The following is a 72,089-nucleotide window of genomic DNA, read 5'->3' on the forward strand; positions in this document are numbered from 1 at the left end:
TATTCCCAGCAGGTGATAATCAAGGTACCCCTCCTGCAACAGGGAACGGGGTATTATTCCACACTATTGTGGTACCGAAGCCAGACGGCTCGGTGAGACCGATTCTAAATCTAAAATCTAAAATCTTTGAACACTTACATACAGAGGTTCAAATTCAAGATTGAGTCACTCAGAGTAGTGATTGCGAACCTGGAAGAAGGGGACTACATGATGTCTCGGGACATCAAGGATGCTTACCTTCATGTCAAAATTTACCCTTCTCACCAAGGGTACCTCAGGTTATGGTACAGAACTGTCACTATCAGTTCAGACGCTGCCGTAGGGATGGTCCACGGCACCCCGGGTCTTTACCAAGGTAATGGACGAAATGATATCCCTTCGAAGGAAGGGAATTTTAGTTATCCCTTACTTGGACGATTCCCTGATAAGGGTAAGATCCAGGGAACAGTTGGAGGTCGGTGTAGCACTATCTCAGGTAGTGTTGCGGCAGCACGATTGGATTCTCAATATTCCAAAATCGCAGCTGGTTCCGACGACTTGTCTTCTGTTTCCTAGGGATGATCCTGGACACAGTCCAGAAAAAAGGTGTTTCTCCCGGAAGAGAAAGCCAGGGAGTTATCCGAGCTAATCAGGAACCTCCTAAAACCGAACCAAGTCTCAGTGCATCAATGCACAAGGGTTCTGGGAAAAAATGATGGCTTCATACGAAGCAATCCCATTCGTTAGATTCCACGCAAGAACTTTCCAGTGGAACCTACTGGACAAATGGTCCGGGTCGCATTTTCAGATGCATCAGCGGATAACCCTGTCACCAAGGACAAGGGTATCCATCCTGTGGTGGTTGCAGAGTGCTCATCTTCTAGAGGGCCGCAGATTCGGCATTCAGGACTGGGTCCTGGTGACCACGGATGCCAGCCTGCGAGGCTGGGGAGCAGTCACACAGGGAAGGAATATCCAGGGCTTAGGGTCAAGCCGGGATACATCACTTCACATAAATATCCTGAAGCTAAGGGCCATTTACAATGCTCTAAGCTTAGCAAGACCTCTGCTTCAAGGTCAGCCGGTGTTGATCCAGTCGGACAACATAATGGCAGTCACCCACGTAAACAGACAGGGTGGCACAAGAAGCAGGAGGGCAATGGCAGAAGCTGCAAGGATTCTTCGCTGGGCGGAAAATCATGTGATAGCACTGTCAATAGTATTCATTCCGGGAGTGGACAACTGGGAAGCAGACTTCCTCAGCACGACCTCCACCCGGGAGAGTGGGGACTTCACCCAGAAGTCGTCCACATGATTAAAAAACTCGACAGGTATTGCGCCAGGTCAAGAGACCCTCAGGCAATAGTTGTAGACGCTCTGGTAACACCGTGGGTGTACCAGTCAGTTTACGACCCTCCCCCTTAAGGCGCTCCGGCGCCATCTTTGCGGCACCTATGCTCTTCTAAGGGGGAGAGGTCGACCTACCGGCATCCCTAAGCACCGGCACTCTAATCTAAAATAACTTAGACACGTAGGCAAAGCTTTGGGTAAAATCACTGGCCACAGTTTATTAATATACCACCTTACAAGGTTGCAGGGCATGGACAGAAAGTGGTGGGCAAGGTGGAATGTGTTACCCACTCATTCCATTTTTCCTGGGGCGTGCCCTGCCTACCCAGTAGGCACCGCGGCAACGCCCCCCTTGGGAACCAGCCCCTGTGGTGCATATCACGCTCGCCTGGCGTGCAGCCCACGGGCCCAACCGTCCACGGCTGGAGCCGGGCGTGCGTCCATTCACCGAGGGTGAATCTGCATACCTCAGCTGGCTCCCCCCTTCACCATGCCTTGCGCACCGCTTTTTCCCGCCACACAAGGTTCTCAGACATGCCTGAGCACCGAAGCCCCCACCCTGCAACCCGCCCTACCCCTCTGCCTTCTTGCACTTCCTGCCTCGGGTTATTTTACTTGTCAGTGCCAGTATCTGACAAATGCCTCCTGACCCCCCTGTACCTGCCCTATGTTTTATTTCTGATGTCTTTGTGCGGTACGCCCCTTTGCATTCCTGGCAGCGCTGCACCTCATTTTACGGCTGCACCCCCTATTTTTTTCGGGGCTCCCTCTCAGCCCGCTCCTCTCCAGGCTCCCTGCCAAGGCAACCTGGAGTCATGGTGCACCGTAAACCATTTTGCAGCATGCCCTTACTCTTTTCCCACGATCCTGGTCCCCCCTTATAACCGATTAGGTCCAGGGACTCTCCTAAGGTCGCCTCCCGTAGGTATAGCAATAACCTCCTTTTTCTGCCTGTACCGCTACCGCTAAAGCCCCTTGCAATCATGCCACAGGACCTTTGGTGCGGACCTGTCGCCTGCTATGTAAATATTGCACTCCGCCCGAATGCTGTAATCCTCTACCTAGCATCCCTTTCTAGCTGCTGATATTGCAGCCTCAGTCCCAAGCGATCGAGCACCATATTATGACCTGACAATTGTCCCTGGGCAGCTGGATGTGTCCAGCTACCAACATGGCTGCTGCAGTCACGTGTTGCTCGCCTGTACTCTGCTGTTTTTTGGGAGGGGAGGGGTCAGGGCTTACCCTCCCCGTAGATTGGAACTGGTGCCTTTTCCAGAGTCGCATACTTTTTCCGTATCCTACTGTCCTCTTGAATGGACTTTGTCCTGATCGTGATACTGTGGCACCAACGCTAGCCTTCTAAGCAGTTTGCCTACCGGCGGGGTGATGCACGCTGCTTGTTTACCACCTGCACTCCCCTCACACTCCTGTAGCATAATTGGATATTCCTGTTGGCCATCCTGTGGGCCCATATTCCCATGGCCTCTGCTACTGAGAACACATCTACTATCGCCACATCCTTGGTTAGCTCATTGATTGGCATAATGTAGAAATTATACATTCAAAAAAGGGGTGGGTGGGATTCCCATTACTTGGCACCGCCGCGCTCTCTCCTGCGGGAGTCCAGTTTCCTTACCCGGGATGGGGGGGGGGGGGGGAAGGGGACACACTCCGACTGCCCTGGTTCCCAACCTGCCAGTTCAAGTATTTGATTCACACTGAACTTGATGCTGCTGCGCAGGCGCCCTGCCGCCAGCCCCCTCCTCGCTTGCTGGCACTTGGCTCCCTTGTTCCTCTGTCTGGCTTCGCCATACAAGCTGGCCAGCCTGTGGCCCCTTATGCCGCCAGCCCGCCTGTTGACGGCCACCATCATGCCTCCTTCTCCCGGCCAGCTTCTTGGCCAGATAAACTGCTTTGGCCCCTGCTGGACACTCCCTGATTCCTGCATCTCTGCCAGCTGCCTGTGCTTCAAATGTCACCAAACTGCCAAACCTGACCAGGTGCCCTGGCTGTTTCTGAATGTGCCTTGCACTGTTCCTGACTAAGAAACCGCAGTGATAAATTTCATGCTGTCGCAGCTTATCTCCCTGCCCCCGCCCGGGCCTAACTCACGAGAAATAGCTAGAAGAGGCAAACGGTTCTATCCTCCTAACATCTGATGCTAACATCAATGGTTGCCCCCCATTGGATCCTGCTGCATTTCCATTGACTTCTGCTAACAAAACCAGTAGCACGCTAAATGCGAACCTCAATGGTTACGAACCCTCGGGAACCAGCTGCCTCTATGCATCTCCGCTGCCGGCAGACCGTGGCCCAACACTTCAAAGCAGTTAGTTAGGAAAAACCTTCCTAGCCTCCTATTGTATGCCAACATCGATGCTTTGAACCCTTGGATGCTAAAACTGTCTTGGGCCCTCAGTTTTTCTGGTGCGATAGGCACGCTGAATACCTCCAGCATGACCTGTAGTTCACGCAGCAATTGGCTGCGCTGCAGCTTGTGGCCCTGCCCCCAGGAAATCCTCTAGGTGGTGTGCTATGGCTCTTGACCCTGTGCGCACCTGCCGGTACCACTGCAGGGATGAGTTAAATGCTCTGCAGACAGCACCCGAAATGGCACAGCCCATTGGCAATACATTTTCCCCTGAAAAATTTCTCCACCGCAGCTTTGTCCCATGAGACTGAAGCTCTCCTGATGCAGGGGAAGCAGCCTAAAGGCTGACTCTGCCCTTAGGGCTCCCAATGCCAGGATCCATAACGTGATCGGATCCTGAAATATGATATTTAGAGATGAGCGGGTTCGGTTTCTCTGAATCCGAACCCGCCAGAACTTCATGGTTTTTTTCACGGGTCCGAGCGACTCGGATCTTCCCGCCTTGCTCGGTTAACCCGAGCGCGCCCGAACGTCATCATGACGCTGTCGGATTCTCGCGAGGCTCGGATTCTATCGCGAGACTCGGATTCTATATAAGGAGCCGCGCGTCGCCGCCATTTTCACACGTGCATTGAGATTGATAGGGAGAGGACGTGGCTGGCGTCCTCTCCATTTAGATTATAAGAGACTGAGAGAGATTTACTGGAGCTGACTAGGAGGAGTACTGTTACTGTAGAAGTGTAGAGACTGAGTGGAGAGAGTTTACTAGTGAGGACAGTGCAGTTTACTTTATAATCCGTTCTCTGCCTGAAAAAAGCGATACACAGCACACAGTGACTCAGTCACATACCATATCTGTGTGCACTGCTCAGGCTCAGGCCAGTGTGCTGCATCATCTATTATCTATATATAATATTATATATATCTGTCTGACTGCTCAGCTCACACAGCTTATAATTGTGGGGGAGACTGGGGAGCACTACTGCAGTGCCAGTTATAGGTTATAGCAGGAGCCAGGAGTACATAATATATTATATAGTGAGTGACCACCAGACACACAGTGCAGTTTATTTAATATATCCGTTCTCTGCCTGAAAAAAGCGATACACACAGTGACTCAGTCAGTCACATACCATATCTGTGTGCACTGCTCAGGCTCAGGCCAGTGTGCTGCATCATCTATATATATTATATATCTGTCTGACTGCTCAGCTCACACAGCTTATAATTGTGGGGGAGACTGGGGAGCACTACTGCAGTGCCAGTTATAGGTTATAGCAGGAGCCAGGAGTACATAATATTATATTAAAATTAAACAGTGCACACTTTTGCTGCAGGAGTGCCACTGCCAGTGTGACTAGTGACCAGTGACCTGACCACCAGTATATATAATATTAGTAGTATACTATCTCTTTATCAACCAGTCTATATTAGCAGCAGACACAGTACAGTGCGGTAGTTCACGGCTGTGGCTACCTCTGTGTCGGCACTCGGCAGACCGTCCATAATTGTATATACCACCTAACCGTGGTTTTTTTTTCTTTCTTTATAGTCATACTAGTTACGAGTATACTATCTCTTTATCAACCAGTCTATATTAGCAGCAGACACAGTACAGTGCGGTAGTTCACGGCTGTGGCTACCTCTGTGTCGGCACTCGGCAGCCCGTCCATAATTGTATATACCACCTAACCGTGGTTTTTTTTTCTTTCTTTATACATACATACTAGTTACGAGTATACTATCTCTTTATCAACCAGTCTATATTAGCAGCAGACACAGTACAGTGCGGTAGTTCACGGCTGTGGCTACCTCTGTGTCGGCACTCGGCAGCCCGTCCATAATTGTATATACCACCTAACCGTGTTTTTTTTTTCTTTCTTTATACATACATACTAGTTACGAGTATACTATCTCTTTATCAACCAGTCTATATATTAGCAGCAGACACAGTACAGTGCGGTAGTTCACGGCTGTGGCTACCTCTGTGTCGGCACTCGGCAGCCCGTCCATAATTGTATATACCACCTAACCGTGGTTTTTTTTTCTTTCTTTATACATACATACTAGTTACGAGTATACTATCTCTTTATCAACCAGTCTATATTAGCAGCAGACACAGTACAGTGCGGTAGTTCACGGCTGTGGCTACCTCTGTGTCGGCACTCGGCAGCCCGTCCATAATTGTATATACCACCTAACCGTGGTTTTTTTTTCTTTCTTTATACATACATACTAGTTACGAGTATACTATCTCTTTATCAACCAGTCTATATATTAGCAGCAGACACAGTACAGTGCGGTAGTTCACGGCTGTGGCTACCTCTGTGTCGGCACTCGGCAGCCCGTCCATAATTGTATATACCACCTAACCGTGGTTTTTTTTTCTTTCTTTATACATACATACTAGTTACGAGTATACTATCTCTTTATCAACCAGTCTATATTAGCAGCAGACACAGTACAGTGCGGTAGTTCACGGCTGTGGCTACCTCTGTGTCGGCCCTCGGCAGCCCGTCCATAATTGTATATACCACCTAACCGTGGTTTTTTTTTCTTTCTTTATACATACATACTAGTTACGAGTATACTATCTCTTTATCAACCAGTCTATATATTAGCAGCAGACACAGTACAGTGCGGTAGTTCACGGCTGTGGCTACCTCTGTGTCGGCACTCGGCAGCCCGTCCATAATTGTATATACCAGTGACCTAACCGTGGTTTTTTTTTCTTTCTTTATACATACATACTAGTTACGAGTATACTATCTCTTTATCAACCAGTCTATATATTAGCAGCAGACACAGTACAGTGCGGTAGTTCACGGCTGTGGCTACCTCTGTGTCGGCACTCGGCAGCCCGTCCATAATTGTATATACCACCTAACCGTGGTTTTTTTTTCTTTCTTTATACATACATACTAGTTACGAGTATACCATCTCTTTATCAACCAGTCTATATATTAGCAGCAGACACAGTACAGTGCGGTAGTTCACGGCTGTGGCTACCTCTGTGTCGGCACTCGGCAGCCCGTCCATAATTGTATATACCACCTAACCGTGGTTTTTTTTTCTTTCTTTATACATACATACTAGTTACGAGTATACTATCTCTTTATCAACCAGTCTATATATTAGCAGCAGACACAGTACAGTGCGGTAGTTCACGGCTGTGGCTACCTCTGTGTCGGCACTCGGCAGCCCGTCCATAATTGTATACTAGTATCCAATCCATCCATCTCCATTGTTTACCTGAGGTGCCTTTTAGTTGTGCCTATTAAAATATGGAGAACAAAAATGTTGAGGTTCCAAAATTAGGGAAAGATCAAGATCCACTTCCACCTCGTGCTGAAGCTGCTGCCACTAGTCATGGCCGAGACGATGAAATGCCAGCAACGTCGTCTGCCAAGGCCGATGCCCAATGTCATAGTACAGAGCATGTCAAATCCAAAACACCAAATATCAGTAAAAAAAGGACTCCAAAACCTAAAATAAAATTGTCGGAGGAGAAGCGTAAACTTGCCAATATGCCATTTACCACACGGAGTGGCAAGGAACGGCTGAGGCCCTGGCCTATGTTCATGGCTAGTGGTTCAGCTTCACATGAGGATGGAAGCACTCAGCCTCTCGCTAGAAAAATGAAAAGACTCAAGCTGGCAAAAGCAGCACAGCAAAGAACTGTGCATTCTTCGAAATCCCAAATCCACAAGGAGAGTCCAATTGTGTCGGTTGCGATGCCTGACCTTCCCAACACTGGACGTGAAGAGCATGCGCCTTCCACCATTTGCACGCCCCCTGCAAGTGCTGGAAGGAGCACCCGCAGTCCAGTTCCTGATAGTCAGATTGAAGATGTCAGTGTTGAAGTACACCAGGATGAGGAGGATATGGGTGTTGCTGGCGCTGGGGAGGAAATTGACCAGGAGGATTCTGATGGTGAGGTGGTTTGTTTAAGTCAGGCACCCGGGGAGACACCTGTTGTCCGTGGGAGGAATATGGCCGTTGACATGCCAGGTGAAAATACCAAAAAAATCAGCTCTTCGGTGTGGAGGTATTTCACCAGAAATGCGGACAACAGGTGTCAAGCCGTGTGTTCCCTTTGTCAAACTGTAATAAGTAGGGGTAAGGACGTTAACCACCTCGGAACATCCTCCCTTATACGTCACCTGCAGCGCATTCATAATAAGTCAGTGACAAGTTCAAAAACTTTGGGTGACAGCGGAAGCAGTCCACTGACCAGTAAATCCCTTCCTCTTGTAACCAAGCTCACGCAAACCAACCCACCAACTCCCTCAGTGTCAATTTCCTCCTTCCCCAGGAATGCCAATAGTCCTGCAGGCCATGTCACTGGCAATTCTGACGAGTCCTCTCCTGCCTGGGATTCCTCCGATGCATCCTTGCGTGTAACGCCTACTGCTGCTGGCGCTGCTGTTGTTGCCGCTGGGAGTCGATGGTCATCCCAGAGGGGAAGTCGTAAGCCCACTTGTACTACTTCCAGTAAGCAATTGACTGTTCAACAGTCCTTTGCGAGGAAGATGAAATATCACAGCAGTCATCCTACTGCAAAGCGGATAACTGAGGCCTTGGCATCCTGGGTGGTGAGAAACGTGGTTCCGGTATCCATCATTACTGCAGAGCCAACTAGAGACTTGTTGGAGGTACTGTGTCCCCGGTACCAAATACCATCTAGGTTCCATTTCTCTAGGCAGGCGATACCGAAAATGTACACAGACCTCAGAAAAAGAGTCACCAGTGTCCTAAAAAATGCAGCTGTACCCAATGTCCACTTAACCACGGACATGTGGACAAGTGGAGCAGGGCAGGGTCAGGACTATATGACTGTGACAGCCCACTGGGTAGATGTATGGACTCCCGCCGCAAGAACAGCAGCGGCGGCACCAGTAGCAGCATCTCGCAAACGCCAACTCTTTCCTAGGCAGGCTACGCTTTGTATCACCGGTTTCCAGAATACGCACACAGCTGAAAACCTCTTACGGCAACTGAGGAAGATCATCGCGGAATGGCTTACCCCATTTGGACTCTCCTGTGGATTTGTGGCATCGGACAACGCCAGCAATATTGTGTGTGCATTAAATATGGGCAAATTCCAGCACGTCCCATGTTTTGCACATACCTTGAATTTGGTGGTGCAGAATTTTTTAAAAAACGACAGGGGCGTGCAAGAGATGCTGTCGGTGGCCAGAAAAATTGCTGGACACTTTCGGCGTACAGGCACCACGTACAGAAGACTGGAGCACCACCAAAAACTACTGAACCTGCCCTGCCATCATCTGAAGCAAGAAGTGGTAACGAGGTGGAATTCAACCCTCTATATGCTTCAGAGGTTGGAGGAGCAGCAAAAGGCCATTCAAGCCTATACAATTGAGCACGATATAGGAGGTGGAATGCACCTGTCTCAAGTGCAGTGGAGAATGATTTCAACGTTGTGCAAGGTTCTGATGCCCTTTGAACTTGCCACACGTGAAGTCAGTTCAGACACTGCCAGCCTGAGTCAGGTCATTCCCCTCATCAGGCTTTTGCAGAAGAAGCTGGAGGCATTGAAGAAGGAGCTAAAAGGGAGCGATTCCGCTAGGCATGTGGGACTTGTGGATGCAGCCCTTAATTCGCTTAACAAGGATTCACGGGTGGTCAATCTGTTGAAATCAGAGCACTACATTTTGGCCACCGTGCTCGATCCTAGATTTAAAGCCTACCTTGGATCTCTCTTTCCGGCAGACACAAGTCTGCTGGGGTGCAAAGACCTGCTGGTGACAAAATTGTCAAGTCAAGCGGAACGCGACCTGTCAACATCTCCTCCTTCACATTCTCCCGCAACTGGGGGTGCGAGGAAAAGGCTCAGAATTCCGAGCCCACCCGCTGGCGGTGATGCAGGGCAGTCTGGAGCGACTGCTGATGCTGACATCTGGTCCGGACTGAAGGACCTGACAACGATTACTGACATGTCGTCTACTGTCACTGCATATGATTCTCTCAACATTGATAGAATGGTGGAGGATTATATGAGTGACCGCATCCAAGTAGGCACGTCACACAGTCCGTACTTATACTGGCAGGAAAAAGAGGCAATTTGGAGGCCCTTGCACAAACTGGCTTTATTCTACCTAAGTTGCCCTCCCACAAGTGTGTACTCCGAAAGAGTGTTTAGTGCCGCCGCTCACCTTGTCAGCAATCGGCGTACGAGGTTACATCCAGAAAATGTGGAGAAGATGATGTTCATTAAAATGAATTATAATCAATTCCTCCGCGGAGACATTGACCAGCAGCAATTGCCTCCACAAAGTACACAGGGAGCTGAGATGGTGGATTCCAGTGGGGACGAATTGATAATCTGTGAGGAGGGGGATGTACACGGTGATATATCGGAGGGTGAAGATGAGGTGGACATCTTGCCTCTGTAGAGCCAGTTTGTGCAAGGAGAGATTAATTGCTTCTTTTTTGGGGGGGGGTCCAAACCAACCCGTCATATCAGTCACAGTCGTGTGGCAGACCCTGTCACTGAAATGATGGGTTGGTTAAAGTGTGCATGTCCTGTTTTGTTTATACAACATAAGGGTGGGTGGGAGGGCCCAAGGACAATTCCATCTTGCACCTCTTTTTTCTTTTCTTTTTCTTTGCATCATGTGCTGATTGGGGAGGGTTTTTTGGAAGGGACATCCTGCGTGACACTGCAGTGCCACTCCTAGATGGGCCCGGTGTTTGTGTCGGCCACTAGGGTCGCTAATCTTACTCACACAGTCAGCTACCTCATTGCGCCTCTTTTTTTCTTTGCGTCATGTGCTGTTTGGGGAGGGTTTTTTGGAAGGGACATCCTGCGTGACACTGCAGTGCCACTCCTAGATGGGCCCGGTGTTTGTGTCGGCCACTAGGGTCGCTAATCTTACTCACACAGCTACCTCATTGCGCCTCTTTTTTTCTTTGCGTCATGTGCTGTTTGGGGAGGGTTTTTTGGAAGGGCCATCCTGCGTGACACTGCAGTGCCACTCCTAGATGGGCCCGGTGTTTGTGTCGGCCACTAGGGTCGCTAATCTTACTCACACAGCTACCTCATTGCGCCTCTTTTTTTCTTTGCGTCATGTGCTGTTTGGGGAGGGTTTTTTGGAAGGGACATCCTGCGTGACACTGCAGTGCCACTCCTAGATGGGCCCGGAGTTTGTGTCGGCCACTAGGGTCGCTTATCTTACTCACACAGCGACCTCGGTGCAAATTTTAGGACTAAAAATAATATTGTGAGGTGTGAGGTATTCAGAATAGACTGAAAATGAGTGTAAATTATGGTTTTTGAGGTTAATAATACTTTGGGATCAAAATGACCCCCAAATTCTATGATTTACGCTGTTTTTTAGTGTTTTTTGAAAAAAACACCCGAATCCAAAACACACCCGAATCCGACAAAAAAAATTCGGTGAGGTTTTGCCAAAACGCGTTCGAACCCAAAACACGGCCGCGGAACCGAACCCAAAACCAAAACACAAAACCCGAAAAATTTCAGGCGCTCATCTCTAATGATATTGTGTATATACTGTCTGACATGTAGTATCATGTTATTCCCTATATTGTAAATTACATTTCTTAAACTGCCTGCCAGGCTGTAATTAACATAGAGGACAGTTGTAATTCCCCTTTGCTGGATTGTAAAAGAACAGGATGTTTATTTTTCACCACAGGGGGGGAGCTGTAATGTGGGACAGCTCAAAAAGCCTGATACATGGCTTCCAGACTCTGCCTCTTCCCAGGGGTTATCATCACACCTCACAATAGGAGTATCTGATAAGGCTGCTTCCTGAATGAAAGCCATAAAATTGCTGTAGGACAGACAAGATACCCAATCTCTGAGCTTCAAACACAAATACTTTTGAGTGTGTATAACCGGACAAGCAGGCTCCACACACAGTGTCTTCAATTTCATCCTCCAGTAAGGGGGGGGGGGGGTTCCTTTTGAGTGGCTAACAGGGCATAAGACTGACCTGCTCACCCTGCCTTGTGCTCAGACCATCCTAATAGCCACCTCAACTTGCTGGTACTGCCCTGGGCATAGTTCCTTGCCTAACGCGTCGGTCACCAAAGCCCCTTTGCGGTAGGACAGGTGCTGGTGGTGCGATTTTCTCACGTACAAACCCCAGCTGTCTCCTTACGGGCCTTATGTCCCTGGAGCTACCGTTGGGCGTGCCTCTCTGGTTATAGGTCCCTAAAACCATCCTTGAAGCCCCCCCGCAGAGAATTGACCTCATCATATTTTCACCACACCTTTCCCCTGTGTTCCTTGTACACAGGATACATGAAATTGTTGTATTTTTACATGCTCATGGCTGCCTCTGGGTAAAAACAGTGTCCCTCAGAGGAAAACCAGCCAAACACTGGTAGAACATACAAACTCCACACAGATATAGCTCTGGTCAGGGATTGAACTCACAACTCCCGTGCTGAAAGGAAGCAATGGTACTCTTTATGCCGCTCAGCCAATGCTCATTTGTTTATAGTTGTACTGACTGTGTTCCACCCTTTTGTTTGGCCTTCTCCTTTCCCTCAAACCAGCCTCTATTAATGAACCTATATCTTTGAAAACCCTTTTCCTATCCCTTTTCTGGTTAGTATAGGCAAATGGCCTGCTACTGACCCGGAAGCGCCTCCCACAGGGTGCACGCTTGCACAAAGCCTGCGCCTCGTCCTCATTTGACTCCGCAGGGCCCTGCTCTAGTTCTAAGCCCAGCTGCACCTTCTAGCTATTACAATGCCCCCCCGCAAATTTAACCACAATATTGCTAACATTCTGTACATTCTGCACATTTCCTGGCTTAACAATTACATTATGCAAATTTACTATCATTGTTGATGTTCTCACCATTCCTGCGCGCATCTCCACCTCGATTTAGCCGCCCTTATCCTAAATGGATAGGTTCCCTGCGCCATTTATTAGCCACACATGATTTCACCATCATGACCCCAACCACAAACTTCTCCAGACAAACATTGATAAACATTGACATAATTTACATTGCTGTTATTAATAGCTTTCTCACCACTCCTGCGTGAAGAGTCGTCCTGCCCGTGCCGAAACTGCCGCGCTGGGACCTCGCAGGACTTTGCGAGGTCGTGGTGTACTGCCAGCCGTGGTCTGATAAAGCTTGTATGCTGTCGATGGGGCTATGCCGGTCAGAGCGCAGCCCGTGCTGTAATGTGCTTGGGCTTCCCGGCCGCTGGATTCCGCGGGGAGCCAGATCCCGGCCCACCCGCCAGTCTTCTCCTCGCAATGCTGTCCGCTGTGGTGTCCCTGTATCGCTGTGCGGTTCCATGGTCGCCTCTTCCTTGCGATGATGTATAGGTATCACTGTGCGGTTCTGCGTTCCTTCTTCTCTTGGCGGTGGCGTCCCTGCTGCGCTGTAATGCTCGTCACCTGTGCCCACATGTGCCCCCCAGGCCTGCCTCTGCCTCTGGTGCTGGCCTGCTGCAGAGATGGAAGTGGATAGGTGGATGCTGACGTCCCGGCTCTGGGGTGCCTAGGGAATCTTGGCCTAGCTGCTGAGTGGGATATCCGTCGCTGTCCCCGTTCCCGTTCGATCAGCCTGCTGCAGTCTTGACCGATGCCGTCTGTACTGAGAGAAGGGCCTGCATGGTTACGCTGCTCCCGACACACCTGGCTCCTCTATCCCGGCTTCTGGACCATCTGATTCTGTGGCCGCGGGCATACCTTCATATATGGCCGCTAAATCGACCACACCGTGCTGACTTCCTCCCCCACCTCCTCCTGGACACTCTGTGGGATAATTTGCTTGCTGCTGGATCTCCCTGGCTCTTTGCTCCCATGAGACTGGGCTACTGTCGCTGGGAGGGAATGCTGCATCTTTCTGCTGGCTCTCCATGCTTGCATGCTCCTGCTGCGGTTATTTTCAGCACTGCACTCTCCAGGACAAAGGCTGCCTACCCCCCTGCTCTTTCCTTTTATGCTCCCCCCCCAGCTGCTCCGCCCCCGCTGCCTTTACTGGCTGGTCTGCTGGTTGTTGTGTGTAGGGAGGGATGGGAATACCTCCCCCCCCCCCTTTCGCCATGCTGCCGGCCCGCGGGCCGCCTGGCGACCCTCCCCCTTAAGGCGCTCCGGCGCCATCTTTGCGGCACCTATGCTCTTCTAACCTCAGCCTGCACGAGACCCCTTCCCTCACTCACTCTCGCTCTCCTGGCGGCCACTGCGCAGCCGCAACAAATTGAAAAGCCCTATCTCTATAATGGGGCATATTTCTCTTAATTAAAAAAACCCTATAACTTTCTGAAAAACCACAACCCCAAAAGGCACTACACTGGGGCATACTCTATCTAGTAAAACAAACCCCAAGTCTTAATTCGTCCTCTATCCGGAGTTATGCCTTCCCAAAAAATATCTAATTCACTCTATAGGAAAACGGTGTCAAAAAGCCACAAAGGAAGTCACAGAAAAAAACTGACAGTTGGAACTTTAGGTTACTCCCAATTCCTCATTTTTTATTATTTTGCCCTGAAATTTGGCATGCAGCACCGGGTGACGATTCTACACGCCCATGCCAAATTTCAGCTCAGTACGTCCAATCAGTTTTGAGGTGTAGCCCCTCAAACACCATGCCCCCATCTCAGAAGTTCCCTATGGGAGAATTCCGTTTGTTCGATTCAGCCTTAATATAAGGGCACGACCGTGCCCTTATAATATCTATCTATCTATCTATCTATCTATCTATCTATCTATCTATCTATCTATCTATCTATCGTATGTGTGTGTATATATTAGAGATGAGCGCCTGAAATTTTTCGGGTTTTGTGTTTTGGTTTTGGGTTCGGTTCCGCGGCCGTGTTTTGGGTTCGAACGCGTTTTGGCAAAACCTCACCGAATTTTTTTTGTCGGATTCGGGTGTGTTTTGGATTCGGGTGTTTTTTTCAAAAAACACTAAAAAACAGCTTAAATCATAGAATTTGGGGGTCATTTTGATCCCAAAGTATTATTAACCTCAAAAACCATAATTTACACTCATTTTCAGTCTATTCTGAATACCTCACACCTCACAATATTATTTTTAGTCCTAAAATTTGCACCGAGGTCGCTGTGTGAGTAAGATAAGCGACCCTAGTGGCCGACACAAACACCGGGCCCATCTAGGAGTGGCACTGCAGTGTCACGCAGGATGTCCCTTCCAAAAAACCCTCCCCAAACAGCACATGACGCAAAGAAAAAAAGAGGCGCAATGAGGTAGCTGTGTGAGTAAGATTAGCGACCCTAGTGGCCGACACAAACACCGGGCCCATCTAGGAGTGGCACTGCAGTGTCACGCAGGATGGCCCTTCCAAAAAACCCTCCCCAAACAGCACATGACGCAAAGAAAAAAAGAGGCGCAATGAGGTAGCTGTGTGAGTAAGATTAGCGACCCTAGTGGCCGACACAAACACCGGGCCCATCTAGGAGTGGCACTGCAGTGTCACGCAGGATGTCCCTTCCAAAAAACCCTCCCCAAACAGCACATGACGCAAAGAAAAAAAGAGGCGCAATGAGGTAGCTGTGTGAGTAAGATTAGCGACCCTAGTGGCCGACACAAACACCGGGCCCATCTAGGAGTGGCACTGCAGTGTCACGCAGGATGTCCCTTCCAAAAAACCCTCCCCAAACAGCACATGACGCAAAGAAAAAAAGAGGCGCAATGAGGTAGCTGACTGTGTGAGTAAGATTAGCGACCCTAGTGGCCGACACAAACACCGGGCCCATTTAGGAGTGGCACTGCAGTGTCACGCAGGATGTCCCTTCCAAAAAACCCTCCCCAATCAGCACATGATGCAAAGAAAAAGAAAAGAAAAAAGAGGTGCAAGATGGAATTGTCCTTGGGCCCTCCCACCCACCCTTATGTTGTATAAACAAAACAGGACATGCACACTTTAACCAACCCATCATTTCAGTGACAGGGTCTGCCACACGACTGTGACTGATATGACGGGTTGGTTTGGACCCCCCCCAAAAAAGAAGCAATTAATCTCTCCTTGCACAAACTGGCTCTACAGAGGCAAGATGTCCACCTCATCATCACCCTCCGATATATCACCGTGTACATCCCCCTCCTCACAGATTATCAATTCGTCCCCACTGGAATCCACCATCTCAGCTCCCTGTGTACTTTGTGGAGGCAATTGCTGCTGGTCAATGTCTCCGCGGAGGAATTGATTATAATTCATTTTAATGAACATCATCTTCTCCACATTTTCTGGATGTAACCTCGTACGCCGATTGCTGACAAGGTGAGCGGCGGCACTAAACACTCTTTCGGAGTACACACTTGTGGGAGGGCAACTTAGGTAGAATAAAGCCAGTTTGTGCAAGGGCCTCCAAATTGCCTCTTTTTCCTGCCAGTATAAGTACGGACTGTGTGACGTGCCTACTTGGATGCGGTCACTCATATAATCCTCCACCATTCTATCAATGTTGAGAGAATCATATGCAGTGACAGTAGACGACATGTCCGTAATCGTTGTCAGGTCCTTCAGTCCGGACCAGATGTCAGCATCAGCAGTCGCTCCAGACTGCCCTGCATCACCGCCAGCGGGTGGGCTCGGAATTCTGAGCCTTTTCCTCGCACCCCCAGTTGCGGGAGAATGTGAAGGAGGAGATGTTGACAGGTCGCGTTCCGCTTGACTTGACAATTTTGTCACCAGCAGGTCTTTCAACCCCAGCAGACTTGTGTCTGCCGGAAAGAGAGATCCAAGGTAGGCTTTAAATCTAGGATCGAGCACGGTGGCCAAAATGTAGTGCTCTGATTTCAACAGATTGACCACCCGTGAATCCTTGTTAAGCGAATTAAGGGCTCCATCCACAAGTCCCACATGCCTAGCGGAATCGCTCCGTGTTAGCTCCTCCTTCAATGTCTCCAGCTTCTTCTGCAAAAGCCTGATGAGGGGAATGACCTGACTCAGGCTGGCAGTGTCTGAACTGACTTCACGTGTGGCAAGTTCAAAGGGCATCAGAACCTTGCACAACGTTGAAATCATTCTCCACTGCGCTTGAGACAGGTGCATTCCGCCTACTATATCGTGCTCAATTGTATAGGCTTGAATGGCCTTTTGCTGCTCCTCCAACCTCTGAAGCATATAGAGGGTTGAATTCCACCTCGTTACCACTTCTTGCTTCAGATGATGGCAGGGCAGGTTCAGTAGTTTTTGGTGGTGCTCCAGTCTTCTGTACGTGGTGCCTGTACGCCGAAAGTGTCCCGCAATTCTTCTGGCCACCGACAGCATCTCTTGCACGCCCCTGTCGTTTTTTAAAAAATTCTGCACCACCAAATTCAAGGTATGTGCAAAACATGGGACGTGCTGGAATTTGCCCATATTTAATGCACACACAATATTGCTGGCGTTGTCCGATGCCACAAATCCACAGGAGAGTCCAATTGGGGTAAGCCATTCCGCGATGATCTTCCTCAGTTGCCGTAAGAGGTTTTCAGCTGTGTGCGTATTCTGGAAAGCGGTGATACAAAGCGTAGCCTGCCTAGGAAAGAGTTGGCGTTTGCGAGATGCTGCTACTGGTGCCGCCGCTGCTGTTCTTGCGGCGGGAGTCCATACATCTACCCAGTGGGCTGTCACAGTCATATAGTCCTGACCCTGCCCTGCTCCACTTGTCCACATGTCCGTGGTTAAGTGGACATTGGGTACAACTGCATTTTTTAGGACACTGGTGAGTCTTTTTCTGACGTCCGTGTACATTCTCGGTATCGCCTGCCTAGAGAAGTGGAACCTAGATGGTATTTGGTAACGGGGGCACACTGCCTCAATAAATTGTCTAGTTCCCTGTGAACTAACGGCGGATACCGGACGCACGTCTAACACCAACATAGTTGTCAAGGCCTCAGTTATCCGCTTTGCAGCAGGATGACTGCTGTGATATTTCATCTTCCTCGCAAAGGACTGTTGAACAGTCAATTGCTTACTGGAAGTAGTACAAGTGGGCTTACGACTTCCCCTCTGGGATGACCATCGACTCCCAGCAGCAACAACAGCAGCGCCAGCAGCAGTAGGCGTTACACGCAAGGATGCATCGGAGGAATCCCAGGCAGGAGAGGAATCGTCAGAATTGCCAGTGACATGGCCTGCAGGACTATTGGCATTCCTGGGGAAGGAGGAAATTGACACTGAGGGAGTTGGTGGGGTGGTTTGCGTGAGCATGGTTAGAAGAGGAAGGGATTTACTGGTCAGTGGACTGCTTCCGCTGTCACCCAAAGTTTTTGAACTTGTCACTGACTTATTATGAATGCGCTGCAGGTGACGTATAAGGGAGGATGTTCCGAGGTGGTTAACGTCCTTACCCCTACTTATTACAGCTTGACAAAGGGAACACACGGCTTGACACCTGTTGTCCGCATTTCTGGTGAAATACCTCCACACCGAAGAGCTGATTTTTTTGGTATTTTCACCTGGCATGTCAACGGCCATATTCCTCCCACGGACAACAGGTGTCTCCCCGGGTGCCTGACTTAAACAAACCACCTCACCATCAGAATCCTCCTGGTCAATTTCCTCCCCAGCGCCAGCAACACCCATATCCTCCTCATCCTGGTGTACTTCAACACTGACATCTTCAATCTGACTATCAGGAACTGGACTGCGGGTGCTCCTTCCAGCACTTGCAGGGGGCGTGCAAATGGTGGAAGGCGCATGCTCTTCACGTCCAGTGTTGGGAAGGTCAGGCATCGCAACCGACACAATTGGACTCTCCTTGTGGATTTGGGATTTCGAAGAATGCACAGTTCTTTGCTGTGCTGCTTTTGCCAGCTTGAGTCTTTTCATTTTTCTAGCGAGAGGCTGAGTGCTTCCATCCTCATGTGAAGCTGAACCACTAGCCATGAACATAGGCCAGGGCCTCAGCCGTTCCTTGCCACTCCGTGTGGTAAATGGCATATTGGCAAGTTTACGCTTCTCCTCCGACAATTTTATTTTAGGTTTTGGAGTCCTTTTTTTTCTGATATTTGGTGTTTTGGATTTGACATGCTCTGTACTATGACATTGGGCATCGGCCTTGGCAGACGACGTTGCTGGCATTTCATCGTCTCGGCCATGACTACTGGCAGCAGCTTCAGCACGAGGTGGAAGTGGATCTTGATCTTTCCCTAATTTTGGAACCTCAACATTTTTGTTCTCCATATTTTAATAGGCACAACTAAAAGGCACCTCAGGTAAACAATGGAGATGGATACTAGTATACAATTATGGACTGCCTGCCGAGTGCAGACACAGAGGTAGCCACAGCCGTGAACTACCGTACTGTACTGTGTCTGCTGCTAATATAGACTGGTTGATAAAGAGATGTCTATGTAACTATGTATGTATAAAGAAGAAAGAAAAAAAAACCACGGTTAGGTGGTATACAATTATGGACGGACTGCCTGCCGAGTGCCGACACAGAGGTAGCCACAGCCGTGAACTACCGCACTGTACTGTGTCTGCTGCTAATATATAGACTGGTTGATAAAGAGATAGTATACTCGTAACTAGTATGTATGTATAAAGAAAGAAAAAAAAACCACGGTTAGGTGGTATATACAATTATGGACGGGCTGCCGAGTGCCGACACAGAGGTAGCCACAGCCGTGAACTACCGCACTGTACTGTGTCTGCTGCTAATATAGACTGGTTGATAAAGAGATAGTATACTCGTAACTAGTATGTATGTATAAAGAAAGAAAAAAAACCCACGGTTAGGTGGTATATACAATTATGGACGGGCTGCCGAGTGCCGACACAGAGGTAGCCACAGCCGTGAACTACCGCACTGTACTGTGTCTGCTGCTAATATAGACTGGTTGATAAAGAGATAGTATACTCGTAACTAGTATGACTATAAAGAAAGAAAAAAAAAACACGGTTAGGTGGTATATACAATTATGGACGGGCTGCCGAGTGCCGACACAGAGGTAGCCACAGCCGTGAACTACCGCACTGTACTGTGTCTGCTGCTAATATATAAACTGGTTGATAAATAGATAGTATACTCGTAACTAGTATGTATGTATAAAGAAAGAAAAAAAAAACACGGTTAGGTGGTATATACAATTATGGACGGGCTGCCGAGTGCCGACACAGAGGTAGCCACAGCCGTGAACTACCGCACTGTACTGTGTCTGCTGCTAATATATAGACTGGTTGATAAAGAGATAGTATACTCGTAACTAGTATGTATGTATAAAGAAAAAAAAAAAAACCACGGTTAGGTGGTATATACAATTATGGACGGGCTGCCGAGTGCCGACACAGAGGTAGCCACAGCCGTGAACTACCGCACTGTACTGTGTCTGCTGCTAATATAGACTGGTTGATAAAGAGATAGTATACTCGTAACTAGTATGTATGTATAAAGAAAGAAAAAAAAACCACGGTTAGGTGGTATATACAATTATGGACGGGCTGCCGAGTGCCGACACAGAGGTAGCCACAGCCGTGAACTACCGCACTGTACTGTGTCTGCTGCTTTTATATAGACTGGTTGATAAAGAGATAGTATACTCGTAACTAGTATGTATGTATAAAGAAAGAAAAAAAAACCACGGTTAGGTGGTATATACAATTATGGACGGGCTGCCGAGTGCCGACACAGAGGTAGCCACAGCCGTGAACTACCGCACTGTACTGTGTCTGCTGCTAATATATAGACTGGTTGATAAAGAGATAGTATACTCGTAACTAGTATGTATGTATAAAGAAAGAAAAAAAAAACCACGGTTAGGTGGTATATACAATTATGGACGGGCTGCCGAGTGCCGACACAGAGGTAGCCACAGCCGTGAACTACCGCACTGTACTGTGTCTGCTGCTAATATAGACTGGTTGATAAAGAGATAGTATACTACTAATATTATATATACTGGTGGTCAGGTCACTGGTCACTAGTCACACTGGCAGTGGCACTCCTGCAGCAAAAGTGTGCACTGTTTAATTTTAATATAATATTATGTACTCCTGGCTCCTGCTATAACCTATAACTGGCACTGCAGTGCTCCCCAGTCTCCCCCACAATTATAAGCTGTGTGAGCTGAGCACAGTCAGATATATATATACATTGATGCAGCACACTGGGCTGAGCAGTGCACACAGATATGGTATGTGACTGAGTCACTGTGTGTATCGTTTTTTTCAGGCAGAGAACGGATATATTAAATAAAACAAACAACTGCACTGTCTGGTGGTCACTGTGGTCGTCAGTCACTAAACTCTGCACTCTCTTCTACAGTATCACAGCCTCAGGTCAATCTCTCTCTCTCTCTCTCAACCCTAATCTAAATGGAGAGGACGCCAGCCACGTCCTCTCCCTATCAATCTCAATGCACATGTGAAAATGGCGGCGACGCGCGGCTCCTTATATAGAATCCGAGTCTCGCGATAGAATCCGAGCCTCGCGAGAATCCGACAGCGTCATGATGACGTTCGGGCGCGCTCGGGTTAACCGAGCAAGGCGGGAAGATCCGAGTCGCTCGGACCCGTGAAAAAAAACATGAAGTTCGGGCGGGTTCAGATTCAGAGAAACCGAACCCGCTCATCTCTAGTATATATACATCTATACATACATGCGCTAACACCTGGACATACACTGATGTACCCACACCTAATATCCATACATACACGCCCTGACACCTGGACATACACCAACATTCCCACACCTGCATCTATACATACACATGCTGACACCTGGACATACACCAACGTACAAGCACCTGCATCTATATATACACGCGCTGACAAATGGACATACACCGACGTACCCACACTTGCATCTATACATACATGCACTGACATCTGGACATACAAGCACCTGCATCTATACATACACGCGCTGACACCTGAACCTACACTGACCTTCCCACACCTGCATCTATACATACACATTCTGACACCTGGACATACACAGACGTACCCACACCTGCATCTATACATACACGCGTTGACACCTGGACGTACACTGACGTACACACACCTACATCTATATATGCATGGATGCAAATGTGGGTACGTCTGTATACGTCCAGGTGTTAGCATTAGAGATGAGCGGGTTCGGTTTCTTTGAATCCGAACCCGCACGAACTTCACTTTTTTTTTCACGGGTCCGAGCGACTCGGATCTTCCCGCCTTGCTCGGTTAACCCGAGCGAGCCCGAACGTCATCATGACGCTGTCGGATTCTCGCGAGACTCGGATTCTATATAAGGAGCCGCGCGTCGCCGCCATTTTCACACGTGCATTGAGATTGATAGGGAGAGGACGTGGCTGGCGTCCTCTCCATTAGAATAGATTAGAAGAGAGAGAGAGAGATTGTGCAGACAGAGTTTACCACAGTGACCAGTGCAGTTGTTGTTAAGTTAACTTTTATTTAATATATCCGTTCTCTGCTATATCCGTTCTCTGCCTGAAAAAAACGATACACAGCAGTCACACAGTGTGACTCAGTCTGTGTGCACTCAGCTCAGCCCAGTGTGCTGCACATCAATGTATAAAAGCTTATAATAATTGTGGGGGAGACTGGGGAGCACTGCAGGTTGTTATAGCAGGAGCCAGGAGTACATAATATTATATTAATTTAAAATTAAACAGTGCACACTTTTGCTGCAGGAGTGCCACTGCCAGTGTGACTAGTGGTGACCAGTGCCTGACCACCAGTATAGTAGTATATTGTTGTATACTATCTCTTTATCAACCAGTCTATATTAGCAGCAGACACAGTACAGTGCGGTAGTTCACGGCTGTGGCTACCTCTGTGTCGGCAGTCGGCACTCGGCAGGCAGTCCGTCCATCCATAATTGTATAATTATATACCACCTAACCGTGGTATTTTTTTTTCTTTCTTTATACCGTCGTCATAGTCATACTAGTTGTTACGAGTATACTACTATCTCTTTATCAACCAGTGTACAGTGCGGTAGTTCACGGCTGTGGCTACCTCTGTGTCGGCAGTCGGCAGGCAGTCCGTCCATCCATAATTGTATTATTATAATATATACCACCTAACCGTGTTTTTTTTTTCATTCTTTATACCGTCATAGTGTCATACTAGTTGTTACGAGTATACTACATTCTCTTTATCAACCAGTGTACAGTGCGGTAGTTCACGGCTGTGGCTACCTCTGTGTCGGCAGTCGGCAGGCAGTCCGTCCATCCATAATTGTATTATAATATATACCACCTAACCGTGGTTTTTTTTTCATTCTTTATACCGTCATAGTGTCATACTAGTTGTTACGAGTATACTACTATCTCTTTATCAACCAGTGTACAGTGCGGTAGTTCACGGCTGTGGCTACCTCTGTGTCGGCAGTCGGCAGGCAGTCCGTCCATCCATAATTGTATTATAATATATACCACCTAACCGTGGTTTTTTTTTCATTCTTTATACCGTCATAGTCAGTCATACTAGTTGTTACGAGTATACTACTATCTCTTTTTCAACCAGTGTACAGTGCGGTAGTTCACGGCTGTGGCTACCTCTGTGTCGGCACTCGGCAGGCAGTCCGTCCATCCATAATTGTATTATAATATATACCACCTAACCGTGGGTTTTTTTTCATTCTTTATACCGTCATAGTGTCATACTAGTTGTTACGAGTATACTACTATCTCTTTATCAACCAGTGTACAGTGCGGTAGTTCACGGCTGTGGCTACCTCTGTGTCGGCAGTCGGCAGGCAGTCCGTCCATCCATAATTGTATTATAATATATACCACCTAACCGTGGTTTTTTTTTCATTCTTTATACCGTCATAGTGTCATACTAGTTGTTACGAGTATACTACTATCTCTTTATCAACCAGTGTACAGTGCGGTAGTTCACGGCTGTGGCTACCTCTGTGTCGGCAGTCGGCAGGCAGTCCGTCCATCCATAATTGTATTATAATACATACCACCTAACCGTGGGTTTTTTTTCATTCTTTATACCGTCATAGTCAGTCATACTAGTTGTTACGAGTATACTACTATCTCTTTATCAACCAGTGTACAGTGCGGTAGTTCACGGCTGTGGCTACCTCTGTGTCGGAACTCGGCAGGCAGTCCGTCCATCCATAATTGTATTACAATATATACCACCTAACCGTGGTTTTTTTTTCATTCTTTATACCGTCATAGTCAGTCATACTAGTTGTTACGAGTATACTACTATCTCTTTATCAACCAGTGTACAGTGCGGTAGTTCACGGCTGTGGCTACCTCTGTGTCGGAACTCGGCAGGCAGTCCGTCCATCCATAATTGTATTACAATATATACCACCTAACCGTGGTTTTTTTTTCATTCTTTATACCGTCATAGTCAGTCATACTAGTTGTTACGAGTATACTACTATCTCTTTATCAACCAGTGTACAGTGCGGTAGTTCACGGCTGTGGCTACCTCTGTGTCGGAACTCGGCAGGCAGTCCGTCCATCCATAATTGTATTATTATAATATATACCACCTAACCGTGGTTTTTTTTTCATTCTTTATACCGTCATAGTGTCATACTAGTTGTTACGAGTATACTACTATCTCTTTATCAACCAGTGTACAGTGCGGTAGTTCACGGCTGTGGCTACCTCTGTGTCGGCAGTCGGCAGGCAGTCCGTCCATCCATAATTGTATTATAATATATACCACCTAACCGTGGTTTTTTTTTCATTCTTTATACCGTCATAGTCAGTCATACTAGTTGTTACGAGTATACTACTATCTCTTTATCAACCAGTGTACAGTGCGGTAGTTCACGGCTGTGGCTACCTCTGTGTCGGAACTCGGCAGGCAGTCCGTCCATCCATAATTGTATTACAATATATACCACCTAACCGTGGTTTTTTTTTCATTCTTTATACCGTCATAGTCAGTCATACTAGTTGTTACGAGTATACTACTATCTCTTTATCAACCAGTGTACAGTGCGGTAGTTCACGGCTGTGGCTACCTCTGTGTCGGCACTCGGCAGGCAGTCCGTCCATCCATAATTGTATTACAATATATACCACCTAACCGTGGTTTTTTTTATACCACCTAACCGTGGCAGTCCGTCCATAATTGTATACTAGTATCCAATCCATCCATCTCCATTGTTTACCTGAGGTGCCTTTTAGTTCTGCCTATAAAATATGGAGAACAAAAAAGTTGAGGTTCCAAAATTAGGGAAAGATCAAGATCCACTTCCACCTCGTGCTGAAGCTGCTGCCACTAGTCATGGCCGAGACGATGAAATGCCAGCAACGTCGTCTGCCAAGGCCGATGCCCAATGTCATAGTACAGAGCATGTCAAATCCAAAACACCAAATATCAGAAAAAAAAGGACTCCAAAACCTAAAATAAAATTGTCGGAGGAGAAGCGTAAACTTGCCAATATGCCATTTACCACACGGAGTGGCAAGGAACGGCTGAGGCCCTGGCCTATGTTCATGGCTAGTGGTTCAGCTTCACATGAGGATGGAAGCACTCAGCCTCTCGCTAGAAAACTGAAAAGACTCAAGCTGGCAAAAGCACCGCAAAGAACTGTGCGTTCTTTGAAATCCCAAATCCACAAGGAGAGTCCAATTGTGTCGTTTGCGATGCCTGACCTTCCCAACACTGGACGTGAAGAGCATGCGCCTTCCACTATTTGCATGCCCCCTGCAAGTGCTGGAAGGAGCACCCGCAGTCCAGTTCCTGATAGTCAGATTGAAGATGTCAGTGTTGAAGTACACCAGGATGAGGAGGATATGGGTGTTGCTGGCGCTGGGGAGGAAATTGACCAGAAGGATTCTGATGGTGAGGTGGTTTGTTTAAGTCAGGCACCCGGGGAGACACCTGTTGTCCGTGGGAGGAATATGGCCGTTGACATGCCAGGTGAAAATACCAAAAAAATCAGCTCTTCGGTGTGGAGGTATTTCACCAGAAATGCGGACAACAGGTGTCAAGCCGTGTGTTCCCTTTGTCAAGCTGTAATAAGTAGGGGTAAGGACGTTAACCACCTCGGAACATCCTCCCTTATACGTCACCTGCAGCGCATTCATAATAAGTCAGTGACAAGTTCAAAAACTTTGGGTGACAGCGGAAGCAGTCCACTGACCAGTAAATCCCTTCCTCTTCTAACCATGCTCACGCAAACCACCCCACCAACTCCCTCAGTGTCAATTTCCTCCTTCCCCAGGAATGCCAATAGTCCTGCAGGCCATGTCACTGGCAAGTCTGACGAGTCCTCTCCTGCCTGGGATTCCTCCGATGCATCCTTGCGTGTAACGCCTACTGCTGCTGGCGCTGCTGTTGTTGCCGCTGGGAGTCGATGGTCATCCCAGAGGGGAAGTCGTAAGCCCACTTGTACTACTTCCAGTAAGCAATTGACTGTTCAACAGTCCTTTGCGAGGAAGATGAAATATCACAGCAGTCATCCTACTGCAAAGCGGATAACTGAGTCCTTGACAACTATGTTGGTGTTAGACGTGCGTCCGGTATCCGCCGTTAGTTCACAGGGAACTAGACAATTTATTGAGGCAGTGTGCCCCCGTTACCAAATACCATCTAGGTTCCACTTCTCTAGGCAGGCGATACCGAGAATGTACACGGACGTCAGAAAAAGACTCACCAGTGTCCTAAAAAATGCAGTTGTACCCAATGTCCACTTAACCACGGACATGTGGACAAGTGGAGCAGGGCAGGGTCAGGACTATATGACTGTGACAGCCCACTGGGCAGATGTATGGACTCCCGCCGCAAGAACAGCAGCGGCGGCACCAGTAGCAGCATCTCGCAAACGCCAACTCTTTCCTAGGCAGGCTACGCTTTGTATCACCGCTTTCCAGAATACGCACACAGCTGAAAACCTCTTACGGCAACTGAGGAAGATCATCGCGGAATGGCTTACCCCAATTGGACTCTCCTGTGGATTTGTGGCATCGGACAACGCCAGCAATATTGTGTGTGCATTAAATATGGGCAAATTCCAGCACGTCCCATGTTTTGCACATACCTTGAATTTGGTGGTGCAGAATTTTTTAAAAAACGACAGGGGCGTGCAAGAGATGCTGTCGGTGGCCAGAAAAATTGCGGGACACTTTCGGCGTACAGGCACCACGTACAGAAGACTGGAGCACCACCAAAAACTACTGAACCTGCCCTGCCATCATCTGAAGCAAGAAGTGGTAACGAGGTGGAATTCAACCCTCTATATGCTTCAGAGGTTGGAGGAGCAGCAAAAGGCCATTCAAGCCTATACAATTGAGCACGATATAGGAGATGGAATGCACCTGTCTCAAGTGCAGTGGAGAATGATTTCAACGTTGTGCAAGGTTCTGATGCCCTTTGAACTTGCCACACGTGAAGTCAGTTCAGACACTGCCAGCCTGAGTCAGGTCATTCCCCTCATCAGGCTTTTGCAGAAGAAGCTGGAGGCATTGAAGAAGGAGCTAACACGGAGCGATTCCGCTAGGCATGTGGGACTTGTGGATGCAGCCCTTAATTCGCTTAACAAGGATTCACGGGTGGTCAATCTGTTGAAATCAGAGCACTACATTTTGGCCACCGTGCTCGATCCTAGATTTAAAGCCTACCTTGGATCTCTCTTTCCGGCAGACACAGGTCTGCTGGGGTTGAAAGACCTGCTGGTGACAAAATTGTCAAGTCAAGCGGAACGCGACCTGTCAACATCTCCTCCTTCACATTCTCCCGCAACTGGGGGTGCGAGGAAAAGGCTCAGAATTCCGAGCCCACCCGCTGGCGGTGATGCAGGGCAGTCTGGAGCGACTGCTGATGCTGACATCTGGTCCGGACTGAAGGACCTGACAACGATTACGGACATGTCGTCTACTGTCACTGCATATGATTCTCTCAACATTGATAGAATGGTGGAGGATTATATGAGTGACCGCATCCAAGTAGGCACGTCACACAGTCCGTACTTATACTGGCAGGAAAAAGAGGCAATTTGGAGGCCCTTGCACAAACTGGCTTTATTCTACCTAAGTTGCCCTCCCACAAGTGTGTACTCCGAAAGAGTGTTTAGTGCCGCCGCTCACCTTGTCAGCAATCGGCGTACGAGGTTACATCCAGAAAATGTGGAGAAGATGATGTTCATTAAAATGAATTATAATCAATTCCTCCGCGGAGACATTGACCAGCAGCAATTGCCTCCACAAAGTACACAGGGAGCTGAGATGGTGGATTCCAGTGGGGACGAATTGATAATCTGTGAGGAGGGGGATGTACACGGTGATATATCGGAGGGTGAAGATGAGGTGGACATCTTGCCTCTGTAGAGCCAGTTTGTGCAAGGAGAGATTAATTGCTTCTTTTTTGGGGGGGGGTCCAAACCAACCCGTCATATCAGTCACAGTCGTGTGGCAGACCCTGTCACTGAAATGATGGGTTGGTTAAAGTGTGCATGTCCTGTTTTGTTTATACAACATAAGGGTGGGTGGGAGGGCCCAAGGATAATTCCATCTTGCACCTCTTTTTTCTTTTCTTTTTCTTTGCATCATGTGCTGATTGGGGAGGGTTTTTTGGAAGGGACATCCTGCGTGACACTGCAGTGCCACTCCTAGATGGGCCCGGTGTTTGTGTCGGCCACTAGGGTCGCTAATCTTACTCACACAGCTACCTCATTGCGCCTCTTTTTTTCTTTGCGTCATGTGCTGTTTGGGGAGGGTTTTTTGGAAGGGACATCCTGCGTGACACTGCAGTGCCACTCCTAGATGTGCCCGGTGTTTGTGTCGGCCACTAGGGTCGCTAATCTTACTCACACAGTCAGCTACCTCATTGCGCCTCTTTTTTTCTTTGCGTCATGTGCTGTTTGGGGAGGGTTTTTTGGAAGGGCCATCCTGCGTGACACTGCAGTGCCACTCCTAGATGGGCCCGGTGTTTGTGTCGGCCACTAGGGTCGCTAATCTTACTCACACAGCTACCTCATTGCGCCTCTTTTTTTCTTTGCGTCATGTGCTGTTTGGGGAGGGTTTTTTGGAAGGGACATCCTGCGTGACACTGCAGTGCCACTCCTAGATGGGCCCGGTGTTTGTGTCGGCCACTAGGGTCGCTTATCTTACTCACACAGCGACCTCGGTGCAAATTTTAGGACTAAAAATAATATTGTGAGGTGTGAGGTATTCAGAATAGACTGAAAATGAGTGTAAATTATGGTTTTTGAGGTTAATAATACTTTGGGATCAAAATGACCCCCAAATTCTATGATTTAAGCTGTTTTTTAGTGTTTTTGGAAAAAAACACCCGAATCCAAAACACACCCGAATCCGACAAAAATAATTCGGTGAGGTTTTGCCAAAACGCGTTCGAACCCAAAACACGGCCGCGGAACCGAACCCAAAACCAAAACACAAAACCCGAAAAATTTCAGGCGCTCATCTCTAGTTAGCATGTGTATGTATAGATGTTAGGTGTGGGTACATCAGTGTATGTCCAGGTGTCAGCACATGTATGTATAGATTCACATGTGGGTAAGCCGGTGTACGTCCACGTGTCAGCATGTGTAGGTATAGATGCAGGTGTGGGTACGTTGGTGTACGTTTAGGGGTCAGCGTGTTAATGTATAGATGTTGGTGTGTGTATGTCAGTGTACGTACAGATATAGGTGTGTGTGTGTGTATGTATGTATGTATGTATGTATGTATATGTATAGAGGAAGGTGTGATACATACATATAACACATACATGATAGATACATACATATATCACACACACGATAGATAGATAGATAGATAGATAGAACACATACATACAAGATAGATAGATACATACATACATACATACATGATAGATACATATATATACTAGAGATGAGCGCCTGAAATTTTTCGGGTTTTGTGTTTTGGTTTTGGGTTCGGTTCCGCGGCCGTGTTTTGGGTTCGAACGCGTTTTGGCAAAACCTCACCGAATTTTTTTTGTCGGATTCGGGTGTGTTTTGGATTCGGGTGTTTTTTTCAAAAAACACTAAAAAACAGCTTAAATCATAGAATTTGGGGGTCATTTTGATCCCAAAGTATTATTAACCTCAAAAACCATAATTTACACTCATTTTCAGTCTATTCTGAATACCTCACACCTCACAATATTATTTTTAGTCCTAAAATTTGCACCGAGGTCGCTGTGTGAGTAAGATAAGCGACCCTAGTGGCCGACACAAACACCGGGCCCATCTAGGAGTGGCACTGCAGTGTCACGCAGGATGTCCCTTCCAAAAAACCCTCCCCAAATAGCACATGACGCAAAGAAAAAAAGAGGCGCAATGAGGTAGCTGTGTGAGTAAGATTAGCGACCCTAGTGGCCGACACAAACACCGGGCCCATCTAGGAGTGGCACTGCAGTGTCACGCAGGATGGCCCTTCCAAAAAACCCTCCCCAAACAGCACATGACGCAAAGAAAAAAAGAGGCGCAATGAGGTAGCTGTGTGAGTAAGATTAGCAACCCTAGTGGCCGACACAAACACCGGGCCCATCTAGGAGTGGCACTGCAGTGTCACGCAGGATGTCCCTTCCAAAAAACCCTCCCCAAACAGCACATGACGCAAAGAAAAAAAGAGGCGCAATGAGGTAGCTGTGTGAGTAAGATTAGCGACCCTAGTGGCCGACACAAACACCGGGCCCATCTAGGAGTGGCACTGCAGTGTCACGCAGGATGTCCCTTCCAAAAAACCCTCCCCAATCAGCACATGATGCAAAGAAAAAGAAAAGAAAAAAGAGGTGCAAGATGGAATTGTCCTTGGGCCCTCCCACCCACCCTTATGTTGTATAAACAAAACAGGACATGCACACTTTAACCAACCCATCATTTCAGTGACAGGGTCTGCCACACGACTGTGACTGATATGACGGGTTGGTTTGGACCCCCCCCAAAAAAGAAGCAATTAATCTCTCCTTGCACAAACTGGCTCTACAGAGGCAAGATGTCCACCTCATCTTCACCCTCCGATATATCACCGTGTACATCCCCCTCCTCACAGATTATCAATTCGTCCCCACTGGAATCCACCATCTCAGCTCCCTGTGTACTTTGTGGAGGCAATTGCTGCTGGTCAATGTCTCCGCGGAGGAATTGATTATAATTCATTTTAATGAACATCATCTTCTCCACATTTTCTGGATGTAACCTCGTACGCCGATTGCTGACAAGGTGAGCGGCGGCACTAAACACTCTTTCGGAGTACACACTTGTGGGAGGGCAACTTAGGTAGAATAAAGCCAGTTTGTGCAAGGGCCTCCAAATTGCCTCTTTTTCCTGCCAGTATAAGTACGGACTGTGTGACGTGCCTACTTGGATGCGGTCACTCATATAATCCTCCACCATTCTATCAATGTTGAGAGAATCATATGCAGTGACAGTAGACGACATGTCCGTAATCGTTGTCAGGTCCTTCAGTCCGGACCAGATGTCAGCATCAGCAGTCGCTCCAGACTGCCCTGCATCACCGCCAGCGGGTGGGCTCGGAATTCTGAGCCTTTTCCTCGCACCCCCAGTTGCGGGAGAATGTGAAGGAGGAGATGTTGACAGGTCGCGTTCCGCTTGACTTGACAATTTTGTCACCAGCAGGTCTTTCAACCCCAGCAGACTTGTGTCTGCCGGAAAGAGAGATCCAAGGTAGGCTTTAAATCTAGGATCGAGCACGGTGGCCAAAATGTAGTGCTCTGATTTCAACAGATTGACCACCCGTGAATCCTTGTTAAGCGAATTAAGGGCTGCATCCACAAGTCCCACATGCCTAGCGGAATCGCTCCCTTTTAGCTCCTTCTTCAATGCCTCCAGCTTCTTCTGCAAAAGCCTGATGAGGGGAATGACCTGACTCAGGCTGGCAGTGTCTGAACTGACTTCACGTGTGGCAAGTTCAAAGGGCATCAGAACCTTGCACAACGTTGAAATCATTCTCCACTGCACTTGAGACAGGTGCATTCCACCTCCTATATCGTGCTCAATTGTATAGGCTTGAATGGCCTTTTGCTGCTCCTCCAACCTCTGAAGCATATAGAGGGTTGAATTCCACCTCGTTACCACTTCTTGCTTCAGATGATGGCAGGGCAGGTTCAGTAGTTTTTGGTGGTGCTCCAGTCTTCTGTACGTGGTGCCTGTACGCCGAAAGTGTCCCGCAATTTTTCTGGCCACCGACAGCATCTCTTGCACGCCCCTGTCGTTTTTTAAAAAATTCTGCACCACCAAATTCAAGGTATGTGCAAAACATGGGACGTGCTGGAATTTGCCCATATTTAATGCACACACAATATTGCTGGCGTTGTCCGATGCCACAAATCCACAGGAGAGTCCAATTGGGGTAAGCCATTCCGCGATGATCTTCCTCAGTTGCCGTAAGAGGTTTTCAGCTGTGTGCGTATTCTGGAAAGCGGTGATACAAAGCGTAGCCTGCCTAGGAAAGAGTTGGCGTTTGCGAGATGCTGCTACTGGTGCCGCCGCTGCAGTTCTTGCGGCGGGAGTCCATACATCTACCCAGTGGGCTGTCACAGTCATATAGTCCTGACCCTGCCCTGCTCCACTTGTCCACATGTCCGTGGTTAAGTGGACATTGGGTACAACTGCATTTTTTAGGACACTGGTGAGTCTTTTTCTGACGTCCGTGTACATTCTCGGTATCGCCTGCCTAGAGAAGTGGAACCTAGATGGTATTTGGTAACGGGGGCACACTGCCTCAATAAATTGTCTAGTTCCCTGTGAACTAACGGCGGATACCGGACGCACGTCTAACACCAACATAGTTGTCAAGGCCTCAGTTATCCGCTTTGCAGTAGGATGACTGCTGTGATATTTCATCTTCCTCGCAAAGGACTGTTGAACAGTCAATTGCTTACTGGAAGTAGTACAAGTGGGCTTACGACTTCCCCTCTGGGATGACCATCGACTCCCAGCGGCAACAACAGCAGCGCCAGCAGCAGTAGGCGTTACACGCAAGGATGCATCGGAGGAATCCCAGGCAGGAGAGGACTCGTCAGAATTGCCAGTGACATGGCCTGCAGGACTATTGGCATTCCTGGGGAAGGAGGAAATTGACACTGAGGGAGTTGGTGGGGTGGTTTGCGTGAGCTTGGTTACAAGAGGAAGGGATTTACTGGTCAGTGGACTGCTTCCGCTGTCACCCAAAGTTTTTGAACTTGTCACTGACTTATTATGAATGCGCTGCAGGTGACGTATAAGGGAGGATGTTCCGAGGTGGTTAACGTCCTTACCCCTACTTATTACAGCTTGACAAAGGGAACACACGGCTTGACACCTGTTGTCCGCATTTCTGGTGAAATACCTCCACACCGAAGAGCTGATTTTTTTGGTATTTTCACCTGGCATGTCAACGGCCATATTCCTCCCACGGACAACAGGTGTCTCCCCGGGTGCCTGACTTAAACAAACCACCTCACCATCAGAATCCTCCTGGTCAATTTCCTCCCCAGCGCCAGCAACACCCATATCCTCCTCATCCTGGTGTACTTCAACACTGACATCTTCAATCTGACTATCAGGAACTGGACTGCGGGTGCTCCTTCCAGCACTTGCAGGGGGCGTGCAAATGGTGGAAGGCGCATGCTCTTCACGTCCAGTGTTGGGAAGGTCAGGCATCGCAACCGACACAATTGGACTCTCCTTGTGGATTTGGGATTTCGAAGAATGCACAGTTCTTTGCTGTGCTGCTTTTGCCAGCTTGAGTCTTTTCATTTTTCTAGCGAGAGGCTGAGTGCTTCCATCCTCATGTGAAGCTGAACCACTAGCCATGAACATAGGCCAGGGCCTCAGCCGTTCCTTGCCACTCCGTGTGGTAAATGGCATATTGGCAAGTTTACGCTTCTCCTCCGACAATTTTATTTTAGGTTTTGGAGTCCTTTTTTTTCTGATATTTGGTGTTTTGGATTTGACATGCTCTGTACTATGACATTGGGCATCGGCCTTGGCAGACGACGTTGCTGGCATTTCATCGTCTCGGCCATGACTAGTGGCAGCAGCTTCAGCACGAGGTGGAAGTGGATCTTGATCTTTCCCTAATTTTGGAACCTCAACATTTTTGTTCTCCATATTTTAATAGGCACAACTAAAAGGCACCTCAGGTAAACAATGGAGATGGATACTAGTATACAATTATGGACTGCCTGCCGACTGCAGACACAGAGGTAGCCACAGCCGTGAACTACCGTACTGTACTGTGTCTGCAGCTAATATAGACTGGTTGATAAAGAGAAGATGTCTATGTAACTATGTATGTATAAAGAAGACTGAAAAAAATCCACGGTTAGGTGGTATACAATTATGGACGGACTGCCTGCCGAGTGCAGACACAGAGGTAGCCACAGCCGTGAACTACTGTACTGTACTGTGTCTGCAGCTAATATAGACTGGTTGATAAAGAGAAGATGTCTATGTAACTATGTATGTATAAAGAAGAATGAAAAAAATCCACAGTTAGGTGGTATTACAATTATGGACGGACTGCCTGCCAACAGTTCATGTTTTCCAGGCCTCCTGGAGATCTGTAGAATGGTCAGTTAGGAATGAATGCAGCACATCTTAATTAGTAATGACTACACCTGTGCACCAGCTAGGTAGTCTAGAAAATGTGAACTGTTAGTAGATCTCGAGGACTGGTTTGGCCAGCCCTGCTTTAAAAAGTCAATAATCTGGAGAGTTTTTGTAAGATGTTTCTTCCATCAACCAACGAAGAAACACATTGGTACTTTCCCATGATGAGTGAGTGCTTCAGGATCTCTTGAACTTACATGTGCAGCAGAGTACTGCAATGGAAGCATGCTGGGCCCATAACCCAGAGGTAGGCAGATTGAAACTATCCTCTGCTATATGCATTTTTTTTTTGTTAATTAAAGTAATCCAAAACTGGGATTGATATTTTGTCTCTTTTATTTTTACTTAAAGTACAATAACTTTTACCATTTTAATTTGTTTTAATAGTATATTGACAGTATTGTTTTCTTTCAAAAATCCACTTAATTTTCTTTACCCTATTATTAAAATGGTAATTGACAAAAACAAACTACATTGTCACCAGGAGAGCAATACAAAATGTACAAGTGATATATTAAAATCATCTTTCCAGCTTGAATTTCAATGATGCATTGGGTCAACAATTTTGTGAGAAACATCTTCACCCTTAAATAAAGATTTTCTTAATTCCTTACCTGTGTGCTAATTAGATATCACCTTGTTTTCACATTAAACAGACTTCCACATGAGAAAGCAGCAAGGATGCAGTGGCGTTAATGTTTCCTGGTGTCAACTTGTATTATTTCAGTAGACATTGAAATGAGGATGCATCTTGCTGCCTTTCCAATGAAGCAAGTTTAATTTAGTAATAGGTGAAAAACCATCCTTACAAAGGTGTTAATCAGAGACTTGGCTTTGTGGACACTTTTCAGAGAACAAATTTGTTAGCATAAAAATAAAGCCAGAAAATGAAGAGCTGTTTAATCACTCGATTGGATTTTTCTGCCAGCATATTTTTTTTCTCTGCAACCCACTGCTAAATTGTGCTACCTAGCTGTTTTTTATAAAATCACTGAATCAAATCTAACTCTGATTACATCAGAGAAGGCCATGTACCCTACACCATAAGAGGAGGTTTGAAATTTTGACTTGTCTACTTAAATATCACCAAAATCTGATCACAAGGTTAATTACGTCCCTGGGTGGGATTGAACCACCAACCTTTTGGTTAATAGCCAAACACACTAACCGATTGCGCCACAGAGACACTTTGCAAAAAGTACATACTGACAAAGGCTAATAAGCATACATCTAGAACGTTTCCTAGAAAAACATTAAAAAATCAATAATCTGCAGAGTTTTTGTAAGATGTTTCTTCCATCAACCAATGAAGAAACACATTGGTACTTTCCCATGATGAGTGAGTGCTTCAGGATCTCTTGCACTTACGTGTGCAGCAGAGTACTGCAATGGAAGCATGCTGGACCCATAACCCAGAGGTAGGCAGTTTGAAACTATCCTTTGCTATATGCATTTTTTTTTTGTTAATTTAAGTAATCAAAACTGGGATTGATATTTTTGCTCTTTTATTTTTACTTAAACACAAAATCGTTGCCCCAATGCATCATTGAAATTCAAGCTGGAAAGATGATTTTAATATATCACTTGTACATTTTGTATTGCTCTTCTGGTGACAATGTAGTTTGTTTTTGTCAATTACCATTTTAATAATAGGGTAAAGAAAATGAAGTGGATTTTTGAAAGAAAACAATACTGTCAATATACTATTAAAACAAATTAAAATGGTAAAAGTTATTGTACTTTAAGTAAAAATAAAAGAGACAAAATATCAATCCCAGTTTTGGATTACTTTAATTAACAAAAAAAATGCATATAGCAGAGGATAGTTTCAATCTGCCTACCTCTGGGTTATGGGCCCAGCATGCTTCCATTGCAGTACTCTGCTGCACATGTAAGTGCAAGAGATCCTGAAGCACTCACTCATCATGGGAAAGTACCAATGTGTTTCTTCGTTGGTTGATGGAAGAAACATCTTACAAAAACTCTCCAGATTATTGACTTTTTAAAGTTTTTCTAGGAAACGTTTTAGATGAATGCTTATTAGCCTTTGTCAGTATGGACTTTTGCAAAGTGTCTCTGTGGCGCAATCGGTTAGTGTGTTTGGCTTTTAACCAAAAGGTTGGTGGTTCAATCCCACCCAGGGACGTAATGAAGAACAAATTTGTTAGCATAAAAATAAAGCCAGAAAATGAAGAGCTGTTTAATCACGCAATTTGATTTTTTTGCCAGCATATTTCTTTTTCTCTGCAACCCACTGCTAAATTGTGCTTCCTAGATGTTTTTATAAAATCACTGAATCAAATCTAACTCTGATTACATCAGAGAAGGCCAGGTACCCTACACCATGGGTCTTCAACCTGTGGCCCTCCAGCTGCTGTGAAACTACACATCCCAGCATGCACTGCCTCAGTTTTAGCATACCTTAATAGCAAAACTGTGGCAGGGCATGCTGGGATGTGTAGTTTCACAGCAGCTGGAGGGCCGCAGGTTGAAGACCCATGCCCTACACCATAACAGGGGGTATGAAATTTGACTTGTCTACTTAAAGATCACCAAAATCTGATAACAAGGTCAATTACGTCCCTGGGTGGGATTGAACCACCAACCTTTTGGTTAATAGCCAAACACACTAACCGATTGCGCCACAGAGACACTTTGCAAAAGTCCATACTGACAAAGGCTAATAAGCATTCATCTAAAACGTTTCCTAGAAAAACTTTAAAAAGTCAATAATCTGGAGAGTTTTTGTAAGATGTTTCTTCCATCAACCAACGAAGAAACACATTGATACTTTCCCATGATGAGTGAGTGCTTCAGGATCTCTTGAACTTACATGTGCAGCAGAGTACTGCAATGGAAGCATGCTGGGCCCATAACCCAGAGGTAGGCAGATTGAAACTATCCTCTGCTATATGCATTTTTTTTTTGTTAATTAAAGTAATCCAAAACTGGGATTGATATTTTGTCTCTTTTATTTTTACTTAAAGTACAATAACTTTTACCATTTTAATTTGTTTTAATAGTATATTGACAGTATTGTTTTCTTTCAAAAATCCACTTAATTTTCTTTACCCTATTATTAAAATAGTAATTGACAAAAACAAACTACATTGTCACCAGAAGAGCAATACAAAATGTACAAGTGATATATTAAAATCATCTTTCCAGCTTGAATTTCAATGATGCATTGGGGCAACGATTTTGTGAGAAACATCTTCACCCTTAAATAAAGATTTTCTTAATTCCTTACCTGTGTGCTAATTAGATATCACCTTGTTTTCACATTAAACAGACTTCCACATGAGAAAGCAGCAAGGATGCAGTGGCGTTAATGTTTCCTGGTGTCAACCTGTATTATTTCAGTAGACATTGAAATGAGGATACATCTTGCTGCCTTTCCAATGAAGCAAGTTTAATTTAGTAATAGGTGAAAAACCATCCCTACAAAGGTGTTAATCAGAGACTTGGCTTTGTGGACACTTTTCAGAGAACAAATTTGTTAGCATAAAAATAAAGCCAGAAAATAAAGAGCTGTTTAATCACTCAATTGGATTTTTCTGCCAGCATATTTTTTTTCTCTGCAACCCACTGCTAAATTGTGCTTCCTAGCTGTTTTTATAAAATCACTGAATCAAATCTAACTCTGATTACATCAGAGAAGGCCAGGTACCCTACACCATAACAGGGGGTTTGAAATTTTGACTTGTCTACTTAAAGATCACCAAAATCTGATAAGGTCAATTAGGTCCCTGGGTGGGATTGAACCACCAACCTTTTGGTTAATAGCCGTACATACTAACTGATTGTGCCACAGAGACACTTTGCAAAAGTCCATACTGACAAAGGCTAATAAGCATTCATCTAAAACGTTTCCTAGAAAAACTTTAAAACAGGGCTGGCCAAACCGGTCCTCGAGATCTTCCAACAGTTCATGTTTTCCAGGCCTCCTGGAGATCTGTAGAATGGTCAGTTAGGAATGAATGCAGCACATCTTAATTAGTAATGACTACACCTGTGCACCAGCTAGGTAGTCTAGAAAATGTGAACTGTTAGTAGATCTCGAGGACTGGTTTGGCCAGCCCTGCTTTAAAAAGTCAATAATCTGGAGAGTTTTTGTAAGATGTTTCTTCCATCAACCAACGAAGAAACACATTGGTACTTTCCCATGATGAGTGAGTGCTTCAGGATCTCTTGAACTTACATGTGCAGCAGAGTACTGCAATGGAAGCATGCTGGGCCCATAACCCAGAGGTAGGCAGATTGAAACTATCCTCTGCTATATGCATTTTTTTTTTGTTAATTAAAGTAATCCAAAACTGGGATTGATATTTTGCCTCTTTTATTTTTACTTAAAGTGCAATAACTTTTACCATTTTAATTTGTTTTAATAGTATATTGACAGTATTGTTTTCTTTCAAAAATCTACTTCATTTTCTTTACCCTATTATTAAAATGGTAATTGACAAAAACAAACTACATTGTCACCAGAAGAGCAATACAAAATGTACAAGTGATATATTAAAATCATCTTTCCAGCTTGAATTTCAATGATGCATTGGGGCAACGATTTTGTGAGAAACATCTTCACCCTTAAATAAAGATTTTCTTAATTCCTTACCTGTGTGCTAATTAGATATCACCTTGTTTTCACATTGGCCCTCATTCCGAGTTGTTCGCTCGGTATTTTTCATCGCATCGCAATGAAAATCCGCTTAGTACGCATGCGCAATGTTCGCACTGCGACTGCGCCAAGTAACTTTGCTATGTAGAAAGTAATGTTACTCACGGCTTTTTCATCGCTCCGGCGAACGTAATGTGATTGACAGGAAATGGGTGTTACTGGGCGGAAACACGGCGTTTCAGGGGCGTGTGGCTGAAAACGCTACCGTTTCCGGAAAAAACGCAGGAGTGGCCGGGGAAACGGTGGGAGTGCCTGGGCGAACGCTGGGTGTGTTTGTGACGTCAACCAGGAACGACAAGCACTGAACTGATCGCACAGGCAGAGTAAGTCTGGAGCTACTCTGAAACTGCTAAGTAGTTAGTAATCGCAATATTGCGAATACATCGGTCGCAATTTTAAGAAGCTAAGATTCACTCCCAGTAGGCGGCGGCTTAGCGTGTGTAACTCTGCTAAATTCGCCTTGCGACCGACCAACTCGGAATGAGGGCCATTAAACAGACTTCCACATGAGAAAGCAGCAAGGATGCAGTGGCGTTAATGTTTCCTGGTGTCAACCTGTATTATTTCAGTAGACATTGAAATGAGGATGCATCTTGCTGCCTTTCCAATGAAGCAAGTTTAATTTAGTAATAGGTGAAAAACCATCCCTACAAAGGTGTTAATCAGAGACTTGGCTTTGTGGACACTTTTCAGAGAACAAATTTGTTAGCATAAAAATAAAGCCAGAAAATGAAGAGCTGTTTAATCACGCAATTTGATTTTTTTGCCAGCATATTTCTTTTTCTCTGCAACCCACTGCTAAATTGTGCTTCCTAGATGTTTTTATAAAATCACTGAATCAAATCTAACTCTGATTACATCAGAGAAGGCCAGGTACCCTACACCATAACAGGGGGTATGAAATTTGACTTGTCTACTTAAAGATCACCAAAATCTGATAACAAGGTCAATTAGGTCCCTGGGTGGGATTGAACCTCAACGCAACATCAGCAGGGGGCCCAGGCCTCATCACCATCCCAGGTCTTTCTCATGTATGTATCATGTATGTGTGTGTGATATATGTATGAATCATATATGTTTGTGATATATATATATATATATATATATATTCCATAGACAAAAAACCTTACGGTTTCACATGTCCCATTAAGGCTTCTTAGACATGATCGAAATTTCAGAAGCCTGTTGTAACTCTTCCACTCAAACTCCAAAAAGCAATGAAATTCCGATCATTAAGGCTGACGCCTTAATGGACGTGTTCCTTGCGCAATACAGATATGGTATGCCATCACAGCCTGTGGGTAAGTGCAGATTCAGCACTCTCACAGAGTGAGATTGCTGTCACTCACACAATGGTGGAGCTGCTAATTCACAGATTTGTGTGCTCATTGGAATACACACATGCAGTCTATGCAACTGAAGGTCTGAGCAGTTTTGTGGTGCTCCCATCCCACACAGTGCCCACAACCATCCCATTCAGTCAACACAACAAAGCCACCTTGTTACAACATCCTTCTAACTCCATACATCCATCTCACTTAGTATACACATTTAGCTCCCTCAAACATCTTGGTTAATTGCTAAACTATAATACCCCATCTACGGTCTATGCATCTACACTTACTTCCCCTATACACCCCCATGCTGCCCGGTCTTCCCCAATCCCTACTGCTGTGTTCTCCCATCTGTGCTAGTCTGTACTAACTTATCTGTACCATCTGTCTTTCCCCACCTGTGCATTGTCTGTACCACCGTTTCCTTCTCTCTGTGCTGCTCAGTGTTTCCTTCTTCAACGTCACTCCGCCTCCTCCAGTACATGGCACACTGTCTTCTCTCCCATCTGCACCAGTTTTCTACCCATCCATGCCAGTGTTTTCAACCCATCTGCACCATTTCCCCCATCTGCACCGCTCTGTCTCCCTTCCCATACTTGCTGCTTAATCTACCCCCTATCCACACCACTCTTACCCTATTCATGTAGCTGACATCCTGAAGGTAAATTTAGTGGATCCTGCGCTCTTGGCAGGGGGATAACCGCCACAGCCCACCCCCCAGTGGTCCGGAAACGCCTCCGTTGTGCAGACCATGCCCTGCCAATGGCATTCTAACGCTGTTTGCACGCCCCCCTCCTTCCCCGCAACCACCTCTGCCTATCAATCAGGCAGGGTGATAGCATCTCACTGGGCTCCTGGGGTACGCACGCGCAGTGCGGCCATTGCACGTGCGCACCTCACAAACTAATTCAGACTGCAATCGCTGCTGCTGCTGCGGTCTGAATTACCCCCTGTGTTTCTCTGTCCCCCCCATTAGTGCTGCTTAGTGTTCCCTCTATCCACACACTTCTGTTCCCCCATCCACACCTCTCTCCTCCCTCCAATCAACAACACTCTTACCTCATCTGAGCAGCTTTGTCTTCCGCTCAGACCTTCAGTTACATAGACTGCATGTGTGTATTCCAATGAGCACACAAATCTGTGAATTAGCAGCTCCACCATTGTGTGAGTGACAGCAATCTCACTCTGTGAGAGTGCTGAATCTGCACTTACCCACAGGCTGTGATGGCATACCATATCTGTATTGCGCAAGGAACACGTCCATTAAGGCGTCAGCCTTAATGATTGGAATTTCATTGCTTTTTGGAGTTTGAGTGGAAGAGTTACAACAGGTTTCTGAAATTTCGATCATGTCTAAGAAGCCTTAATGGGACATGTGAAACCGTAAGGTTTTTTGTCTATAGAATTTCATCGCTTTTTTTAAATTTATTTTTTTTATTCAGAAATGTAAAATTTCACTTAAAGAATAAACATTTGATTTTTTAAATGTTTAATGAAAATGTTCGTATAACATCACTGTTCTGTGCAAAATTATTTTATTAACCAAACCAAATTGTTTAAGGTCCGTACACACTTAACGATTTAATGAGCGACATCGCTCATTTTATCGTTAAGTGTGTATGCAGCCAGCGACAAACGATGCGCGGCCCCGCGGGTCGGCAACAATCTTCGCTGTCGGTAGGGCATGCAGGAAGGATGTGGACTGTCGTCCACGACCTTCATGCAGGGCTGGCGAGGGCGTGACGTCACTGAGCGATATGAGCGGTCATATCGCTCAGTGTGTACAGTCGGCCGCCGGCCGGCCCGGGAGGGGAAACATTAGACGATGTAGCTCACAGAGCGACATCGTTTAATGTGTACGGGCCTTTAGACTTTGGTCAAAATATTTTGCTGCCTTTGCAGCTGATGCAGGGAGGGGGGTAGGCGGCAGCAGCCTGTAACTGAGGCTGGAGGTAGGCGTGAAATGCATTGCTTGTACGTGTGAGTGCGTGGTGTCAGGTGCTGCGCGTGTATATGTGTGTGTGTGTCAGGTGCTGCCTGTGTATGTGTGTGTCAGCTCCTGTGTGTATGTGTGTGTCAGGTGCTGCGTGTATATATGAGTGTGTCTGATGGTGCGTGTGTATGCGTCAGCTGCCGCACGTGTGTGTGTGTGTGTCAGGTGTTGCGGGTGTATATGTGTGTGAGTATCAGGTGCTCCGCGTGTGTACAAGTGTATGTCTGGTGCTGTGCATGAATACGTATGTCTGTGTCAGGTGCTGCGCGTGTACATGAGTGTGCATTAGGTGCTGCGCGTGTACATGAGTGTGCGTCAGGTGCTGCGTGTGTACATGAGTGTGCGTCAGGTGCTGCGCGTGTACATGTGTGTGCGTCAGGTGCTGCGCGTGTACATGTGTGTGCCTCAGGTGCTGCACGTGTCTATGTGTGTGTGAGTAAGGCACTGCGTGTGTATGTGTGTGTCTGATGGTGTGCGTGTATATGTATGTGTCAGGTGCTGCGTGTATATGCATGTGTCAGGTGCTGCGTGTATATGCATGTGTCAGGTGCTGCGTGTATATGCATGTGTCAGGTGCTGCGTGTATATGCATGTGTCAGGTGCTGCATGTTTATTTTATTGTGTCTGATGGTACGTGTGTGTGTCAGGTGCCGCACGTGTATGTGTGTGTGTGTCAGGTGTTGCGCGTGTATGTGTGGGTCAGGTGCTGCATGTTTATTTTATTGTGTCTGATGCTACGTGTGTGTGTGTCAGGTGCCGCACGTGTATGTGTGTGTGTCAGGTGTTGCGCGTGTATGTGTGGGTCAGGTGCTGCATGTTTATTTTATTGTGTCTGATGCTACGTGTGTGTGTGTCAGGTGCCGCACGTGTATGTGTGTGTGTCAGGTGTTGCGCGTGTATGTGTGTGTCAGGTGCCGCGCGTGTATGTGTGTGTCAGGTGCCGTTCCCCTTCTTCCCATCCCAGCTCTCTCTGTAGAATACAGCTCTGCACCCAGAGAGAGGGAAAGACTAGGGGGCTGATCACTGCACTGCTCACTTTTTGGTCATGAGTTCGGCCTCCTGTTTCTTCCAGTGCTGTGTTCCTGCAGCCTAGCCCTCCCTGTTGTGCCAGAGAATCAGCCCTTCCTTCCCCTGACAGAGAGAGAGAGCCCGAGGCAGATACACTCTTCCCGTAGCTGGCCTACCCCCAGTACTTCAGCACTGGCCATGCGGCAGTCAACAAAGGAGACCAGCAGGGGGTTCTGGCAGCATCAACTGTGGCCGCAGCTGGATCGGGGAGGCCTGCAGTGTCTGAGGTGGGCAACACTTCCTCCGCCGCTGTCACCTTCCCCTGCCGGAGAGAAAGCCAGAGACATACCCTTCCCGCAGCTGGGATACCCCTAGTACCTCAGCGCTGGACAGGCAGAAGTCTATGGAGGGGACCGGCAGGGGTTTCGGGCCGCAGCAGTAGCAGCGGCCGCAGTCAGATCAGGGAGGCCTGCAGGGTCAGAACTGGGCAGCACTTCCACCAACACTGTCACCTCTGTGCTGGGCATGTACACCAGTCCGTACGGACGGAGGTGTCCACAACAGGCAGCAGTATAATGAGTCAGACAAACTCATTACACGCTGCCCACTGCTGCGCCGCATGCCCTCGATGGAGGAAGCCTAGATGCGGTCCCCAGCGGCAGCGAGGGAGAAGGGTGATCACATCACCCTTCAACCCGGCACCTCACAATCAGCTGGGGATCTGCAGTAGCTTCATCTCTCTCTTCCTCTCCCTCTCTGACAGCACAGCAGCCCCTCTGGGTCCCATGTAGCTCTGCCCCCCTGCTCACAGTTCACTTGGCCTCTCCTGATTAAAAAGAAAATAAGAGCCTGACCTGCTGCTCAGATGCGAGGAGGGGACGGGCGGTAGGTCATCTGTGAGTACACTACACAGTCAAAATTAACTCTGACTCCTCACAACAGTGTGGACTGCAGGCGACGTCAGATGCCAATTTGGGTGTGCTTGCCGCACTACCTGCCCATCAAGCCCAACGTGGCATTTTGTATTAGGAACCCTATAACAGCATTCCGACATCCCTCCCTATGACGCTGCCATCCATACACTGCCGCTCTCATACATCCGTACACCGCCACTCTCATACATCCGCACACTGCCGCTCTCACACAACTGTACACTGTTGCTCTCATACATCCATACACTGCCGCTCTCATACATCCGTACAACCCCGCTCTCATACATCCGTACAACCCCGCACTCTTACAGCCGCACTCTTACAGCCGTACTCTTACAGCCGCACACTGCCGCACTCTTACAGCCGCACACCGCCGCACGCATACAGCCGCACACCATCGCACTCATACAGCCGCACACCGACGCAGTTATACAGCCGTACATTGCCGCTCTCATACATCCGCACACTGCCGCTCTCATACATCCGCACACTGCCGCTCACATCTATACATACATAGCCTCCATACATCTACACATCCAATCCCCGCGCAAGGGAACACTGAAATCACTATCACTTTTCCCCGGGGTGTGATCACAGCCAGCCACTACTCCGGCCACCTTCTTGTGACACCAAAATGCATCTTACCTATCATCAGGGTGGTGCTGCTGCTGGGGGCAGGTTGCTGCCTCAGTCTCCTAGTTGGTGCTGCGATTGGAGGGGGTACTGCTTCCCTGTGCTGCCACTGTCTCCCGGATCATCGTGCCGCTGGCTGAATTGCAGCTTGACGCTACTGCTGCCGGGAGTAACAGCTTCCTGACTGTTGTTGCTGGTGGCTGCCTACTGCTCATTGCCGCCGGAACACTGACCGGCTCGGCAGTGCTGCTGGCGGAGTAGTGGCGGTGGGGTGGTGCCTGCTCCCTTCCCTCGAGCATGCCGCAGTGTAAAAAAATAAATAATAGAGAGCATACCAGGGTGAGAGTCTGTATGGATCACAGTGATTACACGGGGCACAGCATAAGGACACCTTGCTGTGAGGGGCTCTGCCCACACAGATTGCTGCACCCTCTCTGATGTCAGCCGCTGCCCTCTCGTTCTCTGGGCGGCCAGTTCCAGTGTGAGGTAGGAGAGGAAGAGAACACACAGGTGTTAGGCGCCGTGGTCCGCGATGTCCTCGCGGCCCGGCGCCTAGCAACAAGGGACGCCGAGTGTGCTAGCCGCCGGCTCCCTAGCAACGCTAGGACGCCGGGCGCGCTGAGCCGCCTGGACCCTAGCAACGGGGACGCCACGGATGGACTGCGCTCCCCTTGCAGGGTCAATCAAGTAAACTACACACACACACACTTGTCTTCTGGTCATGCAGCAAGGCAGCTGCACGGCATTGTGCTAATCAGGCTCTGAACTTCTGATTGAAGGACTCCCTGCTAAATACCTTCTCAGTGCTTCACACAGACGCCGGTAATAGCTTCCTGCATGCTGCTTTGGTTTGCTGACGTCTGTTCCAGTTCTGCTGTGTCCGGTCATTCCTGTCCTCAGAGTTCCTGAATCTTAGTGTTGTCATCTCTTCCCAAGGAGTCTTCCAGTCCTCATTTACCCGCAACAGTCGCTAGAGGATCTCGTGTGGTTTTCGTGAGTGGCGGCTCTGCCGCGTGCTGCGGCCTAGGCCGCTTTATTTTGTATTCTGTGTTGGTGCATTTGCGGAGGTTTACGCTCCCACACTCCTCTCCGGAACTCGCCAGTGCCGGGTAGAAGAGTGGACAAGTGGGTATTTTGGTTGTCCTTTTCCCTGGCGGTTTTCCGCACATACTCTAGTTTAAAGTTAGTTTTGAGCCCCTGGCTTTGTTGTTTAGTAGAGGGCCCCTTGTTATCACCCTGTCTCGGATTTCTCTTGGTCTCCCATTAAGACCTGAGGGGGCATCGGAGTTGGGCAGACGTAATCCGCCCTTCAAACGCGGCTGCCATGGGCCCAAGCAACCATAGTCTCGCAAGAGATTTCTGATAGCACGGGCGAGACAACGGAGATAGGGCGCCAGGGGCTATTCCCGTTCCCACTCCCTTTCCAAGCATTACGTTCCAGTACTCAGGTCCTTGCTATAAGATATCCCCAGACCAGAGTATTGGAATCATAACAACAGGAGAGCAGCCCTGATATATAACAGAGGTGGAAGTTCTATAGGCAGCAGAGACGGAGACCAGCCAGCCAGTCTCCCAGTGCCCTGATCACTACACGCCGCCAGCACAGCATTACAGGAGGGTCCTATAGTGCTGCCCTGAGCTAACAGGTGTGTGTACCAGTGTGCTGCGCCCTGGTGTCTCTGAGAGGGGTGAGGTCACCGTGCCGCTTTAGTATATGGCTTTTCCTTAGTACTGTAAGTTACAGCCCTGCACTAGTAGTGGCAACTCTGCCCTATGTGAACCTGTGAGGTTATTTTCCTATTTACAGAATAACCGGGGAGAAGGCGGCCATATTGCGGCTCTCAAGAGAAGGCACTCTAGTACACCCCCTGCTGGCGGCCACTGCGCAGGCGCAACAAATTGAAATGCCCGATCTCTATAATGGGGCATATTTCTCTTAATTAAAAAAAACCTGTAACTTTCTGAAAAACCACAACCCCAAAAGGCACTTCACAGGGACATGCTCTATCTAATAAAACAAACCCCAAGTCATATATATATATATATATATATATATATATATATATAATAAGATTTTACTCACCGGTAAATCTATTTCTCGTAGTCCGTAGTTGATGCTGGGACTCCGTAAGGACCATGGGGAATAGCGGCTCCGCAGGAGACTTGGCACAACTAAAGAGAGCTTTAGGACTACCTGGTGTGCACTGGCTCCTCCCCCTATGACCCTCCTCCAGACCTCAGTTAGGATACTGTGCCCGGAAGAGCTGACACTAAGGAAGGATTTTGAATCCCGGGTAAGACTCATACCAGCCACACCAATCACACCGTACAACTCGTGATATTATACCCAGTTAACAGTATGACAACAACGGAGCCTCTGCACAGATGGCTCTCAACAATAACCCTTTTGTTAACAATAACTATGTACAAGTACTTGGGATGGGCGCCCAGCATCCACTACGGACTACGAGAAATAGATTTACCGGTGAGTAAAATCTTATTTCTCTGACGTCCTAGTGGATGCTGGGAACTCCGTAAGGACCATGTGGAATAGCGGCTCCGCAGGAGACTGGGCACAAAAAGTAAAAGCTTTAGACTAGCTGGTGTGCACTGGCTCCTCCCCCTATGACCCTCCTCCAAGCCACAGTTAGATTTTTGTGCCCGAACGAGAAGGGTGCAAGCTAGGTGGCTCTCCTGAGCTGCTTAGAAGTAAAAGTTTAAATAGGTTTTTTATTTTCAGTGAGACCTGCTGGCAACAGGCTCACTGCATCGTGGGACTAAGGGGAGAAGAAGCGAACTCACCTGACTGCAGAGTGGATTGGGCTTCTTGGCTACTGGACATTAGCTCCAGAGGGACGATCACAGGTTCAGCCTGGATGGGTCCCGGAGCCGCGCCGCCGGCCCCCTTACAGAGCCAGAAGAGCGAAGAGGTCCGGAGAAAGCGGCGGCAGAAGACGTTCCTGTCTTCAAATAAGGTAGCGCACAGCACTGCAGCTGTGCGCCATTGCTCTCAGCACACTTCACACTCCGGTCACTGAGGGTGCAGGGCGCTGGGGGGGAGCGCCCTGAGACGCAATAAAAACAATATAAAAACCTTATATGGCTAAAAAAAATGCATCACATATAGCTCCTGGGCTATATGGATGCATTTATCCCCTGCCAGTTTCCTGAAAAAAGCGGGAGAAAAGGCCGCCGTGAAGGGGGCGGAGCCTTTCTCCTCAGCACACAAGCGCCATTTTCTTTCACAGCTCCGCTGGAAGGACGGCTCCCTGACTCTCCCCTGCAGTCCTGCACTACAGAAACAGGGTAAAACAGAGAGGGGGGCACTATTGGCAGCTAATATATAAATACAGCAGCTATAACAGGGAGTAACACTTATATAAGGTTATCCCTGTATATATATAGCGCTCTGGTGTGTGCTGGCAAACTCTCCCTCTGTCTCCCCAAAGGGCTAGTGGGGTCCTGTCCTCTATCAGAGCATTCCCTGTGTGTGTGCTGGGTGTCGGTACGATTGTGTCGACATGTATAAGGAGGAAAATTATGTGGAAGCAGAGCAATTGCCTGTGTTAGTGATGTCACCCCCTAGGGGGTCGACACCTGACTGGATGGTAGTAATTAAAGAATTACGTGACAATGTCAGCACTTTGCAAAAAACTGTTGACGACATGAGACAGCCGACAAATCAATTAGTGCCTGTTCAGGCGTCTCAGACACCGTCAGGGGCGCTAAAACGCCCGTTACCTCAGATGGTCGACACAGACCCTGACACGGATACTGAATCCAGTGTCGACGGTGACGAGACAAACGTAATGTCCAGTAGGGCCACACGTTACATGATCACGGAAATGAAGGAGGCATTAAACATTTCTGACACTACAAGTACCACAAGAAAGGGTATTATGTGGGGTGTGAAAAAACTACCAGTGGTTTTTCCTGAGTCAGATGAATTAAATGAGGTGTGTGATAAAGCGTGGGTTTCCCCCGATAAAAAACTGCTGATTTCTAATAAATTATTGGCACTATACCCTTTCCCGCCAGAGGTTAGGGCACGTTGGGAAACACCCCCTAGGGTAGATAAGGCGCTCACACGCTTATCAAAACAAGTGGCATTACCGTCTCCTGATACGGCCGCTCTCAAGGAACCAGCTGATAGAAGGCTGGAAAATATCTTAAAAGGTATATACACACATACCGGTGTTATACTGCGACCAGCGATCGCCTCAGCCTGGATGTGCAGCGCTGGAGTGGCTTGGTCGGATTCCCTGACTGAAAATATTGATACCCTGGATAGGGACAGTATATTATTAACTATAGAGCATTTAAAGGATGCATTACTATATATGCGAGATGCACAGAGGGATATTTGCACCCTGGCATCTAGAGTAAGTGCGATGTCCATTTCTGCCAGAAGAACGTTATGGACGCGACAGTGGTCAGGTGATGCGGATTCCAAACGACATATGGAAGTATTGCCGTATAAAGGGGAGGAGTTATTTGGGGTCGGTCTATCGGACCTGGTGGCCACAGCAACGGCTGGAAAATCCACCTTTTTACCCCAGGTCACCTCTCAGCAGAAAAAGACACCGTCTTTTCAAACCCAGTCCTTTCGTCCCTATAAGGGCAAGAGGGAAAAAGGCCGCTCGTTCCTGCCCCGGGGCAGAAGAAGGGGAAAAAGACTGCACCATGCAGCCTCTTCCCAGGAGCAGAAGCCCTCCCCCGCTTCTGCCAAGTCCTCAGCATGACGCTGGGGCTCTGCAAGCAGACTCGGGCACGGTGGGGGGCCGTCTCAAGAATTTCAGCGCGCAGTGGGCTCACTCGCAAGTGGACCCCTGGATCCTGCAGGTAGTATCACAGGGGTACAAATTGGAATTCGAGACGTCTCCCCCTCGCTGGTTCCTGAAGTCTGCTCTACCAACGTCTCCCTCCGACAGGGAGGCAGTATTGGAAGCTATTCACAAGCTGTATTCCCAGCAGGTGATAATCAAGGTACCCCTCCTACAACAGGGAAAGGGGTATTATTCCACGCTGTTTGTGGTACCGAAGCCGGACGGCTCGGTGAGACCAATTTTAAATCTAAAATCTTTGAACACTTACATAAAAAGGTTCAAATTCAAGATGGAGTCACTCAGAGCAGTGATAGCGAACCTGGAAGAAGGGGACTATATGGTATCTCTAGACATCAAGGATGCTTATCTCCATGTCCCAATCTACCCTTCTCACCAAGGGTACCTCAGGTTTGTGATACAAAACTGTCATTATCAGTTTCAGATGCTGCCGTTTGGATTGTCCACGGCACCACGGGTCTTTACCAAGGTAATGGCCGAAATGATGATTCTTCTTCAAAGAAAAGGCGTATTAATTATCCCTTACTTGGACGATCTCCTGATAAGGGCAAGGTCCAGGGAACAGTTAGAGGTCGGAGTAGCACTATCTCAGGTAGTGCTACGTCAGCACGGGTGGATTCTAAATATCCCAAAATCACAGCTGATTCCAACAACACGTCTACTGTTCGTAGGGATGATTCTGGACACAGTCCAGAAAAAGGTGTTTCTCCCAGAGGAGAAGGCCAGGGAGTTATCCGAGCTAGTCAGGAACCTCCTAAAACCAGGACAAGTGTCAGTGCATCAGTGCACGAGAGTCCTGGGAAAAATGGTGGCTTCTTAGGATTGGATGCTGGTAACCACGGATGCCAGCCTGAGAGGCTGGGGAGCAGTCACACAGGGAAGAAATTTCCAGGGCTTGTGGTCAAGCATGGAAACGTCTCTTCACATAAATATCCTAGAGCTAAGGGCCATTTACAATGCCCTAAGTCAAGCAAGGCCTCTGCTTCAGGGTCAACCGGTATTGATCCAGTCGGACAACATCACGGCTGTCGCCCACGTAAACAGACAGGGCGGCACAAGAAGCAGGAGGGCAATGGCAGAAGCTGCAAGGATTCTCCGCTGGGCGGAAAATCATGTGATAGCACTGTCAGCAGTGTTCATTCCGGGAGTGGACAACTGGGAAGCAGACTTCCTCAGCAGACACGACCTCCACCCGGGGGAGTGGGGACTTCATCCAGAAGTCTTCCAAGTGATTGTAAACCGTTGGGAAAAACCAAAGGTGGACATGATGGCGTCCCGTCTCAACAAGAAACTGGACAGATATTGCGCCAGGTCAAGGGACCCTCAGGCAATAGCGGTGGACGCTCTGGTAACTCCGTGGGTGTTCCAGTCGGTATATGTGTTCCCTCCTCTTCCTCTCATACCAAAAGTACTGAGAATCATAAGAAGGAGAGGAGTAAGAACGATACTCGTGGCTCCGGAATGGCCAAGAAGAACTTGGTACCCGGAGCTGCAAGAGATGCTCACGGAGGACCCGTGGCCTCTGCCTCTAAGGAAGGACCTGCTCCAGCAGGGACCTTGTCTGTTCCAAGACTTACCGCGGCTGCGTTTGACGGCATGGCGGTTGAACGCCGGATCCTGAAGGAAAAAGGCATTCCAGATGAAGTCATCCCTACCCTGATCAAGGCCAGGAAGGATGTAACTGCAAAACATTATCATCGCATTTGGCGAAAATATGTTGCGTGGTGTGAGGCCAAGAAGGCCCCTACGGAGGATTTTCAACTGGGTCGTTTCCTACATTTCCTGCAAGCAGGATTGTCTATGGGCCTAAAATTAGGATCCATTAAGGTTCAAATTTCGTCCCTGTCGATCTTCTTCCAGAAAGAACTGGCTTCAGTGCCTGAAGTTCAGACGTTTGTCAAAGGGGTACTGCATATACAGCCTCCTTTTGTGCCTCCAGTGGCACCTTGGGATCTCAATGTAGTTTTAGGGTTCCTAAAATCACATTGGTTTGAACCACTTGCCACAGTGGATTTGAAATATCTCACATGGAAAGTGGTAATGCTGTTGGCCCTGGCTTCAGCCAGGCGCGCATCAGAATTGGCGGCTTTATCCTATAAAAGCCCTTACCTGATATTTCATTCGGATAGGGCGGAATTGAGGACTCGTCCTCAATTTCTCCCTAAGGTGGTTTCAGCGTTTCACATGAATCAACCTATTGTGGTACCTGTGGCTACTAGGGACTTGGAGGACTCCAAGTTGCTGGACGTAGTCAGGGCCCTGAAAATATATGTTTCCAGGACTGCTGGAGTCAGAAAATCTGACTCGCTGTTTATACTGTATGCACCCAACAAACTGGGTGCTCCTGCTTCTAAGCAGACGATTGCTCGTTGGATTTGTAGTACAATTCAACTTGCACATTCTGTGGCAGGCCTGCCACAGCCAAAATCTGTAAAAGCCCATTCCACAAGGAAGGTGGGCTCATCTTGGGCGGCTGCCCGAGGGGTCTCGGCTTTACAACTTTGCCGAGCAGCTACTTGGTCAGGGGCAAACACGTTTGCTAAATTCTACAAATTTGATACCCTGGCTGAGGAGGACCTGGAGTTCTCTCATTCGGTGCTGCAGAGTCATCCGCACTCTCCCGCCCGTTTGGGAGCTTTGGTATAATCCCCATGGTCCTTACGGAGTTCCCAGCATCCACTAGGACGTCAGAGAAAATAAGAATTTACTTACCGATAATTCTATTTCTCATAGTCCGTAGTGGATGCTGGGCGCCCATCCCAAGTGCGGATTGTCTGCAATACTTGTATATAGTTATTGTTACAAACAAATCGGGTTGTTTATTGTTGGAAGCCATCTTTTCAGAGGCTCCTACGGTTATCATACTGTTAACTGGGTTCAGATCACGAGTTGTACGGTGTGATTGGTGTGGCTGGTATGAGTCTTACCCGGGATTCAAGATCCTTCCTTATTATGTACGCTCGTCCGGGCACAGTATCTTAACTGAGGCTTGGAGGAGGGTCATAGGGGGAGGAGCCAGTGCACACCAGCTAGTCTAAAGCTTTTACTTTTTGTGCCCAGTCTCCTGCGGAGCCGCTATTCCCCATGGTCCTTACGGAGTTCCCAGCATCCACTACGGACTATGAGAAATAGAATTATCGGTAAGTAAATTCTTATTTTTCTCTGACGTCCTAAGTGGATGCTGGGACTCCGTAAGGACCATGGGGATTATATCAAAGCTCCCAAACGGGAGGGAGAGTGCGGATGACTCTGCAGCACCGAATGAGCGAACTCCAGGTCCTCCTCAGCCAGGGTGTCAAACTTGTAAAATCTTGCAAATGTGTTTGACCCCGACCAAGTAGCAGCTCGGCAAAGTTGTAAAGCAGAGACCCCTCGGGCAGCCGCCCAAGAAGAGCCCACCTTCCTCGTGGAATGGGCTTTTACTGATCTAGAATGCGGCAGTCCCACCGCAGAATGACAGTCCTGTACCACAAATCTGAGGTACTCCTGGTGAGGAGAGTAAATGGGGACATGCAGGTAAGCATCCTTGATGTCCAGTGATACCATGTAATCCCCTTCCTCCAGGCTTGAGATAACCGCCCTGAGCGATTCCATCTTGAACTTGAACCGTTTTATATACGTGTTCAAAGATTTAAAATTTAAAATGGGTCTCACCGAACCGTCCGGTTTCGGTACCACAAACATTGTGGAATAGTAACCCCTTCCTTGTTGAAGGAGGGGTACCTTGACTATCACCTGCTGCAAATACAGCTTGTGAATTTGCCTCTATCACAGCCTCCCTGTCCAAGGGAGATGTTGGCAAGGCAGATTTTAGGAAACGGCGAGGGGACGACGTCTCGAATTCCAGCTTGAATCCCTGAGACACTACTTGTAGAATCCAGGGATCCACCTGTGAGCAAGCTCACTGATTGCTGAAGCACTTGAGACGGGCCCCCACCACACCTGGCTCCACCAGTGGAGCCCCAGCGTCATGCTGTGGACTTAGCGGAAGCGGGGGAGGACTTTTGTTCCTGGGAACTGGCTGTATATATATATATATATATATGCACACACACTCATGTATATACATGTATACACAAATACACGTATGTACATGTTTATGTATGTATAATACACTGAGTACATTATATTTATGAATTAATTGCTTCCCGATTCTGCAGCAGCATCATCAGCACCATCAGTGTTACTCACAGTCACTTCACACTGACTGCTGCACAACACATCACTTAATTTCCGGGCCGCCCGCCACCTGGTGAAGAGACATGGGAGATGAAGGACCAGCAGTGCCACGTTGAGCGGAAGTATTGTGAATTAGTTACCCACACACTCCTTGTGACACCTGCTCCCCGTCTGCCCTCCCACCCGCCGCCTGCCATCCGGAACCCGCACTGACAAGTAAGTCTCAGCAGAATGTGTCTGCCGGCGGCTCCCAGTCCCCCCTAGAGGAACACTGCCAGTGGTGTGGCAGCCGCGGCACACTAGGACTGAGAGACCGCAGCGGGAGGAAAGCACGGGTGGGCGGGAGGAGAGCATAGGCGGACATCACCACGTCACATTGCAAGGTGACACCAGTCCCCCCAGTGAGGCCGCCGACGAATGCACTCAGCATAGTATTAGCAGCAGGCAGAGGGGGGGCGGGCGCAGCGGTGGTGGGAGGTACGGAAATGAGCTACAGGCTAGGCTCCACCGATCACACACTCAGCGATCACTGTGCCACAGCAAGCGTGGCGTGCAGCGGTGCTGGACATTAGGGAGTGCCTGTGCGCACCAGGCACCCCCTGTACGCACGCCTATGCGCTACCACCCCCCATATGCCACACTACATCACTATGCTATAGCCCTCCCATATGCTGCACTTCATAGTTACACTATACCCCCCATACAACATACTACATCACCACACTACACTACTCACAATAAAATTAAAACATCCCAGTTCCTCATTCTTAATGAGCTCACGTGAGTTCTCTCCCCAACGGAGCTCCAGACCAAGTAACAATGAAGACACCAGCAGCGTGTAGGGGGCAGGCCTGGTCCACTTGTCAGGAGAGAGCAGTCACTGGAGGGTAAGAAGGGGGCGGGGCTTAGTCCTACAGACGGGAGAGAGCACAGACAGGAGAGAGCAAGGTACAGGGGTAGAAGGGGACGGCTGATGTGAAGAAGGGGGCGGGGCCTATTCTTGCATCCTTTCAAAATTCGACTTTTTAAAATTCGACATTTGACAAATTCGACTTTTCTGCAATGGTACAAATGCGGCAATTCAACAAAAGTATATTCAATTGAAGTTTGTAAATTCGACAACAGTGCTTTTAAACAGTAAATTCGTCATTTTCAATCCGCCACACTTTGCAGGCGGAATCTAATAAAAAATAATATTTTTTTGGGGTAATAGCATATCTATTTATATTAGAAGGGATTAGGTACTTGGTTTGTCTTTTTTGGAGGCACAAGTATTATTTATATATTTTTTAAAAGATTATTATTATTTTATTTATTTTTTTAAATGGAATGTGAAAAACCCGGAAAAGAAAAATTGCGTGGGGTCCCCCCTCCAAAGCATAACCAGCCTCGGGCTCTTCGAGCCGGTCCTGGTTCTAAAAATCCGGGGGAAAAACGGACAGGGGATCCCCCGTATTTTTAAAACCAGCTCCGGGCTCTGCGCCTGGTGCTGGTGCAAAAAATACGGGGGACAAAAAGAGTAGGGTCCCCCATTATTTTTACACCAGCATCGGGCTCCACTAGCTGGACAGATAATGCCACAGCCGGGGGTCACTTTTATACAGTGCCCTGCGGCCGTGGCATTAAATATCCAACTAGTCACCCCTGGCCGGGGTACCCTGGGGGAGTGGGGACCCCTTCAATCAAGGGGTCCCCCCCCAGCCACCCAAGGGCCAGGGGTGAAGCCCGAGGCTGTCCCCCCCATCCAAGGGCTGCGGATGGGAGGCTGATAGCCTTGAGAAAATTGAAAGAATATTGTTTTTTCCAGTAGTACTACAAGTCCCAGCAAGCCTCCCCCGCAATCTGGTACTTTGAGAACCAGAAGTACCAGCATGCGGGAGAAAAACGGGCCCGCTGGTACCTGTAGTTCTACTGGGGAAAAAATACCCAAATAAAAACAGGACACAGACACCGTGAAAGTATAACTTTATTTCACACCTGCCGACACACACATACTTACCTATGTTGACACGAAGCAGTCGGTCCTCTTCTCCAAGTAGAATCCACGGGTACCTGAAAATAAAAGATAATTATACTCACCTGATCCAGGTTCCAGATTAACTCCACGTACTTGGCAAAACAACAAACCGAACACCCGGACCAGACGGACTGAAAGGGGTCCCATGTTTACACATGGGACCCCTTTCCACGAATGCAGACATCCGATTCTCGCGGGAATCCGACAGCGGGATGATGACGTTCGGGCGCGCTCGGGTTAGCCGAACAAAGGCGGGAAGGTTCGAACCTGCCTCGGACCCATGTAAAATGGGTGAAGTTCGGGGGGTCCGGATTCCGACGAACCGAACCCACTCATCACTAGTATGTACGTGTGTGTCAGGTGCCGTGCGCGTACGTACGTACGTACGTACGTGTGTGTCAGGTGTCGTGCGTGTACGTGTGTGTGTGTGTGTGTGTGTGTGTCAGGTGGCGCGTACCTACATGTGTGTATGTCAGGTGCTGTGCATGTGTGTACGTACACGCGTGTATGTGTCAGGTGCCGCGCGTGTACGTGTGTGTGTGTGTGCCAGTGTGCCAGGAGCCACGCGTGTACATGCGTGAGGGTGTCAGGAGCCGCGCGTATACGTACATACGTGTAGGTTTCAGGTGCCGCGCGTATACATACGTGTGTGTGTCAGGAGCCGAGCGCGTACGTACATGTGTGTGTGTCAGGAGCAACGCGCGTGTGTGTCAGGAGCCACACGTGTGCATACGTGTGTGTGTCAGGTGCCACACATGTACGTACGTGTGTGTGTGTGTGTGTGTCAGGTGCCGCGCGTGTACGTGTGTGTGTCAAGTGCCGCGTGTGTACGTACGTATGTGTGTGCCTGGAGCCGCGCGTGTACATACATGTGTGTGTGTGTGTCTCAGGTGCTGTACGTGTATGTGTGTGTCTCAGGTGCTGCACGTGTATATGTGTGTATTTCAGGTGCTGCATTTGTATGCGTCAACTGCCACGTGGGTGTCAGGTGTTGAGCGTGTATGTGTTTGTGTCAGCTGTCGCATCTGTATGTGTGTGACTGTCAGGTGCTGCGCGTGTATGTGTGTGTCAGGTGCTGTTCATGTATGTGGGAGTGGCAGGTGCTGCATGTGTATATATGTGTGAGTGGCAGGTGCTGCGTGTGTATACGAGTGTGTGTGAGGTGCTGCGAGTGTATGTGTGTGTTAGGTGCTCTGAGTGTATATGATTGTGTGTCAGGTGCTGTGCGTGTGCGCGTTAAATGCCACATGTATATATGTGTGTCAGGTGCTGCGTGTGTGTGTGTGTCAGGTGCTGCATGTTTGTATGTGTCAGGTGCTGCATGTCTGTATGTGTGTGTGTGTCAGGCGCTGCATGTCTGTGTGTGTGTATGTGTGTGTGTCAGGTGCTGCATGTCTGTATATGTGTGTGGGTGTGTCAGGTGATGCATGTCTGTGTGTGTGGGTGTGTCAGGTGATGCATGTGTGTGTGTGTGGGTGTGTCAGGTGCTGCATGTCTGTGTGTGTGTGTGTGTGTGTGTCTGTCAGGTGCTGCATGTGTGTGTCAGGTGCTGCATGTCTGCGTGTGTGTGTGTCAGGCGCTGTATGTCTGCGTGTGTGTGTCAGGCGCTGCATATCTGTGTCAGGTGCTGTGTGTGTGTGTGTGTGTGTGCGTGTCTGTCAGGTGCTGCGTGTCTGCGTGTGTCAGGCGCTGCGTGTCTGCGTGTGTGTCAGGCGCTGCGTGTCTGCGTGTGTGTCAGGCGCTGCGTGTCTGCGTGTGTGTCAGGCGCTGTGTGTCTGCGTGTGTGTCAGGCGCTGCGTGTCTGCGTGTGTGTCAGGCGCTGCGTGTCTGCTTGTGTGTCAGGCGCTGCGTGTCTGCGTGTGTGTCAGGCGCTGCGTGTCTGCGTGTGTGTCAGGCGCTGCGTGTGTGTCAGGCGCTGCGTGTGTGTCAGGCGCTGCGTGTCTGCGTGTGTGTCAGGCGCTGCGTGTCTGTCAGGCGCTGCGTGTCTGTCAGGCGCTGCGTGTCTGTCAGGCGCTGCGTGTCTGTCAGGCGCTGCGTGTCTGTCAGGCGCTGCGTGTCTGTCAGGCGCTGCGTGTCTGCGTGTGTGTCAGGCGCTGCGTGTGTGTCAGGCTCTGCGTGTGTGTCAGGCGCTGCGTGTGTGTCAGGCGCTGCGTGTGTGTCAGGCGCTGCGTGTCTGCGTGTGTGTCAGGCGCTGCGTGTCTGCGTGTGTGTCAGGCGCTGCGTGTCTGCGTGTGTGTCAGGCGCTGCGTGTCTGCGTGTTTGTGTGTCAGGTGCTGCGTGTGTGTGTCAGGTGCTGCGTGTGTGTGTGTCAGATGCTGCGTGTCTGCGTGTGTCTCAGGTGCTGCGTGTGAGTATGTCAGGTGCTGCGTGTGTCAGGAGCATGTGAGTGTCAGGTGCGTGTGTGTGTCAGGCGCTGCGTGTGTCAGGCGCTGCGTGTGTCAGGCGCTGCGTGTGTCAGGCGCGTGTGTGTCAGGCGCTGCCTGTGCGTCAGGCGCTGCGTGTCTGTGTGTGTCAGGCGCTGCGTGTCTGTGTGTGTCAGGCGCTGCGTGTCTGTGTGTGTCAGGCGCTGCGTGTGTGTCAGGCGCTGCCTGTGCGTGTGTGCCAGGCGCTGCCTGTGCGTGTGTGTCAGGCGCCGCGTGTCTGTCAGGCGCCGAGTGTCTGTCAGGCGCCGCGTGTGCGTCAGGCGCCGCGTGTGCGTCAGGCGCCGCGTGTGCGTCAGGCGCCGCGTGTGAGTGTGTGCGTGTGTGTCAGGTCCGTGTGAGTGTCAGGTGCTGCGTCTGTGTGTGCGTGTGTCAGGTGCTGCGTGTGAGTGTGTGCGCGTGTGTCAGGTCCGTGTGAGTGTCAGGTGCTGTGTGTGTATGTGTCAGGTGCTGTGTGTGTGCGTGTGTGTCAGGTGCTGTGTGTGTGTGTGTGTGTGTGTCAGGTGCTGTGTGCGTGTGCGTCAGGCGCTGCATATGCGCATGCGTGTCAGGCGTTGCATGTCTGTGTGTGTCAGGCGCTGCGTGTCTGGGGGGGGTGGCCGGACACACAGCAGAGAGGGGGGGGTGGCTGGACACACAGCAGAGAGGGGAGGGTGACCGGACACACGGCAGGGAGGGGAGGGGGTAGGGGGTGGCCGAACACAGCAGGAAGAGGGGGGAGTTGCCGAACACACAGCAGGGGAGGGGAGGGGATGGTGGCCAGACAAACAGCAGGGGAGGGGAGGGGGGGGAGGGTAGGCCGGACACACAGCAGGTGAGGGGGGGGGTGGCTGGACACACAGCAGGGAGGGGGGGTAGGCAGGACACACAGCAGGGGAGGGGAGGGTGGCCGGACAAAAAGCAGGGAGGCGGCGGGGGGGGGGGGGTAGGCCGGACACACAGCAGGGGAGGGGGGGTGGCTGGACACACAGCAGGTGAGGGGGGGGCTGGACACACAGCAGGTGAGGGGGGGGGGCTGGACACACAGCAGGTGAGGGGGGGGGCTGGACACACAGCAGGTGAGGGGGGGGCTGGACACACAGCAGGTGAGGGGGGGGGCTGGACACACAGCAGGTGAGGGGGGGGCTGGACACACAGCAGGTGAGGGGGGGGGGCTGGACACACAGCAGGCGGGGGGGGGGCTGGACACACAGCAGGTGAGGGGGGGGGGCTGGACACACAGCAGGTGAGGGGGGGGGGCTGGACACACAGCAGGTGAGGGGGGGGGGCTGGACACGCAGCAGGTGAGGGGGGGGGGGCTGGACACGCAGCAGGGGAGGGGGGGGGGGCTGGACACGCAGCAGGGGAGGGGGGGGTAGGCCGGACACACAGCAGGGGAGGGGAGGGTGGCCGGACACACAGCAGGGGAGGGGAGGGTGGCCGGACACACAGCAGGGGAGGGGAGGGTGGCCGGACACACAGCAGGGAAGGGGAGGGTGGCCGGACACACAGCAGGGAAGGGGAGGGTGGCCGGACAAACAGCAGGGAGGGGGGGGGGGGTAGGCCGGACACACAGCAGGGGAGGAGGGGGGGGGGGCTGGACACACAGCAGGTGAGGGGGGGGCTGGACACACAGCAGGTGAGGGGGGGGTAGGCCGGACACACAGCAGGGAGGGGGGTGGGGTAGGCCGCCGGACACACAGCAGGGGAGGGGAGGGTGGCCGGACAAACAGCAGGGAGGGGGGGGGTAGGCCGGACACACAGCAGGTGAGGGGGGGGTGGCTGGACACACAGCAGGTGAGGGGGGGGGGTCTGGACACACAGCAGGGAGGGGGGGGTAGGCCGGACAAACAGCAGGGAGGGGGGGGGGGGTAGGCCGGACACACAGCAGGGAGGGGGGGGGGGGGCTGGACACACAGCAGGGGGGGTAGGCCAGACACACAGCAGGTGAGGGGGGGGTGGCTGGACACACAGCAGGGAGGGGGGGGGTAGGCTGGACACACAGCAGGTGAGGGGGGGGGTGGCTGGACACACAGCAGGGAGGGAAGGGGGTAGCCTTATTATAATAACCGTGTGGGGGAGGAGTCTGCGGCGGTGGGTGAATGAGATGTGGGGGCAGGCTGCTAAGGGTGCAGGGGAGGAGGGGAAGGGAGCCGGATGGATCTGAATGTGAGCCGCACGTAAGGGACCATACTGATCCTCCCCACCTCAGCCCGCTGGTGCTGCTGCTGCTGCTGCCTGACTTCTTCCGTGCAGCACAGCTGTCTTCTCCGGCTGCCGCTGCCGCTCCCGCACCCGCTTCAGGTGTGGGGGTAAAACACCGCTCAGTAGGCAAGCGCTGTCAGTCAGGAGTCAGCGCTGCACCGGATGTCTCTTCTGGATGTCCTCTGACTTTCTCCTGCGGCGCAACTCCAGCTATTCCTCCCGCTGCGGCTCCCACTTCGGGTAAGGGGACCATATTGCTCAGTAGTGAGCACTTTCGGTAAGCCTGCGGCTGCTATGCCGCTACCCCTCTCCTCCACAGTCCTAATGGGTCGCTGCAGTCTGTAAGGGACCGCAGGTGCACACACCCAGGAACCGCTGGCTCTCCTCCCGCCGCCAGCAGCTACTTTTATAAGGGGGAGAGGTCGACCTACCGGCATCCCTAAGCACCGGCACTCTAATCTAAAATAACTTAGACACGTAGGCAAAGCTTTGGGTAAAATCACTGGCCACAGTTTATTAATATACCACCTTACAAGGTTGCAGGGCATGGACAGAAAGTGGTGGGCAAGGTGGAATGTGTTACCCACTCATTCCATTTTTCCTGGGGCGTGCCCTGCCTTCCTGCGTGAAGAGTCGTCCTGCCCGTGCCGAAACTGCCGCGCTGGGACCTCGCAGGACTTTGCGAGGTCGTGGTGTACTGCCAGCCGTGGTCTGATAAAGCTTGTATGCTGTCGATGGGGCTATGCCGGTCAGAGCGCAGCCCGTGCTGTAATGTGCTTGGGCTTCCCGGCCGCTGGATTCCGCGGGGAGCCAGATCCCGGCCCACCCGCCAGTCTTCTCCTCGCAATGCTGTCCGCTGTGGTGTCCCTGTATCGCTGTGCGGTTCCATGGTCGCCTCTTCCTTGCGATGATGTATAGGTATCACTGTGCGGTTCTGCGTTCCTTCTTCTCTTGGCGGTGGCGTCCCTGCTGCGCTGTAATGCTCGTCACCTGTGCCCACATGTGCCCCCCAGGCCTGCCTCTGCCTCTGGTGCTGGCCTGCTGCAGAGATGGAAGTGGATAGGTGGATGCTGACGTCCCGGCTCTGGGGTGCCTAGGGAATCTTGGCCTAGCTGCTGAGTGGGATATCCGTCGCTGTCCCCGTTCCCGTTCGATCAGCCTGCTGCAGTCTTGACCGATGCCGTCTGTACTGAGAGAAGGGCCTGCATGGTTTCGCTGCTCCCGACACACCTGGCTCCTCTATCCCGGCTTCTGGACCATCTGATTCTGTGGCCGCGGGCATACCTTCATATATGGCCGCTAAATCGACCACACCGTGCTGACTTCCTCCCCCACCTCCTCCTGGACACTCTGTGGGATAATTTGCTTGCTGCTGGATCTCCCTGGCTCTTTGCTCCCATGAGACTGGGCTACTGTCGCTGGGAGGGAATGCTGCATCTTTCTGCTGGCTCTCCATGCTTGCATGCTCCTGCTGCGGTTATTTTCAGCACTGCACTCTCCAGGACAAAGGCTGCCTACCCCCCTGCTCTTTCCTTTTATGCTCCCCCCCCAGCTGCTCCGCCCCCGCTGCCTTTACTGGCTGGTCTGCTGGTTGTTGTGTGTAGGGAGGGATGGGAATACCTCCCCCCCCCCCCCTTTCGCCATGCTGCCGGCCCGCGGGCCGCCTGGCGACCCTCCCCCTTAAGGCGCTCCGGCGCCATCTTTGCGGCACCTATGCTCTTCTAAGGGGGAGAGGTCGACCTACCGGCATCCCTAAGCACCGGCACTCTAATCTAAAATAACTTAGACACGTAGGCAAAGCTTTGGGTAAAATCACTGGCCACAGTTTATTAATATACCACCTTACTAGGTTGCAGGGCATGGACAGAAAGTGGTGGGCAAGGTGGAATGTGTTACCCACTCATTCCATTTTTCCTGGGGCGTGCCCTGCCTACCCAGTAGGCACCGCGGCAACGCCCCCTTTGGGAACCAGCCCCTGTGGTGCATATCACGCTCGCCTGGCGTGCAGCCAACGGGCCCAACCGTCCACGGCTGGAGCCGGGCGTGCGTCCATTCACCGAGGGTGAATCTGCATACCTCAGCTGGCTCCCCCCTTCACCATGCCTTGCGCACCGCTTTTTCCCGCCACACAAGGTTCTCAGACATGCCTGAGCACCGAAGCCCCCACCCTGCAACCCGCCCTACCCCTCTGCCTTCTTGCACTTCCTGCCTCGGGTTATTTTACTTGTCAGTGCCAGTATCTGACAAATGCCTCCTGACCCCCCTGTACCTGCCCTATGTTTTATTTCTGATGTCTTTGTGCGGTACGCCCCTTTGCATTCCTGGCAGCGCTGCACCTCATTTTACGGCTGCACCCCCTATTTTTTTCGGGGCTCCCTCTCAGCCCGCTCCTCTCCAGGCTCCCTGCCAAGGCAACCTGGAGTCATGGTGCACCGTAAACCATTTTGCAGCATGCCCTTACTCTTTTCCCACGATCCTGGTCCCCCCTTATAACCGATTAGGTCCAGGGACTCTCCTAAGGTCGCCTCCCGTAGGTATAGCAATAACCTCCTTTTTCTGCCTGTACCGCTACCGCTAAAGCCCCTTGCAATCATGCCACAGGACCTTTGGTGCGGACCTGTCGCCTGCTATGTAAATATTGCACTCCGCCCGAATGCTGTAATCCTCTACCTAGCATCCCTTTCTAGCTGCTGATATTGCAGCCTCAGTCCCAAGCGATCGAGCACCATATTATGACCTGACAATTGTCCCTGGGCAGCTGGATGTGTCCAGCTACCAACATGGCTGCTGCATGTTGCTCGACTGTACTCTGCTGTTTTTTGGGAGGGGAGGGGTCAGGGCTTACCCTCCCCGTAGATTGGAACTGGTGCCTTTTCCAGAGTCGCATACTTTTTCCGTATCCTACTGTCCTCTTGAATGGACTTTGTCCTGATCGTGATACTGTGGCACCAACGCTAGCCTTCTAAGCAGTTTGCCTACCGGCGGGGTGATGCACGCTGCTTGTTTACCACCTGCACTCCCCTCACACTCCTGTAGCATAATTGGATATTCCTGTTGGCCATCCTGTGGGCCCATATTCCCATGGCCTCTGCTACTGAGAACACATCTACTATCGCCACATCCTTGGTTAGCTCATTGATTGGCATAATGTAGAAATTATACATTCAAAAAAGGGGTGGGTGGGATTCCCATTACTTGGCACCGCCGCGCTCTCTCCTGCGGGAGTCCAGTTTCCTTACCCGGGATGGGGGGGGGGGGGAAGGGGACACACTCCGACTGCCCTGGTTCCCAACCTGCCAGTTCAAGTATTTGATTCACACTGAACTTGATGCTGCTGCGCAGGCGCCCTGCCGCCAGCCCCCTCCTCGCTTGCTGGCACTTGGCTCCCTTGTTCCTCTGTCTGGCTTCGCCATACAAGCTGGCCAGCCTGTGGCCCCTTATGCCGCCAGCCCGCCTGTTGACGGCCACCATCATGCCGCCTTCTCCCGGCCAGCTTCTTGGCCAGATAAACTGCTTTGGCCCCTGCTGGACACTCCCTGATTCCTGCATCTCTGCCAGCTGTGCTTCAAATGTCACCAAACTGCCAAACCTGACCAGGTGCCCTGGCTGTTTCTGAATGTGCCTTGCACTGTTCCTGACTAAGAAACCGCAGTGATAAATTTCATGCTGTCGCAGCTTATCTCCCTGCCCCCGCCCGGGCCTAACTCACGAGAAATAGCTAGAAGAGGCAAACGGTTCTATCCTCCTAACATCTGATGCTAACATCAATGGTTGCCCCCCATTGGATCCTGCTGCATTTCCATTGACTTCTGCTAACAAAACCAGTAGCACGCTAAATGCGAACCTCAATGGTTACGAACCCTCGGGAACCAGCTGCCTCTATGCATCTCCGCTGCCGGCAGACCGTGGCCCAACGCTTCAAAGCAGTTAGTTAGGAAAAACCTTCCTAGCCTCCTATTGTATGCCAACATCGATGCTTTGAACCCTTGGATGCTAAAACTGTCTTGGGCCCTCAGTTTTTCTGGTGCGATAGGCACGCTGAATACCTCCAGCATGACCTGTAGTTCGCGCAGCAATTGGCTGCGCTGCAGCTTGTGGCCCTGCCCCCAGGAAATCCTCTAGGTGGTGTGCTATGGCTCTTGACCCTGTGCGCACCTGCCGGCACCACTGCAGGGATGAGTTAAATGCTCCGCAGACAGCACCCGAAATGGCACAGCCCATTGGCAATACATTTTCCCCGGAAAAATTTCACCACCGCAGCTTTGTCCCATGAGACTGAAGCTCTCCTGATGCAGGGGAAGCAGCATAAAGGCTGACTCTGCCCTTAGGGCTCCCAATGCCAGGATCCATAACGTGATCGGATCCTGAAATATGATATTGTGTATATACTGTCTGACATGTAGTATCATGTTATTCCCTATAATGTAAATTACATTTCTTAAACTGCCTGCCAGGCTGTAATTAACATAGAGGACAGTTGTAATTCCCCTTTGCTGGATTGTAAAAGAACAGGATGTTTATTTTTCACCACAGGGGGGGAGCTGTAATGTGGGACAGCTCAAAAAGCCTGATACATGGCTTCCAGACTCTGCCTCTTCCCAGGGGTTATCATCACACCTCACAATAGGAGTATCTGATAAGGCTGCTTCCTGAATGACAGCCATAAAATTGCTGTAGGACCGACAAGATACCCAATCTCTGAGCTTCAAACACAAATACTTTTGAGTGTGTATAACCGGACAAGCAGGCTCCACACACAGTGTCTTCAATTTCATCCTCCAGTAAGGGGGGGGGGGGGGTTCCTTTTGAGTGGCTAACAGGGCATAAGACTGACCTGCTCACCCTGCCTTGTGCTCGGACCATCCTAATAGCCACCTCAACTTGCTGGTACTGCCCTGGGCATAGTTCCTTGCCTAACGCGTCGGTCACCAAAGCCCCTTTGCGGTAGGACAGGTGCTGGTGGTGCGATTTTCTCACGTACAAACCCCAGCTGTCTCCTTACGGGCCTTATGTCCCTGGAGCTACCGTTGGGCGTGCCTCTCTGGTTATAGGTCCCTAAAACCATCCTTGAAGCCCCCCCGCAGAGAATTGACCTCATCATATTTTCACCACACCTTTCCCCTGTGTTCCTTGTACACAGGATACATGAAATTGTTGTATTTTTACATGCTCATGGCTGCCTCTGGGTAAAAACAGTGTCCCTCAGAGGAAAACCAGCCAAACACTGGTAGAACATACAAACTCCACACAGATATAGCTCTGGTCAGGGATTGAACTCACAACTCCCGTGCTGAAAGGAAGCAATGGTACTCTTTATGCCGCTCAGCCAATGCTCATTTGTTTATAGTTGTACTGACTGTGTTCCACCCTTTTGTTTGGCCTTCTCCTTTCCCTCAAACCAGCCTCTATTAATGAACCTATATCTTTGAAAACCCTTTTCCTATCCCTTTTCTGGTTAGTATAGGCAAATGGCCTGCTACTGACCCGGAAGCGCCTCCCACAGGGTGCACGCTTGCACAAAGCCTGCGCCTCGTCCTCATTTGACTCCGCAGGGCCCTGCTCTAGTTCTAAGCCCAGCTGCACCTTCTAGCTATTACAATGCCCCCCCGCAAATTTAACCACAATATTGCTAACATTCTGTACATTCTGCACATTTCCTGGCTTAACAATTACATTATGCAAATTTACTATCATTGTTGATGTTCTCACCATTCCTGCGCGTCATCTCCTCCTCGATTTAGCCGCCCTTATCCTAAATGGATAGGTTCCCTGCGCCATTTATTAGCCACACATGATTTCGCAATCATGACCCCAACCACAAACTTCACCAGACAAACATTGATAAACATTGACATAATTTACATTGCTGTTATTAATAGCTTTCTCACCACTCCTGCGTGAAGAGTCGTCCTGCCCGTGCCGAAACTGCCGCGCTGGGACCTCGCAGGACTTTGCGAGGTCGTGGTGTACTGCCAGCCGTGGTCTGATAAAGCTTGTATGCTGTCGATGGGGCTATGCCGGTCAGAGCGCAGCCCGTGCTGTAATGTGCTTGGGCTTCCCGGCCGCTGGATTCCGCGGGGAGCCAGATCCCGGCCCACCCGCCAGTCTTCTCCTCGCAATGCTGTCCGCTGTGGTGTCCCTGTATCGCTGTGCGGTTCCATGGTCGCCTCTTCCTTGCGATGATGTATAGGTATCACTGTGCGGTTCTGCGTTCCTTCTTCTCTTGGCGGTGGCGTCCCTGCTGCGCTGTAATGCTCGTCACCTGTGCCCACATGTGCCCCCCAGGCCTGCCTCTGCCTCTGGTGCTGGCCTGCTGCAGAGATGGAAGTGGATAGGTGGATGCTGACGTCCCGGCTCTGGGGTGCCTAGGGAATCTTGGCCTAGCTGCTGAGTGGGATATCCGTCGCTGTCCCCGTTCCCGTTCGATCAGCCTGCTGCAGTCTTGACCGATGCCGTCTGTACTGAGAGAAGGGCCTGCATGGTTACGCTGCTCCCGACACACCTGGCTCCTCTATCCCGGCTTCTGGACCATCTGATTCTGTGGCCGCGGGCATACCTTCATATATGGCCGCTAAATCGACCACACCGTGCTGACTTCCTCCCCCACCTCCTCCTGGACACTCTGTGGGATAATTTGCTTGCTGCTGGATCTCCCTGGCTCTTTGCTCCCATGAGACTGGGCTACTGTCGCTGGGAGGGAATGCTGCATCTTTCTGCTGGCTCTCCATGCTTGCATGCTCCTGCTGCGGTTATTTTCAGCACTGCACTCTCCAGGACAAAGGCTGCCTACCCCCCTGCTCTTTCCTTTTATGCTCCCCGCCCAGCTGCTCCGCCCCCGCTGCCTTTACTGGCTGGTCTGCTGGTTGTTGTGTGTAGGGAGGGATGGGAATACCTCCCCCCCCCCCCCCTTTCGCCATGCTGCCGGCCAACGGGCCGCCTGGCGACCCTCCCCCTTAAGGCGCTCCGGCGCCATCTTTGCGGCACCTATGCTCTTCTAACCTCAGCCTGCACGAGACCCCTTCCCTCACTCACTCTCGCTCTCCTGGCGGCCACTGCGCAGCCGCAACAAATTGAAAAGCCCTATCTCTATAATGGGGCATATTTCTCTTAATTAAAAAAACCCTATAACTTTCTGAAAAATCACAACCCCAAAAGGCACTACACTGGGGCATACTCTATCTAGTAAAACAAACCCCAAGTCTTAATTCGTCCTCTATCCGGAGTTATGCCTTCCCAAAAAATATCTAATTCACTCTATAGGAAAACGGTGTCAAAAAGCCACAAAGGAAGTCACAGAAAAAAACTGACAGTTGGAACTTTAGGTTACTCCCAATTCCTCATTTTTTATTATTTTGCCCTGAAATTTGGCATGCAGCACCGGGTGACGATTCTACACGCCCATGCCAAATTTCAGCTCAGTACGTCCAATCAGTTTTGAGGTGTAGCCCCTCAAACACCATGCCCCCATCTCAGATGTTCCCTATGGGAGAATTCCGTTTGTTCGATTCAGCCTTAATATAAGGGCACGACCGTGCCCTTATAATATGTATCTATCTATCTATCTATCTATCGTATGTGTGTGTATATATACATCTATACATACATGCGCTAACACCTGGACATACACTGATGTACCCACACCTAATATCCATACATACACGCCCTGACACCTGGACATACACCAACATTCCCACACCTGCATCTATACATACACATGCTGACACCTGGACATACACCAACGTACAAGCACCTGCATCTATATATACACGCGCTGACAAATGGACATACACCGACGTACCCACACTTGCATCTATACATACATGCACTGACATCTGGACATACAAGCACCTGCATCTATACATACACGCGCTGACACCTGAACCTACACTGACCTTCCCACACCTGCATCTATACATACACATTCTGACACCTGGACATACACAGACGTACCCACACCTGCATCTATACATACACGCGTTGACACCTGGACGTACACTGACGTACACACACCTACATCTATATATGCATGGATGCAAATGTGGGTACGTCTGTATACGTCCAGGTGTTAGCATGTGTATGTATAGATGTTAGGTGTGGGTACATCAGTGTATGTCCAGGTGTCAGCAAATGTATGTATAGATTCACATGTGGGTAAGCCGGTGTACGTCCACGTGTCAGCATGTGTAGGTATAGATGCAGGTGTGGGTACGTTGGTGTACGTTTAGGGGTCAGCGTGTTAATGTATAGATGTTGGTGTGTGTATGTCAGTGTACGTACAGATATAGGTGTGTGTGTGTATGTATGTATGTATGTATGTATGTATATGTATAGAGGAAGGTGTGATACATACATATAACACATACATGATAGATACATACATATATCACACACACGATAGATAGATAGATAGATAGATAGATAGATAGATAGAACCCATACATACAAGATAGATACATACATACATACATACATACATGATAGATACATATATATACACACACATACGATAGATAGATAGATAGATAGATAGATAGATAGATAGATAGATAGATAGATAGATAGATAGATAGATAGATATCACAAACATATATGATTCATACATATATCACACACACATACATGATACATACATGAGAAAGATGAGGCCAGGGCCCCCTGCTGATGTTGCGTTGAGGAAGGCAGTGTTCCAGGGCGGATGCCAGTCGGGGAGAGCGCCGCGCAGCCCGGGAAAAATACTGCTGAGGAGCTACATCTGGAAGAGCCCCTGGGAGGGAGAGTGCCACATGCCCCATCCTGCGCGGCAGACTCTGCAGGCCTGCACATGGGAAGGGAGGTCTCTGGCCACACATACTCACCCTTCTGCTGAAGCCCTCTCCAGCGGGGAGCGGGGCCAGCATGAACCTCAACCTGTGAGAACTATCTTCATGATCAAGAGATCTCATATGCAAGATAAGCATGTGTTGGGATAGGGCTGGGGAGGGTGGCTGCTCGGGCACACCCCCGTCAAGTTAAGGAGATTTAACTGAGGAAGCACAAGGGAACTCTCGTCTGGGGACAACAACTGCAGGGAGACCACATCTTTTCAGATGAACATGGGAGGGCGGAAGGCTGCCTAATACTGAAGCACCCTCAGACATTAAACCATATGCAACAACTATTGCAAGCATTCCTGGGGGAAGGTCTGCAGCAGACGGATTTGCATACGGTGATGTCATCCAAGCAGTGGGCCAAAGTTGGCTGGAACCCTCATCTGTATATGAAAAGAGAAAAGGGGCATGCAGGGCATGGCGGCCTTTTGCGGCGCTTGGATAACCCCAAGTTTGCATTAAACACCCCCACCCTCCTTCGGTGTGGGGCTCATGTTGGCCATGCCCAAGCCCCTGAAGCATTCAAGCTGATTTCTTGCAGCAGCTGGGCACTGTAACAGCTTCAGAGCTGCTCTACAAGACAAGTAAAAGGGTGTGGGCCCTGCAGCACCACCTGTAGTTTGCATACACACATATATAGGACAGCATCTCTTATATGCCCCAGGGTCAATAAAATAGTATCCTTGTCTAGGCTATCCATCCCCTCAGATAAGGTATTTGTCCATGCCGCTACAGCACTACACACCCAGGCCGACGCAATTGCCGGTCTGAGTAAGGTACCTGAATGTGTATAAATGGACTTCAGGGTAATCTCCTGTTTGCGGTCAGCACACTCTTTGAGGGTAGCCGTATCCTGGGACGGGAGGGCTACCTTCTTGGATAAGCGTGTTAATGCTTTGTCCACCCTAGGGGAGGATTCCCATCGTAACCTATCCGTTGATGGGAAAGGATACGCCATAAGAATCCTTTTGGAAATCTGCAGTCTTTTATCTGGAGATTCCCAAGCTTTTTCACATAACTCGTTCAGCTCGTGTGAGGGGGGAAAGGTTACCTCAGGCTTCTTTCCCTTGTACATATGTACCCTCTTGTCAGCGACAGGGGGTTCCTCTGTGATGTGCAAAACATCTTTTATTGCCATAATCATAAATCGAATGGATTTTGCCAATTTTGGCTGTAACTTTGCATCATCGTAATCGACACTGGAGTCAGAATCCGTGTCGGTATCTGTGTCAACAATCTGGGATAGTGGGCGCTTATGAGACCCTGACAGTCCCTGCAACATAGGATCAGGCATGGGTTGAAACCCTGACTGTCCCAAAGCTTCTGCCTTGTCTAATCTTTTGTGCAATGAGTTTACACTAGCATTTAAAACATTCCACATATCCATCCAATCAGCTGTCGGCGGAGACACCACATTCATTTGCTCCCGCTCCTCTCTAATATAGCCTTCTTCCTCAGACATGTCGACACACGTGTACCGACACACTTCACACACAGGGAATGCTTTTTCTGAAGACAGTTTCCCCACAAGGCCCTTTGGAGAGACAGAGAGAGAGTATGCCAGCACACCCCCCAGCGCTATATAACCCAGGAATAAAACAGTAACTTAATGTTTGCCCAGTAGTGCTGCTGTATGTAATTTGCGAATTATGTGCCCCCCCCCCTCTTTTCAACCCTCTTGTCTAACGTGGTATAAGCAGGGTAGAGTCCGGGGAGCTTCCTCTCAGCGGTGCTGTGGAGAAAAAATGGCGCTGGTGAGTGCTGAGGGAGAAGCCCCGCCCCCTCGGAGGCGGGCTTCTGTCCCGCTTAAACTGTAAAATTGGTGGGGGCTTATACATATATAAAGTGCCCAGCTGTATATATGTTATATTTTTGCGAAAGAGGTTTATATTGCTGCCCAGGGCGCCCCCCCTGCGCCCTGCACCCTTACAGTGACCGGAGTATGTGAGGTGTATGGGAGCAAAGGCGCACAGCTGCAGTGCTGTGCGTTACCTCAGTGAAGATCATGAAGTCTTCTGCCGCCTCTGAAGTCTTCTTTTCTTCTCATACTCACCCGGCTTCTATCTTCCGGCTCTGCGAGGGGGGCGGCGGCGCGGCTCTGGGACGGACGGCGAGGGTGAGATCCTGCGTACCAATCCCACTGGAGCTAATGGTGTCCAGTAGCCTAAGAAGCAGGACCTTGCAACTCAGAGAGTAGGGCTGCTTCTCTCCCCTCAGTCCCTCGATGAGGGAGTCTGTTGCCAGCAGTGCTCCCTGAAAATTAAAAACCTAACAAAATACTTTCTGTCAGAAAGCTCAGGAGAGCTCCTGAAAAGCACCCAGTCTCCACTTGGTACAGTATCAAACTGAGGTCTGGAGGAGGGGCATAGAGGGAGGAGCCAGTGCACACCCAGAACTAAAGTCTTTCTTAAAGTGCCCATGTCTCCTGCGGAGCCCGTCTATCCCCATGGTCCTTACGGAGTCCCCAGCATCCTCTAGGACGTTAGAGAAAATAGGATTTTAATACCTACCGGTAAATCCTTTTCTCTTAGTCCGTAGAGGATGCTGGGCACCCGTCCCAGTGCGTACTGTGTCTGCAGTTATTAAATGGCCCTTAACTCCAGAACATTTATGTGGAGATGAAAACATCCAAGGAAGACTTGACCATCTTCCTTGGATGTTTTCCCCCTGTGTGACTGCTCTCCAGCCTCAGAGGGTTGCATCCGTGGTCCCTAGGATCCCGTCCTGGATCCCGAACCATCGCCCCTCTAGGTGGTGAGAACTGTGCAGCCACCAATGGAGTGAGATTCTGGTCTTGGAAGACAGGATTA

At 49.4% G+C, this 72,089-nt stretch overlaps 3 non-coding genes across 3 annotated transcripts; 1 reads left to right on the forward strand and 2 right to left on the reverse strand.

The window, feature by feature from the left end:
* Positions 1–35,299: 35,299 nt before the first annotated feature.
* Positions 35,300–35,373, reverse strand: TRNAN-AUU (transfer RNA asparagine (anticodon AUU)). The gene has a single exon. It is a non-coding gene; the product is annotated as a tRNA-Asn (tRNA).
* Positions 35,374–36,259: 886 nt separating this feature from the next.
* Positions 36,260–36,333, forward strand: TRNAK-UUU (transfer RNA lysine (anticodon UUU)). The gene has a single exon. It is a non-coding gene; the product is annotated as a tRNA-Lys (tRNA).
* Positions 36,334–36,765: 432 nt separating this feature from the next.
* Positions 36,766–36,839, reverse strand: TRNAN-AUU (transfer RNA asparagine (anticodon AUU)). Its single transcript has one exon. It is a non-coding gene; the product is annotated as a tRNA-Asn (tRNA).
* Positions 36,840–72,089: the final 35,250 nt, after the last annotated feature.

The sequence above is a fragment of the Pseudophryne corroboree genome, unplaced genomic scaffold, assembly GCF_028390025.1.
Source record: "Pseudophryne corroboree isolate aPseCor3 unplaced genomic scaffold, aPseCor3.hap2 scaffold_249, whole genome shotgun sequence".
NCBI lineage: Eukaryota > Metazoa > Chordata > Amphibia > Anura > Myobatrachidae > Pseudophryne > Pseudophryne corroboree.